Source organism: Mixophyes fleayi, chromosome 4 (genome assembly GCF_038048845.1).
Source record: "Mixophyes fleayi isolate aMixFle1 chromosome 4, aMixFle1.hap1, whole genome shotgun sequence".
NCBI classification, from domain to species: domain Eukaryota; kingdom Metazoa; phylum Chordata; class Amphibia; order Anura; family Limnodynastidae; genus Mixophyes; species Mixophyes fleayi.
Genome location: NC_134405.1, coordinates 18,567,091 through 18,635,549, shown reverse-complemented (window position 1 = coordinate 18,635,549; position 68,459 = coordinate 18,567,091). Strand labels below are relative to the sequence as shown.

General features: G+C 42.2%; 2 protein-coding genes across 2 annotated transcripts; one reads left to right on the top strand and one right to left on the bottom strand.

Annotated features, from left to right (window-relative positions):
• Positions 1-30,143: 30,143 nt before the first annotated feature.
• On the top strand, positions 30,144-34,160 carry LOC142150516 (vitelline membrane outer layer protein 1 homolog). Its single transcript, XM_075205714.1, has 3 exons — positions 30,144-30,308; positions 32,652-32,758; positions 33,866-34,160. Exons 1-3 carry the CDS (start codon positions 30,144-30,146, stop codon positions 34,158-34,160), a joined length of 567 nt encoding a protein of 188 aa, XP_075061815.1.
• A 14,873-nt stretch (positions 34,161-49,033) lies between these two features.
• On the bottom strand, positions 49,034-55,693 carry LOC142151075 (vitelline membrane outer layer protein 1-like). The gene is made up of 3 exons (XM_075206372.1): positions 55,356-55,693; positions 50,519-50,646; positions 49,034-49,525 (listed from the first exon to the last, which is right to left on the bottom strand). The coding sequence occupies exons 1-3, from the start codon at positions 55,599-55,601 to the stop codon at positions 49,231-49,233; spliced, it is 669 nt and encodes a 222-aa protein (XP_075062473.1). The 5' UTR covers positions 55,602-55,693; the 3' UTR covers positions 49,034-49,230.
• Between the last annotated feature and the right edge of the window lie 12,766 nt (positions 55,694-68,459).

The window sequence follows — 68,459 nt, the reverse complement described above, 5'->3', positions numbered from 1 at the left end:
TTTTTAAATGTTTTTAATATTTCACTTTAAACATATAAATATGGGTATATAGAAAAGTAAATTTTAAGTTTAATTTTTCTCTGGGTTGGATATAAGTAGACTTAGATATGGATTCTTTATACAACCCCCCAAATAATTATTATTGCCTTAGCAGAGCCTCTTATGAACAGTCGGTTTTTTTTCTTGTGATAGTTTCAGAAGACTCATTATGATAGGCTCCGTCCCTTGAAAGATAAGTCATGACCACACTAATTGGTGTAATTAACGCAATGATAATCTTGTCTGTCCATGGCCGTTGGAATTCACCGGAGAATCCTCGAGGAGGGGGTTTCACAGCTATGCACATAATTGAAGGATGTTCTACCATGTCTCCTTGGCACTTAGTTGCTGGTAGCTATTATAAATGTGTAAGTGTCAATGCATGTAGGTGTAGTGCAAGGGGGTAGTTTGTGCATGCTCACTTATTTAACTGTATTGTACTGTTTGTTTTCTAATGTGTCCCTTCACTATTCTTTTTAGGTGGAACCATATCAGGAAAACGGTGACGATACAGCCCTAAATGGAGTCTGTTTACATTGTGTTAGCAAAAATAACTTTACAGCTACTGTCCAATCTGTCACAGGCTTATAAGTGAAAAGCCGGCTCCATGTCTCATGGTTAGATACACACAGCTTTATTTATTTCAAATATTCCTTATTGTCCTTTCAAATCATAAAGGTCTCGTGACCCTTGGCACATTGTAGATTTCATCCTAACATTATTACTGTTTTGCAATTGGCTGTTCTAGCTGAGACCTAGCAAGCAATTAGCCAGGTCAACAGGCTGTAGCTCTCAATATCCGCAAGGCTAACAGACCACACAAGGCCACTAATCGTTAAAATCCTTCAAGTTGTAAATCTGGAAGCTTATGGATGCTAAATTACCTGACGGGATTAAGTTCCTCTTAGACATGGGATCTTCCCTGGGTACTACTTCGTAGTTGGTGACATTTGGGGTGGGGGCGGTGGTAGTTACATGATGCTCTTTGGACTTTAAAAGCAGCCGGTCCCTTCCCTGAGCTACTGGCATACTTACAATGCAATTGTTTAGTAACTCTTTTATGCTTTAATACTCTTATTTTATTTATTTATTTTAAACCAAGTGTTTATTAATGGTCAAATAGGATATACAATGCAATTTGAATACATGTTATATCATACAGAATACAATCAATACTTTAAATAAAGGTAGAGAGTTCTCCGTGCATCGGAGAGGGAATAAGTCAGATTCTATTAGACAATGTAAAAGAAAGACCGGTTTATTTTTTATATTATAAAGGAAGAGTAAGAAAAGAGAATAAAGAGAGAAAGATAGAGAGAGATAAATGATAAAGAAATAGGTAAAGGAGGAGAGTGGGTGGCGTGGCAGGAATCACCCCAGAATTAGATGTAGTAAGTAGAGAAGGGGAAGGGTTGTGAATGGGTAGGGGTATGACTAAGTAAAGAGGGAGCGGTATTAGAAGTAAGACATCCATGGGTCCCAGACCTTGTTAAAAGATTTGGCGGAGTTCCGTATAATGCTAGTCATGTATTCCATCCGATGAGTTTGCTAAATCCTATTAGTCACAGTGGTAAGTCAAGGTGGAGTGACCTGTTTCCATTCAATAGCAATCTGACATGTGGCCGCAGAAATAATATGGCGAGCAAGTTTATTTTGGTGTCTATTGGCCATGGGAAACCCGAGGGGTAGAAGGGAAAATTTAGGGTCGAGTGGTAAGGAAATTTGGATCACCGTTTCCATCAAAGATTTAACTTCACGCCAGAAGGGGATCAATTTTGGACAGTCCCACCATATTTGTAGGCTCTTAAATTCTTCTTTTTAATTGTACTTTACTGTTATATTTGCGAATAAAGGTTTAAAAATCAACAAAATAATTTGCAAAGAAAGTAAATACTGTTCCACAACTTTGCAAGAGCCAAAATTTGGTCTCATCCAGCACTGACAGTTTTTATCTTCTTATCTCTACAGATGGGGCAATTGGGTTCAAATACATTTTAATAATAATGGCTGCATTGATGCATACCAGCTAAAAGTGGAATCATCTCAGGATGATGGAGATGACACTGCTGCCAATAACATCAAGATTCAATGCTCCAACGGGCAGAAGTTGGAGGCAGTTGGAGGCTCTTGGGGAACATACGGATCATGGAGCAAGGTTTGCGAGTACTGCGTCTGTGGTATTAGAACCAAGGTGGAGCCACCCAGGGGAAAAGGAGAGGATACCGCCCTCAATGATTTGAGGATGTATTGCTGTGATGAGTGATAACAAAGGATATTCAATTGTCTATCCATACTTTTATTTCTGGATATCTTTAGTGGTTAGAAAGTTTAGACTTGTGCCAATTAGTACCAAGTGTGTAATGGTGGATTAATGAATATTGGAATTTCTGGTTTGCTTCTAATATTTAAAAATAAATAAAAACCTGAATGTTTAAATAATGTAAGGAAATTTCAGTGTTCATAGCTGAATGGGAACATTTTAAAAATGATTCTGTTCATGTGATTACATGATAGTAAGATACTGCACTGGTTGTAGAGAGCTTCGTATTACTCATCAACAAATCAGCAGTCGGACCTTTGTAGGTAACACTATAGAGAGCTCCCAAAAAGTACATCCACCTGCAGTATAAATGGTAATGCACACAGTCCCAATATTCACAGGGCAGTCACAATTTTTGGCAGCGAGAGAGATGTGTGTGTTGTCTGATGGAAAATAGGTGTGGAATTTTCAGAAATGTCATCGTTTTGGACAGACATGGGACTGGTTTTGGTGACTGTATTGATTGTAGGTTTCTCTGACAAGCTATCCTAAAATATAGAAATGAACACGATGGAGGTATCAGTTATGAAGGTGGAGATTATAAGAGAAGTGTTCTCCATGTAGGTAGATTTTTTTCGAACATTATTAGCTGCAAAGTTCCCAGATGTTTACACCACTACAGAAGTGTTTAAACTTTGCCACAACATTCAATACAAGGTCTATTGTTGTACCTTATCGCATCTTACAGAGGACGTGTATCATTGTACACAAACAAAAAATATAATTAACACATTATTATTATTATTATTACTAGTATTATTATTATTGTTATTATTATTATATTATTAGTATATTATTATATTTCAATAACCGATTAATAATTATAGGGAACCAGTGCAGTCCAGCACTTTATACATGACCATGCCGGAATGGTGCTAACTTATTACATGAGCCACTTGCCCTTGCTTACAATACGTTTGTTGTCCTTCAGTTACTCCATTTTTTTAATGGATCATAAATAGTATACTGAGCAATTAAATTAACGGATTAATTTCTATTTTATTATAAGTAGTTTTTAGCATGTGAGAAATATTGAATAGATGTTGATGAATTCATGTGATCTGGTGATTGAAAACAATATTGTGTGGCATTGGCTGAGTCAGACTGGTAATACAAACAGACCAAACATATCAGGCTACCTATAGTATATAAACGATATCTTAGCTCCTCACCTCATTTTTGTATACTATTATTGCACAAACGACAAGTATATAGTACTATAGTACACGTAAGCAATTTTTTTGCTTAACAAAAAAATCAGTGTTACATTTTTGTATATCAGATGCAGTCATCGGGTGGTACTAGGGGTTTAGTAAATAGCTGATGCATCAACAAAGAAAAACAAATTAAGATGTAACAGTGGCATGTGAAATATAATAATTAATAATATTAGAATAATTATGTGTCCTCACATAGCTGTTTGGCAGTATAACTACTCCAGTCACACAGAAAGTGGACAACCATAATGTATGTGAAGCAATTACCCTCCCAACCCCCCTAAACAAAAATGTACTTTGGTGCTATTAGTAAATAATAATCCATATAGTATTGTGTAAGCAATTTCAGCTGTTACAATCATTTCACTTTTTCCTAAATGTAAGAGTTTCAAAAAGCCAATTGCATCATGTCAATAAAACACCCTGCCTTGTACAAGCCAAGGTCTGGGTGCTTACTCCCGGGTGCAGAAATATTAGCTGGTATATTGAGCCTTGGTTGCCCGTTGGTCACTCATGAATTTGCAGTTAAAATTCTGTAGTCCCTCCTTTCCCTTCCCCATTGTACCTTCACCTGGTGTGACACTGCACTGCTTTACCGGTATTGTCATGTCTATAGTCTATTGAACAGGAACATCCGAAGACTAGTACTAATTCTGCTAATTAAAAAGTTAATCTAAGAAATTCTCAGACAGGGCCCTCTAAAAAAACAGTTAAACATCTCCCCAAAGCCAAAACCACGGCTGGTTCAAAGCATTGGGGATAGCATGTTGATTGGAGTTTTCACTTAAAATAGAAAATAGCCAACATCATATACACCACCCACAGTGGCAAGAAAAGACGGAGGTCATGGACACTTTTTATTAATACTGGTCCTGCTTCTCCTTGTAATAGAGTGTCCCGTGCCAAGGTGAGAGTCCTCCAAGGTCATTGCACTCTCAGAGTGCATCACCATCTAGCTCTACTGTATAGATTTGTCACTCTCAAAACAAGCCCTTCAAAAAATCAGAAGAAGAACACCCAGGGTGAAGAAAAAAATTGGACCTTCAGGTAATCCTGCGGAGAGTCTAAGAGTGTCTTTGAGTTGTACATCTGATAGTTACGTATGATACTGTAGAGCAGAATCACACCCTTCCCCAGTATCTCAAGCAGATTAAAATGTCAGGATGTCTAAATATTTGGAAATTGAGAATCCTATTTTGAAAGTTCCTCCTATGATAAAGCTTGAGGGGGATGAGGACGGAGATGATGATGATGATGATGATGATGATACATGTGCTGAGCTTGCATAAGGTAATGAAGATAATGTTGATTGTGCTGAACTACTACTGCACGCCACAGATGACCTCATTGTCATGACTGGCCAAAGATAAACAAATCCACCTCTTACATGTGGAATTGTTTTGACCCAAATCAATACAATATATGTCAATGTATCTGAGACATTTCTCAGGCTAAAGTAAGTTGAGATAGCTATCAAGGAACCTCTATCCTTTCTTGACATTTTAGCAAGTCCATTCCATGCATTTTACAAGCAAAAAAATCATGTATAATAACAGGTAGAGCAGCATCAATTACAGTCAGCAACACCCACATCATTCTTATCATTATCAAGTTATGCAAAGTTGACATTACACCTCTCCTAACACAGCTATGTCTTCTCAAGAAGAATCCCTGGTTGCTAGGGCTGTTACTGAGTCGAACCTCTGTCACTAAGGGGAATATAATTGTCTTGAAGTGAGGGGTCATGATTCAACTTGTAAACTGCAATTGACTGAAGAATAATCCTTTGCAAGAAAAGCCAAGTGTGGAAGCCAGAATCCTATGGCACAGCAGATCACTCGAGCCATGGCTATTTATGCAGCTGAAGAAGCCATCTTATGAAAGAAGGAGTCTCATAAGTTTTGATGGAGAGAAGAATCACGTTTGTTGATTCTCGTGTACACAAACCACTGAACCTTAATCAGATCATAAGGCAAAGATTATACATTTTCACATAACTTTTTTAAGCAATAATCTTGGGTTCCTTTGCAGAGGGGCATTTAACCTTGTCATTTACACTGGATAAATATTAATTACGTTCACCTTTACCTTAAAGATGTGCCTCTCTCTGACTTAAACGTAACAAGAAGAGGCATACACATTTGTCGTGGTCAGCAAATTGGATAAAGTCATTTCAATTAATATCTAGCAAATTTGGTTGTCTTTGTCTGAAATGATGTGTAGAGCGCGCTAAGGTGTGGAAGGGCGTAACCAGCTGCAACACGTGGCAATAACAGGTTTTACACTTTTACTCACATTCACAAGAACATACACATTTGTAATTAGTACACATTAATTATAGTTGCAACACATTGTTATGCACATTTTGTCGCTATCCAATAACGATTGTCAAATCTCAATTTGTGTTTCCAACACACAAATATTTATTCTCAAAAAGTATCAGAATAATTCAAGCGAAATAATAATAAGTACAGCCAATACTTATCGCAGGCGCTCTGGATCCAGTGAACAGTCATTCAGGTCTGAAGTCTGTGGTTAAGATGACTGTCCACTAGATGAAAAGCTCCTGCAGACAGAAATACATTAAAACAATGCAGATGCTTCTATTGGTCCAGGTTTCAGGAAGGTCCAGGAGGTTGCAGATCATAGGCTAGTTCAAACTAAAGAATCCAAAGGTGGGGGTCATCTCTCCAGAGGATGTGCTCCGATCTTCCTGCCAAGACTCCAGTTTCAACTAGTCCATTAGCATTTTATAGTCAGTATCACATTAAAGGTTTATTCCCTTACATCAATAATTAGAGTATGCAATGTGCGATCTCTTGGCCGAATGAACCAGACAGCTGCTGATGTATAGGGGATTAAAATGATACCAGACATGACTCTTTTTCCTTTAATCTGTACCATATGTTTTAATAATATGCATATAACTTATAATATTACACATAAACACTACTATATTTCGACATAAATAACTATATGTTGCAACTACAATTAATGTGTACTATTTACAAGTGTGAGTGTTCATGCGAATGTATATAAAAGTGTAAAAACTGTTTATTGTCACGTGTTGCGGCTGGATACACCCTTCCACGCCGTAGCGTGCTCTACGCATATTTTCGGACAAAGACAACCAAGTTTGCTCGATATTAATTGAAATGACTTTATCCAATTTGCTGACTTCGACAACATAGTTATTTATGTCGAAATGTAGTAGTATTTATGTTTAATATTATAGGTTATATACATGTTAGTGAAATCAAGGGTTTAGGTTGCAGGAAATATGTCATGTTTAGTATCATTTTAATCCCCAATTCATCCGCAGTTGTCCGGTTCATTGGCTGAAGGAATCGCACACTGCATACTCTAGTTAGCGATGTTAGGGAATAAATGTTTAAAATTATGCTGCCTATTTAATGTAAATAGACTAGTTTAAACCGGATTCTTGGCGGGGAAAATCGGAGTGCATCCTCTGGAGAGCTGACCCCCACCTTTGGATATTTTGGTTTGAACTGGCCTATGACCTGCAGTACACTGGACTTTCCTGAAGCCTGGACCAATAGAAGCAAACCACATCATCTGCATTGTTTTACTGTATTCACTGACTGTATATAAGCAGTGGCTCTGGACCTAGTGGACACTTCTTCTTGACCACAGCCTTCAGACCTGAATGACTGTACACTGGAACCAGGGCGTCTGCGATAAGTAATGGCTGTACTTATTTTATTCTGACTTATTATTCTGCTACTTTTGGCTATTAAATTACTTTGTGCTTTGGAACCACACATCAGCAATCGACAATCGTTATTGGATAGAAACTAGACGTGCATAACACATTCGTAGAAGCAAGAAGAGCATTTTGCAAAATCATCTCTTGCAAAACCAATGGCTGTTAAATTCTATGTTGTATCCAGATTGTTATTCAACTTCCACAATTCCACCTTCTCAATCCCTCCGGTATAACCTAACTGGCCTGCTCAACTATATCTCCTCTCCCAATATTCTCATAAAAAAACTTGATATAAATTAGCATCTAATGTGTGCCATCAATGTCAGGTCAATGTGTGTAATCCAAGGAGAAGCTTCATCCACCACTCTCACTGTAATGAACGCAACCAACTTCCCACATAAACCTATAGAACTATGTCTGATCAACACCTATAGAAGCCCCTATTTCCCGTACAGCGCTATGTACTCACCGGTACTCAGTTGCCCCCAGGTCTTGTGTGCAATAGTATAAGTTGATTTTAAGGGCTGGTGCACAGAAATAGAATAATAGGCACTAGATCCCTTTGCAGAAACCAGGTATTCAAACAAATCAGCAATATAAATGGCAAGCATAGTCAGGAACAATTCAAATAAAACTGTTTATATTGGTTGCCATAACATCCCGAGATGCATTGGAACACCTGAGTCTGGTTTCTATTCCAGGCTCTGCTACCAGTCCTGACATTGTAGTCAAAATCTCTACCTTATAGATCTTTGCTCAAAAGAAAGATCTGGTAACCACCAGAACCTGGGACTGGGAACAGAGGCCTCATATTTCTAGACTGGTAAGCCTGTCACACTTGTCATAAACTGGATCAATTTTAACAAGCATGCCTGCAGAGTAAGGGACTCCATTCCTGGGCCCTGGGTCTGTCAATCAGTATTATTGAATGAAACAGCCCAGATCCATAATCTGTATTAATCCTAGACAGAAGCTCCTGATATACCAAGTGGAGCAGGTGTCCAACATCAGTCCACACGAATGTGATGAGCCAAGTGGCTATTTTAAAATGCAAAGGCTGTGTGATTTGGAAACCTCCATCACAATTGTTTCACTGGAATTATTTTACAATTTATCTATGGATCAGGAAGGCTAAATTGAAGGTGGCAGACAAGGAGCTTCCTATATTGGGGCCATAATAAGGGTCATGAATGATTGACTTTCGAACCACCCGGTGATTGGATTGCTTTGCCACCTCGATCCACCATGTTTCATGCAGTTTTACTGCATTGTCAGCAACAAGTGGTCACTGACTGCTCCAACTGGTGCCGATTATCTAAACTAACCACTCACCAGCTGGGAGCATCAAAAGTGCTCCAACAGTGCAGGAGGGTATCATTGATACCAACAGAGTCTTTCTTGGCACCTGGGAATGCTTACACTTCTGCAGCACCTCTTTGATTGTTGCCCTGACTAGTTCCTCCGGAGCTCTATTTTGGGATCAACAATGCTGGCAAAGACTTGTCTCAGGATGTTGCGCTCAATGTAGGACAGATGGGAAATTGATTAATTTGTGCTCCTTAGTCATTTGCTCAGCAGAACAAAGAAGGGCAGATGTCTCACAGGAACAAAGCAGGATCTTAATATAGATGAAGCTTATTGCTCACATAATTCTCATATACAGTAACTCTTACAATTGCTATAATGTTACACAGAACATTTGGGGATAGTGGGCTAACAGCCCCTCTTTTATGCAGTGTTTTGACTCTGGGAAGGGGAAATCCAACCACCAACATCATTAACCATTCCAGACTCATCCTCTTATCTGTGTTTAAGGATCATTTTGGATACTTAACTTTTTCTTTTCCATTAACTTATTTAGCAGGACGATTTTCATAACTCCACCCACCCACTTGCAGCCTGAGTGCTTTGGTGCTACTGGGATTAGGCTAGTGGGCATTATCTAAAGATCTCCTGACCAGATTGACTTTGTCCTCCAGGTCTAGCGCCACAACTGAGACAAATTTGACTCCCATAGCTTTGGATGTATTCCAATACTGTAGCCTTGGTGCTGTTCACATACTTAACTCTCAGAGTCCACAGGAAACAGTGGATCATCTGGGTTCATTAGAACCTATCCACTGGTAATGAAGGGCCTCTGGCACAATTTGCTCTGTTCCACCGATTTGGAGCGGCAAAACAAAAATGCCAAATACCACTAACTCCATAGACCACCCCCAATGATTTTTATGTATTTTGTCTATTTTCTTCATAGACACACTTTGCATATGGCTGGAAGTCAAGGAACGCAGCAACACACTATTTCCTCTTACGGACCACCAGTTATCCATTTTCCACAGTATGTGGTGTTACCAGATGTTTCCGAAGGGATCCTGCTCTGTGACAGTCCAGTTGCATTGGATAATATAAAATACATAAATCTGAAGCCCTAGGTTGTACTGCAACACAACTGCCATTTTGCCCTGAGGTGAGTTGCGATCAACTTAGAGGATTGCACTCACTAACCACAGTGAGGAGTCAGCCATACAAATAGGGTTTAAGCTTCTTCACATTCAAGATAATGCTGGGACACATCAGTTTGTACAATAAACTCCTTATTATTAGTTGACGCTCCCAGTACTGGAGCACTTACAAAGGTGCGTTTCAGAACACAAGCAGTTAAATGTATCCAATTCCTTTCCTCTTGTGCTTGACTGGGCACTGGAAGGTGTCCGACACATTCCCTATCTCATAGGACATGACCCTAAGTTCATTAAAGCAGAATCTCAAAATCTTGGTTCAGTGGAATCTGCCAATACCCTTTACTGAAGTCGAAGGAAGAAACGTGCCTGACTCAAGGTAAATCATCTAACAGAGCATCCAAACAGGGCAAGAGATAGGCAACATAAACAGCGACATAGTTCAATCCATGGAAATCTACAAAAAACTGCATTTATTTGTTTGTCTTAGTGATCAACAGAGTGGAGGCTTTTCATTGACAGCAACATGACTGAATCACATCTAGCTCCAGCATCTTCTGAACCTCCTTGACAATACTTTTCCAGCCTCTTTGTAGTCCTATGATATATTCAGGCTAAAAAAAAATAATACACAGTTTATAAAGGTACTAAATCCAAGACTTAATCTGTTGTGAAAATGTAATACATTCCACTAAAATAAAATAAAGTTACCAGACAAAGAGAACATACATCAAGTGCAAGTGCTGTCCTTACCCTTGTTGATATATTAAAACTTACTAGTATACGTATTCACACCGTCCATGATATCTGGATCAAATGTAATAGTGGGTTGGTGTTTACGATGGAAAATCTCCAACCCTAAAAAAATCGGTGGCAGTCAATTTAACGATACTGACTACCCCAACTTGGACTACAACAACCTGCAAATAAACGAATTACCATGATCCAGATGACTTCATGTGATGACCCGACGTCTTGCCGACTGTAGAAAATGACGCCACGTGAGAACACAACTCCTGTTAAAGCGGCGATGGACGGACCTGGCTGCCATTTATCTATCGAGAGTCTCCATTGATTGGGGCATGAGGCACTAGCAGTGAAGTGCTTTATTTAGTCTTAAGTTGCTTTCCATTTGCAGGTTACTTTCATTTATGTAACCAACAGAAATAATATTAGCAGACATCTGAGTGATCTGTAAAACGTTCAACATCAATACAGCCATGGATAACATCTTGTCTTTTGAGCTAAACATTAACCCCATATTTATAAAAAGCCCTTTGCCGAAAATATGTTTCTATTCCAGGTGGGTAATGATTAGCTTAGTGCCTAGGTTCCCAAACTGTGCGCCGCGGCTCCCAGGGGTGCCGCGGCGCTGTCACAGGGGTGCCGTGGACAGGAAGAAGAGGAAGGAAAAAGTAAAAAAAAAAAGAAAAAAAAATACTTACCAATCGCCCGGCATTCCGTGAGAAATGAGGCAGGAGGAGGATGCTGGGTCCCGGGCGCTGCCGGATTGGTAAGTAGTTTTTTTCTTCTTCCTGTCCACGGCGGAGGCACAGCGAGGGGCAGATGCTGAGGGGACAGAGTGGACAGAGGCTGAGGGGACAGAGCGGGCAGATGCTGAGGGGGCAGAGCGGGCAGAGGCTGAGGGGACAGAGTGGGCAGATGCTGAGGGGACAGAGCGGGCAGATGCTGAGGGGACAGAGCGGGCAGAGGCTGAGGGGACAGAGCGGGCAGAAGCTGAGGGGACAGAGCGGGCAGAGGCTGAGGGGACAGAGCGGGCAGAAGCTGAGGGGACAGAGCGGGCAGAGGCTGAGGGGACAGAGCGGGCAGATACTGAGGGGACAGAGCGGGCAGATGCTGAGGGGACAGAGCGGGCAGATGCTGAGGGGACAGAGCGGGCAGAGGCTGAGGGGGCAGAGCGTGGGGGCACAGTGTGTGTGTGGATGTAGGGGGCACTGAGTGTGTGGATGCAGGGGGCACTGAGTGTGTGGATGCAGGGGGCACGGTGTGTGTGGATGCAGGGGGCACGGTGTGTGTGGATGCAGGGGGCACTGAGTGTGTGGATGCAGGGGGCACTGAGTGTGTGGATATAGGGGGCACTGAGTGTGTGGATGCAGGGGGCACGGTGTGTGTGGATGCAGGGGGCACGGTGTGTGTGGATGCAGGGGGCACTGAGTGTGTGGATGCAGGGGGCACTGAGTGTGTGGATATAGGGGGCACTGAGTGTGTGGATGCAGGGGGCACGGTGTGTGTGGATGCAGGGGGGCACTGAGTGTGTGGATGTAGGTGGCACTGAGTGTGTGGATGTAGGGGGCACTGAGTGTGTGTATGCAGGGGGCACTGAGTGTGTGGATGCAGGGGGCACGGTGTGTGTGAATGCAGGGGGCACGGTGTGTGTGGATGCAGGGGGCACGGTGTGTGTGGATACAGGGGGCACGGTGTATGGATGCAGGGGGCACTGAGTGTGTGGATGCAGGGGGCACTGAGTGTGTTGATGCAGGGGGCACTGAGTGTGTTGATGCAGGGGGCACGGTGTATGGATGCAGGGGGCACTGAGTGTGTGGATGCAGGGGGCACGGTGTGTGTGTGGATGCAGGGGGCACAATGTGTGTGGATGCAGGGGGAACGGTGTGTGTGGATGCAGGGGGCACGGTGTGTGTGGATACAGGAGGCACGGTGTATGGATACAGGAGGCACGGTGTGTGTGGATACAGGGGGCACGGTGTATGGATGCAGGGGGCACTGAGTGTGTGGATGCAGGGGGCACTGAGTGTGTTGATGCAGGGGGCACTGAGTGTGTTGATGCAGGGGGCACGGTGTATGGATGCAGGGGGCACTGAGTGTGTGGATGCAGGGGGCACGGTGTGTGTGTGGATGCAGGGGGCACAATGTGTGTGGATGCAGGGGGAACGGTGTGTGTGGATGCAGGGGGCACGGTGTGTGTGGATACAGGAGGCACGGTGTATGGATGCAGGGGGCACGGTGTGTGTGGATGCAGGGGGCACAGTGTGTGTGGATGCAGGGGGGCACAGTGTGTGTGGATGCAGGGGGCACTGAGTGTGTGGATGCAGGGGGCACTGAGTGTGTGGATGCAGGGGGCACTGAGTGTGTTGATGCAGGGGGCACGGTGTGTGTGTGGATGCAGGGGGGCACGGTGTGTGTGGATGTAGGGGGCACGGTGTATGGATGCAGGGGGCACTGAGTGTGTGGATGCAGGGGGCACAGAGTGTGTTAGCTGTAAATTATTCTTTGACAGAAATATAATTGAAAAAAATATACATAAATAAATTATTTTCCCTTGGATTTATGTGTATTATTTTTGTATACAACTAAATAGGTATTTCTGTTCTGACCTAAATACTTATTACGTCTTTTGACTACTTATAAAACGGGACTGCTCGGTAATTAGTTTGGAGGGGTGCCTTGAAAAAATTTTGGAGACTCTAAGGGTGCCGCAAACTGCAAAAGTTTGGGAACCACTGGCTTAGTGTATGCTGTGTTGTTTTTCACAATGAGTATTATCATTATGGTCACTGTACTCCTAGGTCAGATTGACCATTTCATTTCAATAAGCATTTACTGCCCATCCATCTGTGATGGCTTAATCATTTTCAAAAAACATTTAAATATTAGACTCTGTAATACTTCTATATATTAGAGTAGCTGAAATATGCCTGAGTTTCTTACTGCATGTTGTGATGAAATTGTGAATGGCCATCTACCATAACAAGGTGACCTGATTTGTAAAGTAAAATATTGCATAACATGTGTTTGTCCATATGTTCAAGATACTGAGAGAAAAGATGAATGGTTTGTTGATAGCTATAATTCATTATGGTGAAGTTGATAATAGACTTGTGTTTATTTAGTGATTGACACAAAATGGTGGGCTACTTCATGTGGAGGTCGAGATGTGTGATACTTGGGAGGTTGGTCTAGTGTAGTCATCATCATCATCATCATCATCATTTATTTATATAGCGCCAACATATTCCGTAGCGCTTTACAATTGGGGACAAACGTAATAAACTAATAAACAAACTGGGTAAAACAGACAAAGAGGTGAGAAGGCCCTGCTCGCAAGCTTACAATCTATGGGACAATGGGAGATTGACACATGAGGTTAAGTATACATTTTGCATCTTGGCCCAGCCAGACTGCAAAGGTAGGGTGACTCATAAGCTAAATGATCCCGTCACACAACAATGTTGGTCCGGGGGTAGTTGTCTTGTGTGAAATTGTGTAACAGGCTAAAGGTAGTGAGGTTAAGATGGTGGTTGAGGAATATTATAAGCTTGTCTGAATAGGTAGGTTTTCAGAGAACGCTTGAAAGTTTGTAGAACAGAGGAGAGTCTTATTGTGCGAGGGAGAGAGTTCCATAGAGTGGGTGCAGCCCGAAAAAAGTCCTGTAACCGGGAATGGGAGGATGTAATGAGGGTGGATGAGAGACGCAGATCTTTTGCAGAACGGAGTTGCCGAGTTGGGAGATATTTTGAGACAAGAGAGGAGATGTATGTTGGTGCAGCTTTGTTGATGGCCTTGTAGGTTAGTAAAAGTATTTTATATTGGATTCGGTAGAAGACAGGCAGCCAGTGTAGAGACATACAGAGTGATTCAACAGAGGAATAGCTATTTGCATGGAAAATCAGTCTTGCCGAAGCATGCAAAATAGATTTTAGGGGTTTGAGTCTGTTTTTGGGAAGACCAGTAAGGAGGGAATTGCAATAGTCAATGCGGGAGATGATTAGTGAATGAATTAAGGTTTTAGCAGTGTCTTGTGTGAGATATGTGCGGATTCTGGAAATGTTCTTTAGATGTATGTAACATGATTTAGATATAGAGTCAATGTGGGGAACAAAGGATAGGCGTGAATCAAGGATTACACCTAGGCAGCGAGCTTGTGGGGTGGGATTTATGGTCATGTTATCAACAGAGATAGAAATGTCAGGTATGCTCTTGTTGGCGGGTGGGAATATTATTAACTCTGTTTTAGAAAGATTAAGTTTGAGTTGACGAGAGGACATCCAAGATGAAATGGCAGAAAGACAGTCAGTTACACGGGACAACACAGATGTCGAGATATCAGGAGAGGATAGATAGATTTGGGTATCATCCGCATAGAGATGATACTGAAAGCCAAAGGAACTTATTAGATTTCCAAGAGAAGCGGTATAGATAGAGAACAGCAGAGGACCTAGCACCGAGCCTTGTGGTACTCCAACTGATAGGGGAAGCGGAGCAGATGTGGCTCCAGAGAAATTAACAGTGAAAGAGCGATTAGAGAGGTAAGATGAGAACCAGGATAGAACTGTGTCTTGAAGACCTAGGGATTGCAGCGTTTGTATGAGAAGAGAGTGGTCAACGGTGTCAAATGCAGCCGAGAGATCAAGGAGAATTAGGAGAGAGTAATGGCGTTCAGTCTTAGCAGTGATCAGATCATTAACAACCTTGGTCAGCGCAGTCTCTGTGGAGTGTTGAGAACGAAAGCCAGACTGAAGAGGATCCAACAGGTTGTTTGCGGAAAGAAAGCGTGTGAGGCGAGTGTAGGCAAGTCTCTCTAGAAGCTTGGAGGGGCAAGGGAGCTGAGAGATGGGACGGTAATTTGAGAGAGAGTTTGGGTCGGAGTTTTGTTTTTTTAGAATAGGAGTAATCACTGCATGCTTGTATAGTGATGGAAAGATGCCAGTAGAGAGTGAGAGATTACAGATTTGAGTTAGAGGTGAAATGAGCACAGAAGACAGGGATCTACCAATTTGCGAGGGAATAGGATCAAGAGGACAGGAGGTAGAGTAGGAAGATAAGAAGAGCGTAGAAATTTCCTCTTTATTTGTGGGGTCAAATGAAGAAAGGGTGTCAGAGGGTAGTGGGAAGGAAATGAGCTGATGGCTTGTTGAGGAGGAGGATACCATTTCTAGTTTGATCTTGTCAATCTTGTCCTTGAAGTAGGAAGCAAGATCCTGAGCACTGATAGTAGATGGAGGGTTCGGGGTGGGAGGATTGAGAAGATGATTAAATGTATTGAAAAGGCGTTTGGGGTTAGAAGCCTGAGCATAGATAAGAGATTGAAAGTATGTTTGTTTTGCAGTGTCCAGAGCATTTCGATAGGAGTGGTAGACAGAAGTATATGTGAAGAAGTCATTAGAGCTTCGAGATTTACGCCAGTGACGTTCTGCTTTACGGGACAGTTTTTGAAGATTTCGTGTTGCTTTGGTGTGCCACGGTTGACATCGAAGTCGACGTGTAGTATGAAGTGTCGCTGGAGCCACTTGATCAAGGGCCGTTGCTAAGGTTAGGTGAAAATGAGGTACTGCCATCTCAGGGGATGAGAATGTAGAGATAGGGGAGAGAAGGTGTTGGAGAGAGGTGGAAAATTGTTGAAGATTAATAGAATTAAGATTTCTACGAGTATGAGGAGGCTTGGTAGAGTTAGACAGTAGAGAGGTTAGAGCAGTGGGGGTGAGAGTGTAGCTGATAAGGTGATGATCCGAGAGGGGGAAGGGTGTATTAATAAAATTAGAAACTGAGCATAGTCTAGAGAAAACAAGATCAAGGCAGTGGCCATCCTTATGAGTAGATGATTCAATCCACTGGGAGAGGTCAAGTGAGGATGTTAGAGAGAGTAGTTTGGAAGCAGCTTTGGAAGGTGGGTTATCAATGGGGATGTTGAAGTCACCCATGATGATGGTGGGGATGTCTGAAGATAAGAAGTGAGGGAGCCATGCAGAGAAATCCTCAATAAATTGTTGGTGTGCTCCAGGGGGACGATAGATCACCGCAACACGTAGGGAGAATGGATTAAAAATGCGAATAGCATGTACTTCAAAAGATGTGAACGTGAGTGATGGGACATTTGGTAGAACTGTGTATGTGCACTGTGGGGAGAGAAGTAGTCCAACCCCACCTCCTTGTCTGCCTTCAGGTCTGGAGGTGTGGGTGAGATGGAGGCCACCATGTGAAAGTGCTGCAGGTGAGGCAGTGTCTGATTGCATGAGCCATGTTTCTGTTATTGCCAGAAGGTTGAGGTTTTTTGAGAGGAAGAGATCATGAACGGAGGTAAGTTTGTTACAAACAGAGCGTGCATTCCAAAGGGCACATTTAAAGGACTTGGGAAGAGAGGGTAGACAGGTGATGTGTTTGAGGTTTGCTATAGAACGGTAGTGTTCTGATGTATGTGTGTGTGAGGAGTGTGGGGGACCTGGATTAGGTGATATATCACCAGCTAATAGAAGCAGAGTGAGCGAAAGATAGGCAAGGGGATTGTAAGATGTGTGGCCTTTTATTTTCTGGCGACAGGTGGAGGCTGTACTTGAGTCACAACTCCTCCATTGGGTATCAGTGAGTAAAGCTGGGTACAGACTACACTGTTTTCGTCCAATAATCGGCTCAAACAGCCGATATACGACCGTTCGTTCAAAAGTCAGGTCAGTGTGTGCAGTGACACGATGGTCGAAAGTCTGCCCAAATGGACGATTGTCACCTCATTTGGTTGGTCATACCGCTTAATATTTTCGGTCCAATCTCGTTTCCGCTGTGTAGTGTGTATAAACTTCCGACCGATCCACAACAGTGAGTACGAAATTACAGTCATTGCTCACGACAACATGGCTGTAAAAAGTCGCTAAAGGGATGTCCGCTCTTCCCTTTATCGTCCTAAACAAGGCTAGTGTGTATACAGTCCATGGACTGAGCGATCGGACCATCAGTCGCATGTAAAATCGCTCGGCATAAAAAGTTGGTCGAAATTTCTGTAGTGTGTACCCAGCTTAATGATCTAATTCATTCATATATAGAGAGTCTATAAGTAATTGTGTTGGTAATGGGGCTCTATGTGGGCAAGGGGAAATGTCCTGCAAGTGTGAATCCTCAGACAAAATAGACAATCCTCGCTGTATTGTAATCAGATAGTCCTGATAATAAGTTCTCAGTGATCGTCTATAATATAAAAGTCAAAGTCCACTGTATTTTTAGCGTGGATGATGTTCCGAAACTGCTGGGTCTCCATGGGGTATAAAGGAGGCAAGAGAGAGCGAAAGCACAAAATAGTGATGGACCTTTTAAGAGGCAGGCAATGTATAAACAATTCAATATGTGCTCACATAATGTTGCTCAGAATAAGAAATTTCAAATGGAAAATGGCTTGTGTCCTTCACTCATCAGTTCTGTGCTTCTCCTTTTGTAACTCTTGTCCTGTCTGAGTTCTTGATTATGTAGTTCTCAGCACTCCACTGCTCGCGCCTCGCACCCCAATCAATGGAGACTCTCATAGGATAGGAGGTTGAGTGCATATTGAATTGCTACTTGATGTGGAGACCAAGAAATATGTGATACTTGAGCTGTATAGAACCTGGTCAAACAAAGGAGTCAGGTGAGACTTCCCACAGGTTCCTAGTTAGGACATATTAACAAATTATTTGTATATGGTTGTAGTGGATATATAGAAGGAAACCTCTTAAGAGCATCTGAGATGTCACGGGTTTTATAGACTTTAGATGTGAGGAAAATAGCAGTATAAGATTTCATTTCTATTAATTATCCTATAATTAATGAGATAAGTTATAAATAAGATCTTATTATTATTATTATTATTATTATTATTATTATTATTATTAAGAATCTTGCCCATATTTCCTACTACAAGAACATTGCAAACAATTTACAAATACTATTACAGAAAATTATGGATCCCGCTGGAGCTGCAGCTGACTGTAATTAATGTTCACCTACATAATATGTAAGCAGTGACAACCCTAGAAGCTCCTGCATCACCTGCAGTTGCCCTGACATTACCAAACACTGCTGAGTCCGAACCTAAGGTCAAGTTCCCAGAGAAGATTGGAGGAGACCAAGTACCATGTCATTGTTTTCTGGCCAAGTTACAATCTTTCATATGTGTACTGTAACTTACAGCACCGATTCTTTAAAGGTTGGCATTATCCCTACTCTACTTAAAGGAGATGCCTTAGCATGGGTCATGCCACTATTAGAGGGAGAGTCTTATGTTAAACTTCATGCTTCTCTTTTGAAAGCTTCCTGCAATGCTACAATGCTACTACAGCAGATTTAATTCCATCCAATTTTCACCAAGGTCCCTGTGCCGTGCTAGATTTTACTATTCAATTCAATGGATGGAAAATACAGGCTGGAATATGGTGACTAAGGTCTCTGCTTGTCTCATCAAATGCACCTTTGCATTTTTATATTAATGGGAGACCCCAGCAGCACTTAATTAAATGGAGCCTACAGTGGCCTCATTTTCAGAAGAAATTAAATAACATTCACAAAACTCTGATGTACAAAAACAGTTCCTTATTGTTCCTTAGTTCCTTATTATTCAATTGATAGAAGGGTTATATGCAGGGAGCAAGGAATTCCCAAATTTACTGAGAATATTGGTATTAGTAGAATGGTGGGGGAGTACTTTAATGGCAATGAACAAATTAGCATCTCAGACAATCCTTTTGAACACTGGAGGGAAAAAAATATTATGTACAAACTAGTTATCGTGTACTGAGGCTGCCCACCCTCCTGGGTGTGTTCAAAAAGAATTTCTAGCACAGCTGGGAACATTGTCAATGATTATCGGTGGAGACTATCTCCCAAAAATGTAGAAAAATCAACTATAATTGTAGTTACCCCTGGCAACCGCCTAAGAACTGTTACCCCTAAATCACAGGACTCTCACCGGTACTGTGGGTTGTAGTTACCCTTGGCATCTGCCTACCTTCAGTTTCATCATCTTTACCTTTCACTGCAAGTTCCGTTCCTTTCCGGACAAGCATCGGTACAGAAGTCGCTGTGTATCAGGGGATTTCTCTATCAGCTGTTCCTTATTGATTACAGTGGCCACGAGTGATATATCAGTCTTGACACCATCCACTCGGTGTCTCACCTGATTCCCTCCTGCACTTCCTACTCTACGATCTCTGTAACTCTATTCCTGGGTTCTCCCCAGCCAGTGCACATTTCTCAACCCTCTGTTTGTCTGCAGCCAAGTCTGTCCCAACCACTAGGGGCAACAATGAACACCAGACTTTCGGAGCAGACTCCGGGTTTTGCTGTACTGGCTGGAGGGGTTCCTAACATTATTACCGGCCCAAGCCTCATACCCAGACGTATCTAGGAAAATATAATGGATCCTGGACATCAGGCTACGGCCCAGTTCTTTAATACCCTGATCCAAAAATTGACTTAATCTCTACAGGAACTTTCCATTCGGGTCACTACCCAGGAGGGCATCGCCCGAAACCCTCGTATCCTCAAAGATGTTCCTGTAGAACCACACCTCATCTTGCCAGACCGCTTCTCAGGAGACCGTAAGATATTCCGGAACTTCAAGGAGTGCTGCAAGTTGTACTTTAAACTTAGACATACCTCTTCAGGATCTGAGATTCAACGCTTGGGTATTATTATATCCCTTCTCCAGGAAGATCCGCAGTCCTGGGCCTTCAGCCTCAAATCGGAACATTCCTGTCTTACTTCAGTGGATTTGTTTTTTGAGGCTCTGGGACTTTTGTACGATGACCCTGACCGAGTGGCATCAGCAGAAGCGCACCCACGGTCATTAAAACAAGGAGCTCGGTCGGCTGAGATATATTGTGCTGAATTTCGTTGGTGGTCTACCGACACGTTGTGGAATGATCCGGCACTCAGACACCAGTTTCGGTTAGGCCTGTCAGACCCTCTCAAGTACTCACTTGTTCATTAACCTGTCCCAGAGACTCTTGAGGACTTCATGAGGGTGGCCATCAGGATCGACCGACGCTTAAGAGAAAGGCGAATGGAGAAGGATCGCGGGTCCTCCGCTTCCTCAGATATATTTCTTCCCAGAACTCCAGATCTAACGGAACCTATCAAGTTGCTACCCTTCGTTTGTCTCACGAGGAAAGATCTAGGAGTCAGAGGCAGGGTCTCTGTATTTACTGTGGCCTCAAAGGACACTTTATTCAGACCTGCCCAAGCCAGTCGGGAAAAGACCAGGCCTAAACAAGACTGAAGAGGTGCATTTCTCTTCACAAAATTCTCTTTTAGTTCCTGCTACACTAACATTTCAGAATAAAAATATCCCACTCAAGGCTTTTCTGGACATCGGTGCAGCAGGTAATTTCCTCGACATTGATGTCGCTAAACAGTTTCACATTCCGTTGCTTGAGATGGAGAATGTTATCACCGACTGCAGGTTAGATGTAAGTCCTCTGGTGGGAGCTCGTATCATATTCCACACCACTCCACTCTCTCTAACTATTGGGGCTCTTCATACTGAGCTGATATCATTCTATTTGATTAGTTGTGCATCTGTCCCATTGGTCTTGGGACACCCGTGGTTATCTACTAATAACCTTGTTATAGACTTGAAGCAAGAGGAGATTCTTCATTAGAGTTCCTCATGTTCTGCCTCATGTATTCTCCAAGAAAAAGGCAGATTCTCTACCTCCACATCGTTCCTACGATTATGGTATTGACCTCTTGCCTGGAGCTATTTTACTTAAAAGTAGACTCTACTCCTTGTCCCCGGTGGAAACTAAAGCCATGGATGAATACATTACAGAGAATTTACAAAAAGGCTTTACTAGTCCATCCAAGTCACCCTTGGGAGCTGGATTCATTTTTGTGGCCAAAAAGGATGGTACCCTGTGGCCATGCATAGACTACAGAGGGTTAAATGCCATTCAAGAACTTGCACCCACTCCATCTAATTTCTGGGTTATTCCATCAAGTACGAAAGGACCAGATATTTTCCAAGATCGACTTAAGAGGTGCCCATAACTTGATCCGTATATGTCCTGGAGACAAATGGAAGACAGCTTTCAATACTCTTGCTGGTCACTATGAATATTGCATCATGCCTTTCAGGCTTTGTAATGCCCCAGCGGTCTTCCAAGTCCTTATTAATGATGTGCTCCAAGAATTCCTGGGGAAGTTCGTGGTCATCAACCTGGATCATCATCATCATCATCATCATTTATTTATATAGCGCCACTAATTCCGCAGCGCTGTACAGAGAACTCATTCACATCAGTCCCTGCCCCATTGGAGCTTACAGTCTAAATTCCCTACTATAGACACACACTCACACACAGAGACAGACAGACAGAGAGGGAGAGACTAGGGTCAATTTTTTTGATTGCAGCCAATTACCCTACCAGTATGTTTTTGGAGTGTGGGAGGAAACCGGAGCACCCGGAGGAAACCCACGCAAACACAGGGAGAACATACAAACTCCACACAGATAAGGCCATGGTCGGGAATCGAACTCATGACCCCAGTGCTGTGAGGCAGACGTGCTAACCACTAGGCCACTGTGCTGCCCTATCATCATTTATTTATATAGCGCCAACATATTCCGTAGCGCTTTACAATTGGGGACAAACGTAATAAACTAATAAACAAACTGGGTAAAACAGACAAAGAGGTGAGAAGGCCCTGCTCACAAGCTTACAATCTATGGGACAATGGGAGATTGACACATGAGGTTAAGTATACATTTTGCATCTTGGCCCAGCCAGACTGCAAAGGTAAGGTGACTCATAAGCTAAATGATCCTGTCACACAACAATGTTGGTCCGGGGGTAGTTGTCTTGTGTGAAATTGTGTAACAGGCTAACGGTAGTGAGGTTAAGATGGTGGTTGAGGAATATTATAAGCTTGTCTGAATAGGTAGGTTTTCAGAGAACGCTTAAAAGTTTGTAGAACAGAGGAGAGTCTTATTGTGCGAGGGAGAGAGTTCCATAGAGTGGGTGCAGCCCGAAAAAAGTCCTGTAACCGGGAATGGGAGGATGTAATGAGGGTGGATGAGAGACGCAGATCTTTTGCAGAACGGAGTTGCCGAGTTGGGAGATATTTTGAGACAAGAGAGGAGATGTATGTTGGTGCAGCTTTGTTGATGGCCTTGTAGGTTAGTAAAAGTATTTTATATTGGATTCGGTAGAAGACAGGCAGCCAGTGTAGAGACATACAGAGTGATTCAACAGAGGAATAGCTATTTGCAAGGAAAATCAGTCTTGCCGAAGCATGCAAAATAGATTTTAGGGGTTTGAGTCTGTTTTTGGGAAGACCAGTAAGGAGGGAATTGCAATAGTCAATGCGGGAGATGATTAGTGCATGAATTAAGGTTTTAGCAGTGTCTTGTGTGAGATATGTGCGTATTCTGGAAATGTTCTTTAGATGTATGTAACATGATTTAGATATAGAGTCAATGTGGGGAACAAAGGATAGGCGTGAATCAAGGATTACACCTAGGCAGCGAGCTTGTGGGGTGGGATTTATGGTCATGTTATCAACAGAGATAGAAATGTCAGGTATGCTCTTGTTGGCGGGTGGGAATATTATTAACTCTGTTTTAGAAAGATTAAGTTTGAGTTGACGAGAGGACATCCAAGATGAAATGGCAGAAAGACAGTCAGTTACACGGGACAACACAGATGTCGAGATATCAGGAGAGGATAGATAGATTTGGGTATCATCCGCATAGAGAATATACTGAAAGCCAAAGGAACTTATTAGATTTCCAAGAGAAGCGGTATAGATAGAGAACAGCAGAGGACCTAGCACCGAGCCTTGTGGTACTCCAACTGATAGGGGAAGCAGAGCAGAGGTGGCTCCAGAGAAATTAACAGTGAAAGAGCGATTAGAGAGGTAAGATGAGAACCAGGATAGAACTGTGTCTTGAAGACCTAGGGATTGCAGCGTTTGTATGAGAAGAGAGTGGTCAACGGTGTCAAATGCAGCCGAGAGATCCAGGAGAATTAGGATAGAGTAATGGCGTTCAGTCTTAGCAGTGATCAGATCATTAACAACTTTGGTCAGCGCAGTCTCTGTGGAGTGTTGAGAACAAAAGCCAGACTGAAGAGGATCCAACAGGTTGTTTGCGGAAAGAAAGCGTGTGAGGCGAGTGTAGGCAAGTCTCTCTAGAAGCTTGGAGGGGCAAGGGAGCTGAGAGATGGGACGGTAATTTGAGAGAGAGTTTGGGTCGGAGTTTTGTTTTTTTAGAATAGGAGTAATCACTGCATGCTTGTATAGTGATGGAAAGATGCCAGTAGAGAGTGAGAGATTACAGATTTGAGTTAGAGGTGAAATGAGCACAGAAGACAGGGATCTACCAATTTGCGAGGGAATAGGATCAAGAGGACAGGAGGTAGAGTAGGAAGATAAGAAGAGCGTAGAAATTTCCTCTTCATTTGTGGGGTCAAATGAAGAAAGGGTGTCAGAGGGTAGTGGGAAGGAAATGAGCTGATGGCTTGTTGAGGAAGAGGATACCATTTCTAGTCTGATCTTGTCAATCTTGTCCTTGAAGTAGGAAGCAAGATCCTGAGCACTGATAGTAGATGGAGGGTTCGGGGTGGGAGGATTGAGAAGATGATTAAATGTATTGAAAAGGCGTTTGGGGTTAGAAGCCTGAGCATAGATAAGAGATTGAAAGTATGTTTGTTTTGCAGTGTCCAGAGCATTTCGATAGGAGTGGTAGACAGAAGTATATGTGAAGAAGTCATTAGAGCTTCGATATTTACCCCAGTGACGTTCTGCTTTACGGGACAGTTTTTGAAGATTTCGTGTTGCTTTGGTGTGCCGCGGTTGACATCGAAGTCGACGTGTAGTATGAAGTGTCGCTGGAGCCACTTGATCAAGGGCCGTTGCTAAGGTTAGGTGAAAATGAGGTACTGCCATCTCAGGGGATGAGAATGTAGAGATAGGGGAGAGAAGGTGTTGGAGAGAGGTGGAAAATTGTTGAAGATTAATAGAATTAAGATTTCTACGAGTATGAGGAGGCTTAGTTGAGTTAGACAGTAGAGAGGTTAGAGCAGTGGGGGTGAGAGTGTAGCTGATAAGGTGATGATCCGAGAGGGGGAAGGGTGTATTAATAAAATTAGAAACTGAGCATAGTCTAGAGAAAACAAGATCAAGGCAGTGGCCATCCTTATGAGTAGATGATTCAATCCACTGGGAGAGGTCAAGTGAGGATGTTAGAGAGAGTAGTTTGGAAGCAGCTTTGGAAGGTGGGTTATCAATGGGGATGTTGAAGTCACCCATGATGATGGTGGGGATGTATGAAGATAAGAAGATAAGAAGTCCAACGCTTTCTAGGTTTTGTGAATTATTATAGGCGTTTTATTAATTCTTTCTCCATCATCGTGACTCCTATCACCGCTCTTACACAGAAAGGAGCAGATCCAAAAAATTGGACCTCTCAAGCAACCAAAGCTTTTAAGACCTTAAAGCATGCCTTTTTCTCAGCTCCTGTTCTTCGTCATCCTGACCCGAAGCTACCATTCTTTGTTGAGGTGGACGCCTCTGATATTGGGGTTGGGGCCGTGCTCTCTCTGGTTTCTCCGGACCATAACAGACTTCATCCGTGTTCTTACCTTTCCCGAAAATTCTCCCCGGCTGAGATCAACTACGATGTGGGCAATTGGAAGTTGTTAGCCATCAAGTGGGCATTCGAAGACTGGAGACACTGGCTCGAGGGTTCCACCCACCAGATCACTGTATACACAGACCACAAAAACCTCATTTACATCCAATCCGCTAAAAAACTGAATTCCAGGCAAGCCCTATGGGCCCTGTTCTTCACTCGATTCCAATATCTGATCACGTATAGACCTGGCTTAAAAAATATCAAAGTAGATGTGCTTTCACGCAGCTTCCAATCACTGCAAGAGAGTCCTTCTGTTCCCATGGCTATCATTCCGGATCAAAACATCATTGTTGGAATCACTCAGGACCTTCAGTGTTCACTCCAATGTTTCCAGGATCAAGCCCCTGCAAATACTCCGGCACACCTCTTATTTGTTCCAATTTCCCTCAAGAAAGCAGTCTTGACCAATTGTCATACTTCTAAAGTAGCAGGACATCCTGGAATCCTGAAAACCTTTAAGTTGCTTAGACATTCTGTATGGTGGCCTGGAATGAAGAAGGATGTGGTTTCTTTCATTTCTGCTTTTGTGGTCTGTGCCCAGGCCAAAGTTCCTAGAACCAAGCCCATGGGGGAACTCCTGCCACTGTCTATTCCTTATAAGCCTTGGTCTTCCATTTCAATAGATTTTGTGGTGGACCTTCCTGAGTCTCGTGGATGCAATACAATTTGGGTAATTGTCGACCAATTCAGCAAACAAGCCCACTTTGTTCCACTCTTTCAGCTTCCCAATGCCAAAGCTCTTTCGAATCTATTTGTGAGGCACATCTTCAGACTGCACGGTCTTCCAGAGGACATAGTTTCCGATACAGGCCCACAGTTCATTGCTGCCTTCTAGAAAACTTTCTCTTTTTCCCTTGGCATTAATGTCAGTTTGTCCTCTGGATATCATCCTCAATCTGATGGTCAGACAAAAAGGGTGAATCAGTCCATGGAACAGTATTTGCGTTGCTATATCTTTAAAATGCACAACAACTGGACGGAATGTTTTTCCTGGGCAGAATTTGCTTAAAATAACACTTGTCATTCTGCTTCCGGTGTTTCCACTTTCTACTGCAATATGGGGTTCCGTCCTCGTTGCAATTCGATTTACCAGGTCCCAAGTTCTAATACACCTAAACCTAGATCTCCTGCCCATCATTTCAGGGCAATATGGAGAAAGGTCCATTCTGCTCTTCACGCTGCCTCCATTACCTCCAAATGATTCGCTGACCAACACCGTATCCCGTGCTCATTTAAAGTCTGAGATCGAGTTTGGTTATCTACTAAAACATCAAATTAAGATAACCATCTCAAAATTTTGGGCCCCGGTACATCGGGCCATTCAAGATCATCAAAAGAATTAATCAAGTAGCCTTTCGATTGGTGTTGCCCAAATCCTTGAGGATTCCATCAACATTTCATTGATCACTGTTCAAGCCAGTTTTATTTTCCTCCAGGTTCTCACCCCGGGTCCAGACCAATCCTTCCCCGATTATGGTCGAAGGTGAACCTGATTTCAAAATAGAGAAAATCCTAGACTCTAAGCTTAGGGGAGATCAGCTCCATTTCCTTGTCCACTGGAAAGGTTTTGGCCAGAAGAAAGATCCTGGGTTCCTAGTGCTGATATCCATGCAGATAGGCTCAAGTTTGACTTTTTTAAAGAGTTTCCCAAGAAACTAGGTTTTAGGGGTTTCCTAACCCCTCGCCAAGGGGAGGGTACTGTTGTGACTCGCCGCGCTCTCTGTCAGAGTAACTAGATAGATAGATAGATTGATAGATAGATAGATTGATAGATCGTTAGGGATAGGTAGGTAGGTAGCTAGGTAAGTTTAGATAGCCACTGGGTGTTTAGATAGGTAGTTAGCTTAGTTCTTAGATAGATTAGATAGATTAGTTTAGGAAGATAGATTAGCTAGATAGATTAGATAGGTACTAGATAGCGTCAGTTAGGTCTGTTCTCTGTCAGAATCTGCCCTCAATTCATGTTGTCATTATGGCTCACCTGGCCAGCCTGTTTCTCCTAGCTCACTCACCTGGCTTCCTCACCTGCAGCCTATTGGTTCTGCTCTCCTTACATAGCCGACTAATCCTTTGCAGGATTGCCAGTAATATGTTTACCATAGTGTTCCTGCTCCTTTGTGTTTTGCCTGTTACCTGTTCCTATTGTTTCCTGCCAGCTTGTGGTGTCCCCGTGTACCAGACCGTTTCCGTTCCTGTTAGCTCTTCATTGAATTCCCTGTGTACCAACTCGGCTCAGCTTTGACTCTTCTCCTGTGTGGATTACCCTTGTGCCAGACCTGTTTCAGTTCCTGACTATTCTCTATTGGATTCCCCGTGTACGGACCCTGCTTTCCCTTTGACTACTCTACAATCTACTCTCCAGTTGCAGTCAGCCATCTCCTGGACCCCGGTAAAGTCGTGCCCCCAGGCATGGCTCTGGCGTGATGCGCAGCCCCTGCAGCATCTTTGCGCTCAGACTTCAACAATCTTCCTCTGGCTCTGGACTCAACCTTCCCACAGGTACTATTGACTATTTGCATATATCACTGTGTGCCTATAATTGTAGTTACCCCTGGCAACCTCCTAAGAACTGTTACCCCTAAATCTCTGCACTCTCACCGGTACTGTGGGTTGCAGTTACCCCTGGCAACCGCCTAAGAACAATTTTCCTAAAATCTCCGGACACTCACCGGTACTGTGGGTTGTAGTTACCCTTGGCATCTGCCTACGTTCAGTTTCATCATCTTTAACCTTCACTGCAAGTTCCGTTCCTTTCCAGACAAGCACCGGTACAGAAGTCGCTGTGTATCAGGGGATTTCTCTATCAGCTGTTCCTTATTGATTCCAGTGGCCACGAGTGATATATCAGTCTTGACACCATCCACTCTGTGTCTCACCTGACTCCTTCCTGCACTTCCTACTCTACGGCCTCGGTAACTCTATTCCTGGGTTCTCCTCAGCCAGTGCCCATCTCTCGACCCTCTGTTTGCAGCCAAGTCTGTCCCCACCACTAGGGGCAACAGTGAACACCAGACTTTCGGAGCAGACTCCGGGTTTTGCTGTACTGGCTGGAGGGGTTCCTAACACCAACAACCAAATTGTTCTCTTTTGTGGCACCCAAACAAATCAAGCTATTCAGCCACAAAAGTGGCATTCCCTGTCATAGAACTACTTGGTTTGTTAAATTATGCATGTCCTTTGTAACATATAGTTGGGTGGCAGAGCCCAAGGACAATTCCATCTAGCACTATTTTACATTATGGCCTTTGTCTATCATCTTGTGTAAAATGTCTACTGACGCTGCTGCAATCCATTTGCAAAGCTCTGATACATATATCCCGTATATGTCAATCAGACAATAACTGATTCAACATGGATGGGCAGTAAGTGGTCAATGTTAGAAATTGTGGGTCAATCTGACCCAGGAATACAGTGGCCCTGTCACCTTAGTGATAATAATGTATTTGTTAATGTTACACTATGTATTTTCCTTTTGGTTGACCTGGGAGTTTTAGGTTTAGTTATCGTTTTAAGAGCTTTTTCATCTTAAGAAATGTAATGTAGTGACTTGTCTAAATATATAACCTTTCTTATTACTATTTAGCTATGTATTAATGACATTAACCATTTTTTGCAGTGTGTACCCAGCCTAAGCCCATCCTGGAACTTTATTTTGTGAGAGACTTGGAGAGGTAAGAAGAAAGACTTGCAGTAATCTCAGGAATGATGAAGGCAAATCACAGTCTACTGACAACATACACTAGGTGGACAATAGAAATAGCAAATTGTACGGCAGATAAGAATCAGGAGTAAAGCTGGGTACACACTACATAAAAATTGAAACGATGCGATAGTTTTACCAACTTTCTCCACGACAGAAAAAAAAACCAGCTCCAATCAGCATGCCGATAACTGTGTGCACACTAGAACGATTTACCTTCAGATCTGTGTGTGTCTCATACATGTGACAGGATCCCTGGCTGAAGCAAGATGCCGGCAGCACCAGCACTCTGCGCTGTCCCCTGTGTGTCTATGTAATAAATCTCCTCCTGTCATGCAATGCACTTTGAAGTCATGTGCTCGCAGGGGTGAAAGGTCTGCACTGAAGTCCCGGCTTTCTGTCAAGCAATTTTCTAGTTCGGTCGGTTCAGATGCAGCAGGGAAGGACAAGTAGAGAGAGGGGCAGCTGGAGGAACTGCATGCATCCAAACGGAGTGACAGGCAGCTGTGACAGCTGATTGGTAGGTGATTGGAACGATAATATTAAACATACCGACCAACTAAATGAAACGACGATCGGATACTTGGGACGACTGTCGTTCAGCATGTCAGCATACACACTGAAGCGATATCTGGCCGAACAGTCGTTTATCGGGTGATTGACCCCATAATTGACTGAAAAAACACCAGTGTGTACCCAACTTAAGTCATTGTCATGAACAAACAAAATGTAAGAACAATCCAAACCAGAACCTCAACAACTATTTATTAACAACAGCAATTAAAATAGACCACCCATGCCCGTTCCCCACAGTGGTCATAGGTTACAGTTAACAATGTATCTAACCTAACAATAAGGCAATATGCCAAAAATTACCCAGAAAGTCTGACATTTGCACAGCATCAATTATTATTATTATTATTATTATTATTATTATTATTATTATTATTATTATTATTATTTTTTATTTAGAAAGTGCCACAAAGTTCTACAGTGCCGTACATAAAATTTACGGTAGTATACAATACACAGATAGAGATGTTCCATAGTGTATTATATTATTAGAGTATACATAATTATACAAAGACCAAGCATCTACTAGTTAACATATGACACAGATAACTTGGTAATGAAGATCAATAATTTAACCTCAAAGAAAACACAGTTATCTTCCAGTGAAGTGTGGTCGTATTTATTCTGGACCGCAGCCTAGCTAGTTAATCCATAAATAGTTACTGTCCCGGTCCTGGAAGATCTCCATTCCTAATCATCATGGCGCACATCACATCAGCTCTCGTCCTCCTTTCTCTTTTCTCAGTGGGGTTTGGAAAACTGGCATACAATTATATCACCACTGATAATGGAGGAAAATGGGGTACATGGGGTAAAGTGGAGATGTGCCCACCTGGTTATAAAGCCAAAGGAGTCTCTCTGAAGGTAAGTCAAGGAGATATGTCCACTTTGTTGGGAGGACTGGGCGGAAGTCTTGTGGGAATGGGGCAGAATTCGGAAGAAGAGAACGTCCTTGATGGAGAACACTAAACTGTGTAGTAATATGTACAACTATCATACAACACTGATATACAGAATTTTGTGTGTACAATAACATGTACAAGACATTAACTTCTAAGGTGTAAAATAATTTAAAGGACCAACTATATATGAATGACCTACCAGTAGCAGTCAGACATAGATTCAGGTACTACAGATGTTTCACAATTTTTATTTTACCAGCAAATATATTTCAGAAAAAAATAGTATTTATAGAGGTGGCTTTATACTAAGCACCACAGACTTCCTATCGGTAAGCCAGGAAGAAGATAAAAATCCCAGCTGTGAAGTACTTGGAGCCAAAAATAGAACATGTCAACAGACAATGTAAATTGTTTAAATAACAATATACCTCAAATATCTTCAGTTTTACAAAAGTAAGAGATTGTGTCTGTATAGCTTCTATAAATGATGAAGATGCTGCATATTGTATCAAAGTTATCATCTATATCTGTGATATCCTCTAGAGACATTACCAGGTAAAAGCGTACAGTCCCATTACAAACACATTGTTCTAAATTGAAGTCCCTGCTTGTGATTAGTTGGTAAAATTAAAAAACATTCCTGCTGTATTATAACATATAGGGCCTGATTCATTAAGGATCTTAACTTAAGAAACTTCTTATTTCAGTCTCCTGGACAAAACCATGTTACAATGCAAGGGGTGCAAATTTATTTTTATGTTTTACACATAAGTTAAATACTGACTGTTTTTTCATGTAGCACACAAATACTTGATAGCTTATTTGTACACTGAAATTTAAAGTTGATATTTGTGTGCTACATGAAAACCGTTAGTACGGTAGTCTTCTTGCTGGATTTCAGGTCGCAGCTCCCTGAGCCGCGAGCTGAAATCCAGCTGACTATTACCGTAAGAACGGTAATAGTTTTAAAGTGGCGGGATATTCAAACAATTGAATATGCCCCTATGAATGTGAGTTGTTTTCTACAAAATCATATTGGTCTATGTACTAACAGGGCATTGCGGGTACCTGTGCCAGGGAAGCAAATCAAACCCAACCAGTCGTATTTGGCCCATTTGTAATTATACATTTGGGGGTAAATGTATCAATATGCGGGTTCTTCAACACCCGCGTGTTCAGCCTCTTCCGCGATTAAATTTCAAGTGGCGCTGCATTGTAAAGGGTTAACTTCCCTTTACAATGCAGCGCCGCTTGAAATTTAATCGCGGAAGAGGTTGAACACGCGGATGTTGAAGAACCCGCATATTGATACATTTACCCCTTGGTATCCTTCGTACATTTCCCTGATAAAACATCAGCAATGAATTGAGACGTAATAATGTTGAATATTCCCTCATCAACCCATGTGTTTTTAAAAAAAAAAAAAATATTTCACTTTAAACATATTTGTATGGGTATATAATAAAAGTCAATGTTTTAGTTTAATTTTTGTCTAGGTTGGATATGAGTAGACTTAAGCTGGGTACACCCTACACTGTTTTCGTCCAATAATCGGCTGAATCAGCTGACATACGACCGCTCGTTCGAAAGTCTGCCCAAATGGACGATTGATGCCTCATTTGGTTGGTCGTACCGTTTAATATTTTCGTTCCAATCTCGTTTCCGCTGTGCAGTGTGTATAAACTTCCGACCGATCCACAACAGTGAGTACAAAATTACAATCATTGCTCACGACAACATGGCTGTAAAAAGTCGCTAAAGGGATGTCCGCTCTTCCCTTTATCATTCTAAACAAGGCTAGTGTGTGTATGCAGTTCATGGACCGAGCGATCGGAACATCGATCGCATGTAAAATCGCTCGGCATAAAAAGTTGGTCGAAATTTCTGTAGTGTGTACCCAGCTTTAGATATGGATCCCTTATACAACACCCCTAATAATTATTATTACCTTAGCAGAGCCTCCTATTATGAACAGTCGTTATTTTTTCTTCGCTTGTGATATTTTCAGAAGACTCATTATGATAAGCTCCGCCCCTTTTAAGATAAGTTATGACTACACTAATTGGTGTAATTTACACAATGATAATCTTGTCTGTCCATGGCTGTTGGAATTCACTGGAGAATCGCCCAGGAGAAGGTTTCTCAGCTATGCACAGAACTGAAGGATGTTCTTGCCACTTAGTTGCTGGTAGCTATTATAAATGTGCTAAAGTCCATGTACACAGGTGTAGTATTGTGCATGTTCAGTTATTAAACTGTATTGTACTTTTTGTTTTCTAATGTGTCCCTTCACTATTCTGATTAGGTGGAACCATACCAGGGAGAAGATGACGATACAGCTCTAAATGGAGTCCGTTTACATTGTTTTCACAAAAATAACTATACAGCTACTGTCCAATCCTCCACAGGCTCGTAAGTGAAAAAGACGGCTTTATGTCTCATGGTTACATACACACAACTTTCCTTATTTCAAATATTCCTTATTGTCTTTTCAAATCATAAAGGTCTTGTGATGAATATGTATATGCTTACCAAGCTGCATTTTGTTGTGACTTCTAATCTGACGGTTGGCACATTGTAGATTTCATCCCCAACCCCTCATCATTAATGTATTGCAATTGGCTCTTCTAGCTGAGAGACCTAGCAAGCAATCAGCCAGGTCAACTAGCTGTAGCTCTCATAATCCACAAGGCTAACAGTCCGCACAAGGCCACTAACAAATAAAATCCTTCAAGTTGTAACTGTGGAAGTTTATGGATGCTAAAGCACCTGACAGGATTAAGTACCTCTTAAGCATGGGACCTCCCCTGGACTACTACTTCGTAGTTGGCAGGGCCGGATTAACTCGAGGTCTAACTGGGCTACAGCCCAGGGACCTCGGGCATCCAGGGGGCCCTTGAAAGTGCTCAGCAGCATTATTGATTGGTGTGGGGGCGGCCCGATCAATGCTGCTGAACCTGTCACTGTAGTCCTTCTCCGGCGCTCAGTAATCTCCTTACTGAGAAGACCGCGTGAGAGTGAGACTCTCACGAGATCTCCTGAGTACAGCGCACCGTGGAAGGACTACAGTTACAGGAGAAGAAGGTAAGCGCTTGGGGGGAACGGAGGACGGCGTGTGGCTCACATGGGGGGGGGATCACGAGGGAATGGAGGCCCCCTTAGCCCAGGGCCTCCATTCCCTTAATCCGGCACTGGTAGTTGGTGATATTTGGGGTTGGGGGGGTAGTTACAAGGTTGTCCCTGGAGTTCCCCATTTTAGTTAGACAATCTACTGTAAAAGCAGCCGATCCCTTCCCTGAGCTACTAACATACTTTCAATGCATTTATTTAGTAACTCTGGTATGCTTTAATTCACTTATTTTCATTTTTTTATTGTACTTTACTGTTATGTGTCTGCCAATAAAGGTTTAAAAATCAACAAAATGATTTATAAACGTAGTAAATATCGTTCCACATCTTTACAAGAGCCAAGAATTGGTCCCATCCAGCATTGACAATTTTATCTTCTTATCTCTACAGATGGGGCGATTGGGGTCCAATTATTTTATGTAGTCATGGCTACATTGAGGCATACCAACTTAAAGTGGAACCATATCGGGGCAATGGAGATGACACTGCTGCCAATAACATCAAGATTCAATGCTCCAATGGGCAGACGTTGGAGGCAGCTGGAGGCCCTTGGGGAACATATGGATCATGGAGCAATGCCTGCGAGTACGAAGTCTGTGGTATTAGAACCAAGGTGGAGCCATATCAGGGAGAAGGAGACGATACCGCCTTCAATGATTTGAGGATGTATTGCTGTGATGTGTGATAACAAAGGATATTCAATTGTCTATACATACTTTAATTCTGAATATTTTTAGTGGATAGAAAGTCTAAACTTGTGCTAATTAGTACCAAGTGTGAAATGGTGGATTAATGAATATTGCAATTTCTGGTCTGCTTCTAATATTCAAAAATTAATAAAAACCTGAATGTTTAAATAATATAAGGACATTTCAGTGTTCATAGCTGAATGGGAACGTTTCAAAATCGTTCTGTTCATGTGATTACATGATAGTAAGATCCTGCACTGATTGTAGAGAGCTTCGTATTACTCATCAACAAATCAGCAGTCGGACCTTTGTAGGTAACACTATAGAGAGCTCCCAAAAAGTACATCTACCTGCAGTATAAATGTAAATGCACACAGTCCCAATTATCACAGGGCAGTCCCGATTTTTGCAGCGAGACAGATGCGGTCTGATGGAAAATAGGTGTGAAATTTTATCCTTTTTGACAGACATGAGACTGTTTTTTGTGACTGTATTGATTGTAGGTTTCTCTGACAAGTTGTCTTGAAATATATAGATGAACACGATGGAGGTGTCACTTACGAAGGTGGAGAGAAGTGTTCTCCATTTAGGAAGATATTTTTAGAACATTATTAGCTGCATAGTGCCCAGATTTTTACACCACTAAAGAAGTGTTTAAACTTGGCCATAACATTCAAAACATCGTCTACCTTATCACATCTTACAGAGGACATGTCTTAATGTACACAAACGCATCATATAAATAACACATTATTATTATTATTATTATTATTATTATTATATGAATATATTATTATATAACTGAATAATAATTATAGGGAACCACTGCAGTCCAGCACTTTATACATGACCATGCCGGAATGGTGCTAACTTATTACATGAGCTACTTGTCCTTTCTTACAATACGTTTGTTGTCCTTCATTTACCCAATTTTTTTAATGGATCATAAATAGTATACTGAGCAATTAAACTAACGGATTCATTTCTATTTTATTATAAGTAGTTTTTAGCATGTGAGAAATGCTAAATAGATGTTTATGAATTCATGTGATCTGGTGATTGAAAACAATATTGTGTGACATTGGCTGAGTCAGACTGGTAATACAAACAGACCAAACATATCAGGCTATCTATAGTATATAAACTATATCTTAGCTCCTCACCTAATTTGTGCATACTATTATTGCACAAATGACGAGTATATAGTACTATAGTACACGTAAGCAAAAAAATCAGCGTCACATTTTTTTATATGAGATGCAGTCATTGGGTGGTACTAGGGGTTTAGTAAATAGCTGACGCATCAAAAAAAAAAAAAATATTAAGATGTAACATTGGCATCTGGAATATAATAATTAATAATATAAGAATAATTATGTGTCCTCACATAGCTGTTTGGCAGTATAACTACTCCAGTCACACAGAAAGTGGACAACCATAATGTATGTGAAGTAATTACCCTCCGAACCCCTCTAAATAAAACCGTACTTTGGTGGTATTAGTAATAATAATCCATATAGTGTAAGTAAATTTGACTCTTGCAATCATTTCCCTTTTTTCCAAATGTTAGAGTTTCAAAAAGCCATTTACACCATGTCAACAAGACACCCTTCCTTATACCAGCCAATATCTGGGTGCTTACTCCCAGGTTGCAGAAATATTAGTTCGTATATTGAGCCTTGCTTGCCCATTGGTCACTCATGAATTTGCAGTTACAGTTCTGTAGTCCCTCCTTTCCCTTCCCCATTGTACCTTCACCTGGTGTGACACTGCACTGCTTTACCGGTGTTGTCATGGATCAGTCTATTGAACAGCAACATCCAAGGACTTGAACTAAGTACTAATAATTATAAGCAATTTTACTTCAGCTAATTAAGAAGTTAATCTAAGAAATTCTCAGACAGTGCCCTCTAAAAAAAACAGTTAAATGTCTCCCCCAAGGCAAAATCACGGCTGTTTCAAGCATTGGGGATAGCATGCTGAGTGGAATTTGAAACCTAAAAAGAAAATAGCCAACATCATATACACCACCCACAGTGGCAAGGAAAGGCGGAGGTTGTCACACCACCAGTGCCTTATTCCCTACGCACCATGGTCTTCTCTGCCCAGCTACATACAGAGCCTTATGCTCTGTCTATCGGTCTTAGCCCCCTCTCTAACTCAGGGCTCTGAGCCCACTAACTAGGGCCTTGTGTCCTGCTACCGAGGGGCACTAGCCCTTGCCTACTTAGGCCTTGAGGCCTCTCTATCTAACTAAGGGCCTTATGCCCTTCACAGTCTATGGTCTATCAGTTCCCTGCCAAGGCCCTGTGGCCTTTCCTATGGCCTCTAGGCCACTACCTAACTAAGGGCCTTGTGCCCTTTTACACCTGGAGCTCTGAGCCCCCCGGCCTTACTAACTAACAGGGCCTTGTGCCCTTTTAACACTTTATGGCCTACTGGACCACTACTTTACAAGGGCCTACTGCCCATTTCCCTGGGCCTTGTGCCCTTAATTCAATGCTCCACGGGCCTTGTGCCCGACCTTGGCCACGGGCCTAGTGCCCGACCTAATGTTGAGTGTACTTACCTGCTCTGCACAGGATACTCAATTTGCCACACCGTCTTCTGCCTTCTTTTCCAGGTCTTCCAAACCCTCCAGCCGGTGGCGCCTCTTCTCCTGTTCGGCGCTGGGTCTGCTGCTGGTCCGGAGGCAGGGGCGCTCTCAGCCCTTACAAGGGCTCCCCGTTGACGTCTCTGCCGCGGGTGGCTCTTCTTTTTGGTGGGGGCGCTGACAAGGGCTCCCCGCCGACGTCTCCGCGGTGAGTGATTATCAGTGGCAGGGTCGCTCCTAGCCCTTACAAGGGCTCCCTGCCACTGCCGGTGTCTTGTTGCTTGCAGCTCTATTTTTATCTTGATCCGCCGCTCCGGACGTCCTACGACGTCCTTCTCTCTCCGCCGCGGATTGGGTTCTCGCAAAATGGCGCCGGCCGGCGACTTATATAGTCGTCAGCGTGACATCATCAGCAGGCGCCGCCGCAAGTGCTGATTGGCTTGCCGCGGCGCCAATCTTTCAAGCGCCCGGGAGCTAGCTGCGATTGGCTCGTGTATACAGCCGCTGATTGGCCAGCGGAGAAAGGTGAGCCCCGATTGGCTCATCATTCCTCTGCAGACAGGACCTGGAAGAAAGAAGACATACTCACCGCCGCTGGAGCGCTGGACGGGTAAGTCACTTCTTTCTTCTCTCTTCGCCCGCTTGTGGGACTCAGCCATCAGGGACATCTTCAGCCCCTCCAGGAGCGCAGCGACGCCGGACATCTTCGCCCTCTTCACGGGCACCAGCTCCGGGGACATCTCTACATAATCAAACAAAGTAACCAGCAATATAAACAGCAAGCATAGTCAGTAACAATTCAGATAAAACTGTTTATATTGGTTGCCGTGACATCCTGAGATGCATTGGAACACCTGAGTCTGGCACAGTTTCTTTTCCAGTCTCTGCTCCCAGTCCTGACATTGTAGTCGAGATCTCTACCTTATAGATCTTTGCTCAAAAGAAAGACCTGGTAACCACCAGAACCTGGGACTGGGAAAAGAGGCCTCATATTTCTAGACTGGTGAACCTGTCACAATTGCCTTAAACTGGATCAATTTCAACAAGCATGCCTGCAGAGTAAGGGACTCATTCCTGGGTCCTGGGTCTGTCAGTCAGTATTATTGGATGAACGGGAGAGCTGGTCAACTGAAACAGCCCAGACCTATAATCTGAATTAATCCTGGACAGAAGCTCCTGATATACCAAGTGGACCAGGTGTCCAACATCAGTCCACAAGAATGTGATGAGCCAAGTGTAATCTGTAATCATAGGCTATTTTAAAATGCAAAGGATGTGTGAGTTGGAAGCCTCCATCACAATTGTTTGACTGGAATTATTTTACAACCAGTGTAGGACCTGCATATAAGTTCCCTTGACGCTGGGGTGCAGGCTTAAATGTTTTGATTAAAATATGAACTAATACCTCATGTTTTCATTTTGCTAGATACAGACAGTTATGCAGTGTAAAGGATAAGTGCTAAAAACGGTCTTTTTGTTTTGTATACATATATGGGCACGTAGCTGGTACCATATATAATATGGGATATACCGAGCGTGGCCTTTTTTTTTCTCTGGTTTTGTTTCAAAATACTGCCTTATTGTCCTAACAGCTGTTCATCAAGCCTATTTAAGGCATATTTGGGTGTGGCTCACAAGCCATCCCTTGCTAGATGTAAACCCCTATATCCGGGAGGTGAGTGCATCTTATTTCAACAGCATTTTATTGGTGGTTAAAGCATATAGGTCAGTGTAGGACCTGCATATAATGTGGTGCCCTTGACGCTGGGATAAAGGCTTAACAGTTTTGATCAAAATATGATCTAATACCTCATGTTTTCATTTTGCTAGACACACACAGATATGCAGTGTGAAGGATAAGTGCTGACAACTGTCATTTTACTTTGTATACATATATGGGCATTTATATTGCCACGCAGCTGGTACCATATACAATATGGGATTTACCGAGCGTGGGCTTATTGCCAACAGCTGGTACCATATATATTATATGGGATATAGAGGAAGCAGGCTTGCTTTTTCTCTGGTTTTGTTTCAAAATATTGCCTTATTGTCATAGCAGCTGTCTCTCATATTCAGTAACTCTTACAATTGCTATAATGTTACAACGAAGACTTAGAGATAGTGGGCTATTCGGCCGCTCTATTATACAGTGTTTGGCCACCAACATCATTAACCATTCCAGACTCATCCTCTTATCTGTGCTTAAGGATCATTTTGGATACTTAAATTTTACTTTTACATTAAAATAGTAATTCCATTCCCCACCCACCCTCTTGCAGTCTGAGTGCTTTGGTGCTACTAGGTCTAGGTTAGTGGACTAAAGATCTCCTAACCAAACTGTCTTTTTCAACCAGGTCTAGTGCCACAACTGAGCCATATTTGGCTCCCTTGTAGCCCGGGCAGTATTCATAGACGTAGCTCTCAGATCTCTTAGGTCTCACAGGAGGCAATGCACCTTCTGGGTTCATTAGAGATCTGCTGGTAATGAAGGGCCTCTGGCACACTTTGCTTCGGTCCCCAGATTTGGAGTGGCAGAACAAAAACCCCAGATACCACCGACTCCATAGACCACCACCAATGATTGTCTTGTATTTTGTCTATTTTCTTCATATACAAACTTTACACATGGCTGTGATTCATAGGATGTAGTCACACACTATTTCCTCTTACGGACCACCAGTTATCCACATCCGCATGATCTGGCTTTTAATTCCACATTATGTGGTGTTACCAGAGATCCTGCTCCTGGACAGTCCAGTTACATTGGATAATATAAAAGACATAATTCTGAAGCGCTAGGTTGTACTGCAACACAACTGCCATTTTACCCTGAGGTTAGTTGCGATCCCCTTAGAGGATTGCACTCACTAACCCATACTTACCAACTTGACAAAGTTGGTTTCCAGGAGAGGTGGGCGTGATGGGGGCGGGACTCCAAAATGTGCGTCATTTTGGACCCACCCCCCCGTGACCTAATAAACGCAAATGCGTCATTTGACAGTGGGGGCGGGTGAATCGCTGCGTTTGGGAGCTAATTCTACCCACTTCACTAGGAAGTGGGCACTTCCTAGTGAAGTGGGCAGATCCGGGATATTGCCACTCTCCTGGGAGTCCGGGAGACTCTCGCAAAATGCGTGAGTCTCCCGGACATTCTGGGAGAGTTGGCAAGTATGCGTGACTAACCCCAGTGAAGAATTAGCTATACAAATAGGGTTCAAGCTTCTTCACATTCAAGTTACTTTCATTTATTTAACCAACAGAAATAATATTAGCAGACATCTGAGTGGTCTGTAAAATGGTCAGCATCAATACAGCCATGGATAACATCTTCTCTTCTGAGCTAAACATTAACCCATGTTTATAAAAATCCTCATATTTATACAAAGCCCTTTGCCTAAAAAATGTGTCTATTCCAGGTGGGTAATTATTAGCTTAGTGTATGCTGTGTTGTTTTTCACATTGAGGATTATCATTAGGGTCACTGTACTCCTAGGTCAGATTGACCAATTTATTTCAATAACCACTTGCTGCCCATCCATCTGTGATGGCTTATTAATTTTCAAAAAACATTTGAATGTTATTTCCATATATTAGAGTAGCTGAAATAAGCCTGAGTCTTACTACATATTTTAATGAAATTGTGAAAGGCCATCTACTATAACAAGGTGACCTGATTTGAAAAGTAAAATATAGCATAACATGTGTTTGTCTGTATGTTCAAGATACTGAGAGAATGGATGAATGGTTTCTTAATAGCTATAATTCATTATGGTGAAGTTGAAAATTATTATTATTATCTTTGACTTATAAGGCGCCACAAAGGGTCCGCAGCGCCGTACATTACATATACAGAAATCAGAACCAAGACGCAACATGATACAAAAATGTATACAAACACAGGTGACAGGGTAAAGCAAATCAGATCATGGGGTAAATGTATTAACCTCCGGTCTCTTTAAGTCCCGCGAGTTCGCCGTCTTCAACGCTTAAATTTAAAGCAGCGCTGCCTTGTAAAGGGAAGCAGCTCCGTTTCTTCAGCTCTGTCCTATACAGCAGCCGCGGCGCTGTCTAAGAAACGTCCGTGGCGGTGCTGTATACACTACAGCACCGCCGCAGGGTCAAAATCCAGGCAAGGGGTCATACACAGGTAATCAGTCCAAACAGGTTTTCACCAATACTAAACAGGAGCAGGAGCAGGTTAGCTGACAGGCAGACTGGACACTATAACCGGCAATGAGGCAGCAGACCTCATTGCCTTAAATACTCACACAAACCAATCAGGAGTTGACACACTCCTGCAGGCTAATTGCTCAGACAGAACAGGGCCAATCAGGGCCTGACCCCGAAACACACAGCTGCAGGCCAATGCCTGCAAATCCAGCCCTGCTCACTAGATCAGCCTACGGGCTATCTGTTGCGCGCATAGGACGCTGGGACGCAGCGCTGAAGAGGCTGACGGCCGGGACTCCAGAGCGGGCAGGAAGCGAGCCACGGCGGCTGTGAGTACCGCCGCGGCTCGTGACATATATATAGTGTATTTACAAGGCACTACAGTTTGGTTTAAAAAAGTTTATATTTGAGAGCAAAGAGCATGTTCACAATTTGCATTCCCGTTAATTTTTATATTTCACTCATTTCAATTGAAAGGTCAGAACATACGAGAAAAATTTTATAATGAGAGAAATAAAATATGCTTTAAGAGAGTTTGGTCTGAAATGGATAACACCCCAAACAGAATCCCATTGTCTTTTCTCTATTTTTCTCTAAATGTTGATGATGATGATGATGATGATGATGAATGGCAGAAAGACAGTCAGTAACGCGTGACAACACAGATGGTGAAAGATCAGGAGGGGATAGATACATTTGTGTATCATCCGCATAGAGATGATACTGAAATCCAAAGGAGCTTATTAGTTTTCCAAGAGAAGTGGTGTAGATAGAGAATAGCAGAGGACCTATGACTGAGCCTTGTGGTACTCCAACTGATAAAGGAAGCGGAGCAGAGGTGGATCCAGAGAAATTAACACTGAAAGAGCGATTAGATAGGTAGGATGAGAGGCAGGAAAGGACAGTGCCTTCAAGACCTAGGGATTGTAGCGTTTGTATGAGGAGAGAGTGGTCAACAGTGTCAAATGCAGCAAAGAGATCCAGGAGAATTAGGAGAGAGTTGTTATTTTTTGCTGTAATCAAATCATTGACAACCTTGGTCAGCGCAGTCTCTGTGGAGTGTGGAGAGTGAAAGCCTGACTGAAGTGGATCCAATAGGTTGTTTGCTGTAAGAAAGTGTGTGAGGCGAGTGTAGGCAATTCTCTTGAGGAGCTTGGAGGGGCATGGAAGTTGGGAGATGGGGCGGTAATTTACGAGAGAGGCTAATGTGTTGTTTGACCATATAAAATTGTTACTTATCATATTCTTTGTGGATAAATCCTTTAATGGGAAATTCTGTCTTTTAGAATCATTGAATACAATGCCCTTTTTCTTCAATGGTACGCGCTGACTTTTTCAACACTATGCAACTATATGGCGTTCTCTCTGCTAGTTGCATTATGCGTTAGATAAAACACTTTTTTGTGTAATATTAATGGTTGCCCAAAAAAAAGTCAACGTGTGCTCTGCCGAGTGCTCTCTGTATATGTTGCTCTCCCTGCCAGTATTTGCCACGTGCTGTGGGATTCGTCTTCTACATGACTCGTCCTCTGCATTTAAAGGGTTAAGTTAACCCACAGATCACTCCCCAGCATGACCCATGGGTTTTATTATAATGCTGAAACACAGGAACCTCTCCAGAAAAGTGATTGTGGGTGTGCGTGAATGCCGATGTCACGACACGCAAATCCTATTAAAAATGTAAACATTTTAGAAGTGTCAGGGCTGGGTGGGGGCAAAATGATACAATTCACAGCAAATCACGTTTTATTGGCTTCTGATGGGCAGGATGCGGGAAACTTGCCTGTTCTCACGGGAGTCCGGTAGACCTACCCGGAATTCGACATTGCGGGAGATTTGGCAAATATGGGTTACCCTAACTTGAAAGAGAGAAGTCACCTCTTTCTAATTATTGTACCTCTTATTATTCATTATCTGGATATAACCAGACAACAAAATGTAATTTAAATAATAGTGATGAGAAAAAGGGCGAATGGCTGTTACGAGCCGCGGCGGTGCCCAGCCGCCGTGACTCATTCACCCGTCATGACGACCGGGATGTCATTTCCGGCCATAACCCGGCCGTTGCCGGGGCAACCAGTAGACGCTTCAGAGCTGCGTCCCGGCAATGGGAGGAGTCCGGGCGCAGCGTTCTACAGCCTGTGGGCTAATTAATATGGGCAGATTATAGGAGGCAATTACAGGCATTAGCCTGCAACTGTGCAGGCCAGGGGCAAGCCCTGATTGGCTCTGTTAGTGACTGCTTTATTAACCTGCAGGAGTGTGTTCAACCTGTGATTGGTTCAGCTGGGTATTTAAGGCAATGAGGTCTGCTGCCTCATTGCCGGTTATAGTTCCTGTGTTCCAGTCTGCTGACCTGCTTGTTCCAGTTCCTGTATCCTGATATCTATATTTGACTTCCCGTGTATGACCCTTGGCTTTGTATTGGACTTCGCTCCTGTTTCCTGTGACCCTGATCCTTGGCTTGTTTACCCGTTCCGCTACTTTGCCTGTGACCTCTGACCTCAGCTTGTTCATCGATACTGCTACTTGCTGCCGGCCTTTGACCTCTGCGTGGACCTGACTTTTCTTGCCTGGGTTCTCCCCAGCCGCTACACACTTCACGACCCTCTGTCAGTCTGCAGCCCAGTCTGTCCCCACCATCAGGGGCTCCAGTGAACACCTGACTGGCAGAGTAGACTCCGGGTTGTGTTGTGCTGGCTGGAGGGGTTCCTAACAATGGCCTTTTAAAATCCCTAAATATTGCCCTCCTCGCCAACTACATATACAGTGATACCCTCTTTGGGTACAGCTGGCAGCCTATTTTATAAAAGCATATTCTTCATTTACATTATTTTTTTCTGTGGCTCTTTGTAGCCATTAAATATAGGTATGTTATATATAAATATAAAAAAAAAACGTGAAAATCGTGTAGTTGTATTTCTCTATTCATGGCACCCAAAATTTCCTCACATTTTATTCAGTCAATAAGAAAAATGTCTAATGTGTCGCTATTGCGCCACCTTCTGGCCACTACTATTCATTCCATAAGTGGGTTATAAAAGTAACTAACCCTTCATTTGATGCAGTAGTTTGCCTAGTTTTTGAAATGCTATGCTTTCCCCATGTTTTATAGATCTGTTATACGTTATTTGGGGGGGGGGGGCGATGGAGGAACACACACAAAAAATGGTAGATTGCATATTTGTACTCAAGGCAAATGAAGTACCATTGTAATTTAGGCGCCTGTAGCTATTTATCAAGGTTTTGAATTTGTTGCTTTTAGAAGATTTTTCCTAACTTTGTTAGTATTTGCATTAAAAACATAATTTTCGATTATTGTGCGACTTTCTGAATTATACTGTGCATTCCAGTCTAGTGTCCCAAATTATATGCCCTCCCCACCTTTTATTTGTTTTCAAGTTTCTCTGACCTTTACAATACTTATATTTGAAAATAAAAATCACCCAAAAGTAGTGTGTGTATACTCTATTATGCTACACTAGTCCTGATACTCTCTATGAACAACAAACCCATACAGATGGGGTACCTTTTTTTACAGGAGACCAGTTCCTATTTAGCACGGTTTGAGAATTCCTATTTATAAACATTTTTCCAACACTTTTTTTTATATTAGTTAAACAAAAAATGCATTAGTTTTTTTCTGCTATTATACCACATTCTGGGAAATACTGTGCATTTAAGTCTTGGTGTTGGAAAGGTAATTAACCCCACATCTGGCGTAGGTAGGTTGTCTAGTTCCTCAAGCAGTGTGCTTGTTGGGCTACCCATATTACTCCTTACATTGTATGCATTTCATTCAAGACCGTGCAAACTAGCATCAAAAAATAAAAACAAGTGTCATGATCACATTTAACTGCAGATTTTAAGGGCAGCACAGTGGCTAAGTGGTTAGCACTTCTGCTTCACATTGCTGGGGTCATGAGTTCAATTCCTGACCATAGCCTTATCTGTGTGGAGTTTATATTTACTCCCCATGTTTGCATGTGTTTCCTCTGGGTGCTCCAGTGTCCTCCCACACTCCAAAAACATACTATTAGGTTAATTGGCTGCTATCAAAATTGACCCTAGTCTCTCTCTGTCTGTGTGTGTATGTTAGGGAATTTAGACCGTAAGCTCCAAAGGGGCAAGCACTGATGTGAATGAGTTCTCTGTACAGCGCTGCGGAATCACTGGCGTTATATGAATAAATGGTGATGATGATGATTTTATTATGAAAACCTGTTTGTAGATTCCTGATAAATGCCGTTTCAGAAAGGTGGATTGAAATCTATAAACACAAAGGGGCTCATATAGTGTTGTTGGCAAAATTGGCATAAAATACACACAAAAAAAGCTGTGAAAATAACGTATTTACACACCACTCCACCAGTGGGCGTGACCAGCATGCATGGGGACGTGACTATAATTTTAGAGAGTGCTTGGCTGCTCTCCAACTCTCCCTATCCCCACAATATATATGGGCAATGCTGCGTGCACTACCGTTAAGTGGCTGCAGCTCTCTATTTTCAAGCAGAGCCGTGTGAAGCGGGGGCAGGGTCCAGACACCTGAATTATAGAGTGCCCCAGGCTAGGAGGGGGGTTTCCAGGTACTAGGAACTCTGCATCAGTCTTATAGTGTTTCTTCTTAAAATTTGGAAAAACAAAAGCCCACGTACATTTGCTTGTAGTTCACTCTTGTGCAATTTCATTTAAGAAAAAAAAACTTTTTGGGCCACGTTGGGTCGATTTTCTTTGCCGTGCCACGGTTATAAGTGGACCAATGGGATTTTTGGGAAAATGTAAAGTCTTCTGAAAAAAAAAGTGGCATAATTTGTGAGGGCACTGCACTGAAAATGACTCATAGGGGTGATGGAATGTGATCAGTCCAAACGTTACAAAACAGGCTCAGCACAGGGGTGAGAAAGGTTAAAAACATAACAACTCAAATATAAATAAAAAAAGATTCAAACGCCCCTAAATAAACATTCCAAAGCAGGCTCAGCAAAGCGGTAAAAAAGGTTAAAAACATAACAGTTAAAATAAAACGATAAAAAAAAAAAACTCGCGCGCACCTGTGTAACTAACAGCCAGCACTGTCTAGAAGAATTATTATTTTATTCATCTTTACTGGTGCCGATACTTGTACCCCATTTCATTCCACAGTACGCCTTGCTTCTACGGGAGAAAGCAGGGTAGTGTCTCATTTAAAATTTCCCAGTTTTACATACTGGATTAATTACTTTTTTTTACAGTTTTATATGTGCTGTTGAAAGTCAGGTTCCTCCCTAGAAGTATGAAAACCTTTAACCAGATAAGAAAAAGTCAAGGTTGGCTGGTCAGGCACATGTCCGTACAGCGGGCTTTGACTGTTCAGTCTGCACCTCTTAGCATCGGATACCTGAAGACCACCAGTTGGCAATAGACTTCAAGGGGTATATTTACTAAACTGCAGGTTTGAAAAGTGGAGATGTTGCCTATAGCAACCAGTCAGATTCTAGTTATCATTCATTTAGTACATTCTACAAAATGACAGCTAGAATCTGATTGGTTGCTATAGGCAATATCAACACTTAGTAAATATACCCCCAATTGTTGTCTGCTTAAAAGCCAGAAACTATCCAAACCAATTCAAAATTTCTTTAAACCGGCCAAGTTCGATGTCCTCGAACCATTCTAAAAAATATGACTTTTTGTTTTCATCCGCTATGGTTTATATTTTAAAACTGTTAAACTGTTAACTGGAGCTGGAAGTTTGTTTAAATGAACCATAAAATGTTGCCTATTTTGCCAATTGGAGCTGAAGTGGCTGCTTTGTAGCATGCTTATTTTTTTCTATTTTAGCAATGAACATTACTGCGCTCGAAAGAAAATTCGCAATTCACATGGAAAAACTTTCAAAATACTAGACCACCATTTAAGCTTGAGCATAGACCTGTTTGAAGCAGCTGGTCCTTGTCTTACCTGGCAGCAGATAATGAAGGTCTCTAGACATCATACCTTTACACACAAGAGGTCTCATTTGGAGAAGTATAATTTTGCCCGATATCATGAGTTTTCGGTGGTCATAAAAGGTTTAACAGACTGGCATATATTGCATGAATTGATCTTTTAAGCACATTTGCATACAGTCAGGGCGCACGCATTTAATTCATTTTTCATGACTGAGAACAAAAGGGCAGGAAAGACATAAGTGGGTGGAGCTAGAATAACCTTTAGCCAATCCGAGCATCCGATGTTCAATGCAGAATCTATATGTTAACAGCAGCACAGAGTAGTGATGCAAGGATCCTGTTACGTTGTTGCAGCAAGATAATAATGCCAAATGCACTTATATATCACTGTATTGCACACTTCGAAACGGGAACGGTTCAGTACATCGCCGAACCTCTGTCCAAGCTTTGTAATCTCACAGGCCTCCCCTGCTCTACTCTGAAAAGAGTATACATACATGTGTCCAGAGAGCCTGTGTCACTCAAAAGTGGAGTTGGTGGGTGATGTGGTAGGTCTACCATCGGAGGGCATTGTTCCCACCCACTTTCGGGCCACATAACAGTCACACCCCCTGTTGTGAACATAGAGAGCTTGCAGTTATTTATAAGGGATAAATCATAACTGCAGTGCTAATATGTTATATCAAATGAATCCATTGATAATTTAGCTAAAGTGTAAAATGTAAAGACAGAGAGTCTGATGTAAATTTATTTGCTGGCTTTGCACATTCCAGTATGAAAAGCTAAGTGTGTCACCTGGGACAGCTTCAAATGGTTCCTACTGTGAGACAGCCTGGCCTAGGAGGTAGTCTTGAATAGACTGTGTGGGGCCGATCACAGCTGGAGATCCTTGTAGGCAGCATGTGGAAGCCTATACAGGTATATGGAAATATGCGCTTCAAAGGAAAATGTTTCATAGTTCATATTTTGTGGAATCCGGGTGCCACTACATACTGAGGAGCAGAAATCACACCGGGGTTGTGAATGACAGGTACGGGGGGGTATCTGGGAACAGCTAAAATCACATATCTTTGGAAAAGGTATGTCACATTGTCATAATGTCATCATGTTTGGTATGAAAAGATGGACAGAATCTTAGAGGATTTATTAATGATAAAATTGGATAGATGGGACACTTTACAGGAACGTTAGATCACATAGTAGAATTGGTTAGTAAATCAGGCAACAGGCAAATGGTGATTGGAAAAAGTGTTGCTGGCCACAACCCCTGGGGGCAGGGACAGGTCTTTAAAATGCTGAGACGAGACACAGAAAAGGGTCAGACTTTTTGGGAAATCAATTCACATTGATAAGCTGTCCATCTTCCAAGCCAAATTTCCCTTGGCCAGAATGCAATTCATGTAAGTGCCAATCTGAATGTAACCCCTTTTATTTTAACACAGCCTGGAGCTATGAAGAGTTAACCCTGTGCGTGCTGGTGTGGGTCTTGCTAGTCTGTGAAAAGCTAGAAGCCTGCGTGCCAGTGTGGGACAGTGTATTGGGGTCCTATTGCCCGTATTCAATAGGTGGTGGCAAACCTGATGTGTCTGGGGGTGTGAGAGTGCTGTGTTTGGGGACGACTCCGTAGGTTTATAACCTGTGTGATAGGTAGAGAGAGACTGCGGGCTGAAATCGCGTGTCCCTGCTAAGAGTGTGAGCTTCAGTGCAACCTTGCACAATGGATTTATTCATATGACAGAGTAGAATGAGTTAACATTAGATAAAGAGACATCTAGTGGTGGCACAGCAGATCACACCTTCATACACCATAATACATGACATTGGTAGAGTAAATGTTGAGCACCTGGCATTCAGGGCCAGTGCTGGCATCTCGAACTCCGCCCATGATGAAGTTTGTACAGTGAAACTCTTTTGGCGCTTCATTGCCCATGTGCCACTCTCACATACCCCCATGCCTATTGGGAATAAAGCAATTTGTATTTAAATGTAGGTCCAAGTGAGTTGCATGGAACATCATCATCATCATCATCAACATTTATTTATATAGCGCCAGCAAATTCTGTAGCGCTTTACAATTGGGAACAAACATTGATAAGACAATACTGGGTAATACATACAGACAGAGAGGTAAATCACAGGAGGATTATATGGAGCAAAAATAATATATATATTTAACAGTAGAATATTTATTTAAGGTAAATATGGCAGCTTTAACTTGTGTATGATATAATTTCTGTTTCAAGATCATTTCATAAGAATTTATTCCATTTTCTAATTTGGATTTCAGATCAATGCTACAAACACATTCAGATATTTATAATGCTACAATTCAGTTTATCTGTGTTTGATTTTCCTATTGTGATTGATTTATTTCTTGCAGCACACGAACTGGACATCGTTAAGAGCAGTGTCATCTTTACTTCCTTGTGGTGGCTCCACCTTGGTCTTCATGCCACAAATTCCAAGCCTGCAGATGCCACTCCAACGCCCGTAGTATCCCCAACTTTGGCCACCCCCTAAGAAGATGTTGTAGTCGGAGCACTGGAACATTAAGTTGTTGGCTGCTGTGTCATCTGCACCTTTTCTTGGTACTTCTACCTGCATGCTGAAGCTGAGGAGATGTCCTTCAGGACACCACAGGTTGGGACTCCACTCACCCCAGCTGAGGAGAAAGATATTGGTTAAAGCTACACTTGCACTTGGAGTATTGTTAAATGTAGGGTAAAAATTTAGGATAGGTTTATTAAAGTTTTTGCCAAAGTTTTGGCAAATGTTCATGTTAGTACCCCACTTTTTTTTAATAAAGAGGCTTTAAAGAAAACCCAGAGACTGAGATAGTGGTTCTTGTAGATTTCGTGTTTGTCCAGGATTATGCAGTACAGGTTGACAATGCCTTCATTGTGATTGGCGACATTGGCAATATCGCCACTCACAATACCGATATTTAAAGACCAAAATTGCCGGTTCCGGGGTATAGCCGCCGGACCCAGCAGCATTGGTCCCTTAATATCGGTTAAGTGCCTAAATTATCTCCGTTGCGATTATGACCAATTTGTAGGGAGTCTTGCAGCGAACCTTGAACAAATGCCCCAATTTTGCTGATTATTGAAGAAACCCAGTTAGTGGTGACAGGCTGTTGTGTGAAGCACGGATTTTGCGTACTGCACATGTGCACTAAAAATGCATACATATGTGCTTTTTTTTACATATTGTTGTCTTGCATCTCCTTACCCCTGAAGAGGTGGAACTGTGTCAGGCAAACATTAGACCTGGATGCATCAGCAGAAATTCCGCTTCTAAGGCATATCGCTTGCGAGTACTGGAGGGCTGGTGCAATGATGCACAATAATGATAATAACTATCAACAGCACCGTCTGGCCACGACTGGTTGCCTGGCTGTGTTTTGACCCTTCCAGCTGACTAAAATCTTGTACCAAAATCATGTACTAAAATCATTAGTGGCTCTATTATAGAAAATTGTGGCCATCTCAAATATGTTTGTTTTTATGGGTATCTTTTCCCTACATGCATTCTGAGCCAATATGCATATGTGTCCATTTGTGTAGTTCGTATAGCTTATCTTGTACACACACACATATGCCTCCCCACCCACAGACACTTAGGATATTTAGATCATCAGATTCGGTTTACTTACGGTCCTTCTGAAGATTGGATAGCTACATATTCAGCTTTACCGTCCCTGACGATGTCTGAACGGTTTAGGCAGAGCAGACGTATTCCATTCAGAGCTGTATCATCTTCTACTTTCTGTTTGGATTCCACCTAGGTCAGAAATGTAAATGGCAAGATCAAACTTTTCTGAGAGCTGTATAGTAACCACCATCAGAATGCATGTTGTTCAGAAAGATAGTCAAGAAATTTGAAAAACATTGAGGGGCACAAATATCTGTGCAACGCACAATATTCTAGTGATTTTCCTCTAGAGTCCACCGCAAATGGCCAACAGTGGGGACAGTATCTCTTAAGTCATACCAAAATGTCCTCTTGTCCTTTCCTCAGTAAAAATTGTGATTACCTGTAGCAACCATCACCTGGCCCAGCATTTATAAAGTGTGACTGCATAATTGTGTACATAAAAAGATATAAGACTATGATTATCTGATGTCCCATCTAAGGAACCTCTTAATGAAGAGAAAAAATAATGAAACAATTCAAAAATATACTCTAATGATAACAGTGGCCAATAAGCCATATACCTTGATGGGACCAGGAGTTTGATTCTGACAAGGGAAGCGTTCTCCTCTTGCTGTGTGAGTTTACTCCAGGTGACACTGATTCCTTCCGTCCAAAAAATACAGATAAATGGACCAATGTGTGTTTGTCTTGTAGTTAATTTAGATTGTATGTGCCAATGGGACAGGGATTGATTACAGGATTAAACATTCTCTGTACAGCATACTATATTATGTTGGTGCTATGCAAATAAATAATAAAACATAAATATCAATAAGTAAATAGAGGAAATAAATGGAGCCCCGATAGGGCAATAATTGCAAATTCTCCTCATGTATGAGAAAGAATAAGACATACAGATCTTCCGAAATCGATAAAAAAATGAAAAAAATGAAAAATGAGCCAGATTGTGAGAACCTTTTTTTTATTTAGGATACCAGCGCTTTTTATTTACAGAAATACGTCTTCGGCTAAGTGAGTTACCGAATCCGTGCCCACATTATATATATATATATATATATATATATATATATATATATATATAAATATATATATACAAGTTAACCCGTGCATGATACTCATGCATTCTAGTCAAATCAAGCTACTTTAGGTGTTAAAAAGGTTCTTGTCATGCATTTGGGCCATAGCCCAGGCCTCAACCACCAACCACTCCCCACTGTCACCCCCGGCAACCACCAACCACTCCCAACTGTCACTTCTCCTTCAAGAAATATATATATATATTTTTTTTTAAATCTTTATAAACACTTTTAACAATTAACAAATTAAATTAACAAATTAAAAACATCTTAGCATACCACATTTCAGCCCTTTCTGATTTTTTTTCCCCACACACACTAAGAATTTAGTAGGTCAGTGTATAACTCCGCCCAGCAGGTGGCGCTGCAGCTTGGTTTTATTTTTTGCACACACACACAGACAGACTAACACACGCCACTAGACATATTATAGATATATATATATTAGTGACTGGATCATTAATTAAAGTGATGTTAATTCCATGTGTGCCTCATTGAATTTTACTACTTTGGTCCTTAATTTTATTTTTATTGGATAACTATATCAGTGGTGGACAACAGGTAACACACGGATTCACCACATCAGAATGGGGACAGCTGACTTCCATGTAAGTGACGTCCTATGCACTGTGCAGGGAGGTCACATGGCAACTCAGAGGAGGAGGGGAGGGTATTTTAGTATTCCCAACATGCATTAGAAATAAAACTAACACTTAAGTCCTGGCCAGGGGAATTTCTTCTAAATATATCTTATCTACTTATAAACTAAATGGGAATAGAAACAGACACTGAGAATAACTGGAGACTTAGAGGTAAATGTAACAAGCCTTATAAAAATGAAAAGTGGAGTTGTTGCCCATAGCATCCAATCAGATTCTACCTATCATTCTCTAGAATTTACTAGATAGATGATAGCTAGAATCTGATTGCTACCAGCTGCTATGGGCAACACCTCCACTTTTCCTTTTTAAAGGTTTGATACCCCTTACATTTGTTGACAAGAAAACTTATCTATTAGGTCTATAAAGCATTTCAAGTAAAACAGAAACTTTTATTATCGTCAACAAATTTCACACCCATAACGAGTCCCTATTTTTAAAAAAAGTGTTTGTTTCAATTGAAATAATTATTGTCTATTTATTATTGAGAGGTAGTCTATATATATTCATGGTATTGTGAACCACATGATTATTATACATTTTAAGGGTATTTATATAAGAATATAGAGAGCAATATATCATTTGCTCTTCATTTTTAATTTAATACATTTTAATTTAATACTACTATATTGATTACCTGTGATTGGCCCTACATGTATCCCTTCAACTGCCCTTTCCTTAACTCAATAATAAAGAACATTCCTTTTTAAAATAAATTATTTTTATTTTTTATTATTTTATTGTTATTTTGTTATTTTTCTTTACAATTTATATTTTCATTTTATTTTATTTTGACTATTCTAAATATTGCATATTCCTATCTGATATTTTCACCTCCAATTAAATCCGTTACAACCCAGTGGGGTTGCAAACATCTGCGCTTCTTATTTGTTTATAAATTGTTGCAATGTTTGAGTAGATTATGGAAGCACATTACACTTACATTAGGGAGTGCCCACTATTTTAAATGTAATTCCTTTAAAAGTGCCCAATTATTGTGTCAAACTTTCTGGCACTCTCGCACAGGGGTCATCTTTCACTAATTATCTAACAAGAGCACCACACTTTATAATCTATCTCTCTCTGTTGATAATGACATAAGTCAAACATGTCTAAAGGTTTGAAGTTTGAGCTCCTGGCATGTGAGTATTAATGGCAAGCTGGCAAAGGTGGCACCAGCCATTTATTAATCTGAAAGCTGGAAGTTGCCTATTGATAATGATATATTTTAAGTACAGCCAAACTTCCTATTCAGGGCAATAAGGGACCACATGGGGCCACAGAAGGTGTAAGTAATGTATTTGGGTCTACTTTGTGCCATCTCCAGAGACTGAGCTAAGTCGATATCTGCATTGTATAGACACAAGAGAACTGGTTCTGACTTGCAAATACATGAAATATGTGGGGGGCCTACATTGTAAAAGTACCGGAGATTTTTAGGTCTACATTGCACGGTGGCCTCCAGAACATTTCTTGGCGCTGTATAGTGAACATTAATATACACTGTGTTTTATATAGTGGTCATTAGAATGTCCTTTGTGTTGCTTATTAGTCTCTAGAATGTTCTCTGTATTGTACATATGTAATTAGAATGTTCATTTCATTCTGTTGAGGTAATGTTCTCTACATTACAAATTAGTTACCAGAATGTACTATGCATTGTATGTCTGCCACTAGAATGTTCTCTGTATTGTATAGTGGTCATTATAATGCTTTATGCATTGTACATGGGTTACTAGAGTGATCTATATATTGTTTACAGGTCACTAGAACAGACTCTGTATTGCATAGTGGTCACTAGAATGTTCTCTGTGTTGTATAGTGGTCATTATAATGCTTTATGCATTGTACATGGGTTACTAGAGTGATCTATATATTGTTTACAGGTCACTAGAACAGACTATGTATTGCATAGTGGTCACTAGAATGTTCTCTGTATTGTATAGTGGTCATTATAATGCTTTATGCATTGTACATGGGTTACTAGAGTGATCTATATTTTGTTTACAGGTCACTAGAACAGACTCTGTATTGCATAGTGGTCACTAGAATGTTCTCTGTGTTGTATAGTGGTCATTATAATGCTTTATGCATTGTACATGGGTTACTAGAGTGATCTATATATTGTTTACAGGTCACTAGAACAGACTCTGTATTGCATAGTGGTCACTAGAATGTTCTCTGTATTGTATAGTGGTCATTACAATGCTTTATGCATTGTACATGGGTTACTAGAGTGATCTATATATTATTTACAGGTCACTAGAACAGACTCTGTATTGCATAGTGGTCACTAGAATGTTCTCTGTATTGTATAGTGGTCATTACAATGCTTTATGCATTGTACATGGGTTACTAGAGTGATCTATATATTGTTTACAGGTCACTAGAACAGACTTTGTATTGCATAGTGGTCACTAGAATGTTTTCTGCATTATCAGTTAGCTACCAAAATGTACTATGCATTTTATATCAGCCACTAAAATGCTCTCGGTATTGTATAATGGTCACTATCATGGTTGCTAGAGTGATCTTGGTATTGTTTCGAGGTCGCTAGGATGCTCTCTGTATTGTATAGTGTTCATTATAATATTATCTGCGTTATAAATTTGCTACCAGAATGTACTATGTATTTTATATCAGCTACTAGAATGCTCTTAGTATTGTAACCGAGATTGGGTAAGGTGCAAGTATTTCAAGATAAGGTTGAAGATATTTGAAGGGGTGATGATGTTGAAGGCTTCGTACGTCTTGGTGAGTAATTTCATCTAGATTCTGAGAATATGAGGAACCAGTGTAGGGATTTGCAGAGCTAAAAATAATTACACTATAAAAAGCACTTGTACAATTTACCCATTTTTGGTGCTACAGTAATGCTCCAATCTGGGCAGCGAACAGGTCACATTTCCTAGTACCATATAAAACCACTAGCTGTTTCACTTGCAACACTTGTTTATACCTTGTGTAAGCTACAGAGATGATTACTACAGCTATAGTATATAATAGATAAGCAATGTGCTCAACAATTCTTGAGGCATTAATATAATTTTTACACAATTTTCATAAAAGTCGTCCTAGAAATTGAGTTTAGTTCACTCACCTTTACAGAGAATCCCTTTGCATGATATCCGCAGGGACACCACTCTACTGGCCCCCATTCACCCCAGGGCCCTCCATTGGGGACACTTATAATGGCATATTCCCCAAGTGCTACTATGCAGAGAGAGAGAAGAATGATTGGTAAGGTGACACGAGACATGTTTCTGTAGGAGAGATTGCGAGGAGCCTCCAAGTTTGGCACTGGCACTAGTGCAACATACAGCAAGCCTCTATACCCCAGAGTCATGGACCAGGATGTTATGTCAATATCACTACATGTTGCAGAAATTCTCTTAGTTATTACAAAAACTCAGTCAAAAGGCAAACACAGAACATTCCACAACATGATTTCATGTCAATAACCTCACAGAACTCAGGAAAAAAGTCCAGAGCACATGTACGAAAATCAGTGGTCATGTCAGGTGAACTTGGCACAAATGTTGTACAAATATTTCAGATCTGAGCTTGGAGTATGCTCTATACTCTCAGTTTAGACAGCAGACACAGCCAGACTGAACAATCTAGTTTGCTCATTGATTGAGTTAATGGTTCATACACAGGACTTATATGTTTAAAGTCTATCTGGTTTTCTAACTACATAGAGGTAGAGGACAAAAAATACTCCTAGGTAAGTGAGGGGCACCAACTATATTGAAAGCCACAGGTGTGGTTCCTAGTCATATATAAGAATGCTGGAATATAACTGTTGCCTTAAATTGTCACTACCAATGTTATAAAAAAAAAAAAAGAGACCTCGGTGAAAGATGATGAGGGTTGGGACACATTTGGCAGAAGGTTTAATTAACGATACAGCTCAGTTTGGTAATGTATCATGAGCATTAGTGTCTATGGTGCATTCAGAATGGATCTCCAAGTCAAGAACATCACCAGCAAAGGTCAACAGAAGGCGTGAGTGGAGTCACTCATAAACACAATCCCAGAAATTGGCCACGTTGCACGCACGTCATAATGGATGCATGTGATGCCATAAAACTCTATGAAGTGCTATATATTAATGTTTCCATTGTTTTGTCCACTACCTGATGATGTAAGACAAGTTAACCCGTGCATGATACTCATGCATTCTAGTGAAATCAAGCTACTTAAGGTGTTAAAAAGGTTCTTGTCATGCATTTGGGCCTAGCCCAGGCCTCCTCAGGAGAAGAGTGTTACTTCCCGACGCAAGCACCCTTTTTTAACGTGGTTTTGTCCACAGGTCACCACCTCATCATTTTTCTCCATCACCTCATCCTTCATCTTCATCGCCACATCCTTCATCAAGCTACTTGAGGTGTTAAAAACTCCCCACTGTCACCCCCGGCAACCACCAACCACTCTCAACTGTCACTTCTCCTTCAAGAAATATATAGGTCAGTGTATAACTCTGCTCAGCAGGTGGCGCTGCAGCTTGTTTTTTTTTTTCCCACACACACCACTAGACATTTATATAGTAGATTGTTCTCAGCCTTCTAAACCCCACCAACAATTTCAATGCTGCACATTATAAAAGGGACCTAAAGCCAACCAGGACAGTCTCAACACCCAGGAATTACTTTGAAACATTACACAACTTACAGCGCACTCTCTCATTAACCTCTCACAGCTCTATTATACAACAATGATGGCACTTCCCAACACTGACAAGAATAAGTAACGCATAGGGGGTATTTAATTGTCAGCGAGTTTTTTTTTTTTGTGACAGCGTTAAGTCATTTTAACGCTGTTTTCTATCATTTTCACGCGGGTTAACTCAACCCGCAATTCAATGCCATTTTTAACGCTACATTTTTTTTCATTAAACGGTCCTCTCGAGCTCCAATGGAAGGTCTATTGAAAGTATAGGGTGTGCGAGAGGCAGCCGCGTTAAAAGCTATTCAATTGTTTTTTAACGCGGCGGATAAAACTGGAAAATATACTGTTTTATCTCGCACGTCTCTGGGGTATGTTAAAAATAAAAAACCCTCTGAAAAGTATTTGAAATCAAGTAATAATGTGGAAAAAAAAGTTAAATTTATGTTTATCACTAGTGCCTAACTTGTTATTAAGTTTATTATAAAATAAACGGAAAAAAAAATAAAAAAATAAATCACTAAATTTATATATTTATGTATGTTTTTGGTACAAGTATGAATGTAGTAATGTGCTTTGACATGGGATAGATGATTGTATGGTAAAAAATAGTTAAATTAAAACATATTCTAAAGAAAGTACTGTAATGTAGATATTATCAATGTGTAATGCAATCTAATGTATGGAAATGTATGCAAAACCTTTTTTTTGTGTTATACATGACCGCGTTAAAACTCCCCTTCACTCCCCTTAAATCTTGCAAACACAATTCATAACGAGCGGGGGCAGCGTTACCTCTTTTTCAATTGAATTGCGCGAGTTTTCCCGCTGCGCTAACTCAAAACGGTCGCTATTGCAGTCAAAATCCCGGGGGGAGATTTTTTTTTGTTTTACGCGGCGGCGAAAAAAAAAATTTGCTAACAATTGAACACCCCCCACAGTGTTGTTGTTGGTTTACATTAGTTATAACATCCCACACAACGGTTATTACTGTAACTTCTGGAAGAATGTCTTCTACTCTACCTTGTTGAAGTCCAGAAATTTTCAATCATTCCTACTCCCTGTTTTCTCCTCTATGCCGACATACATTAAGGTTTTTCCCCTATATATTCTTTCTTGCTGCACTTGTTCACAGCTACATATCATCATCATCATCATCATCATCATTTATTTATATAGCGCCAACATATTCCGTAGCGCTTTACAATTGGGGACAAACGTAATAAACTAATAAACAAACTGGGTAAAACAGACAAAGAGGTGAGAAGGCCCTGCTCGCAAGCTTACAATCTATGGGAACATATAGTTAGTATGTTTGAAAAATGTCTCAGGTCCATCAAGTTCAATAATAAAGTTTAATCTTGTTGATATGTGGAAACAAAACCTCAAGTGGGACAGTTGTCAATTTAGCTTCATCAGTTTTCATGACCCTTAGAAGGCCGATTAGATAAATTCCCTAGATAAGATACCCCCAATAATGTCCTTTACTATTTCTAGCTACAGATACAGATACAATTTCTTATAGAAAAAGGCATCGAATTAGTTTTTAAATACGGCTAGTGAATAATTTATCGTAACCTCATGTGACAGGGAATTCCACAGCCTAACTGCCCTTACAGTAAAGAACCCTTTCCTATGCTCATGGTCAGTGGTCGAAGTGGGAATTTAGAAGCGGCGGTATGGAAAATGTAAGTGAATAGAATTTGATAGTGTTATAATGAAGGCAGTAGAAGTGACGGTATGCCATACCACAGGATAGTAGTGCATCATGAGCACTGCTCATGGTAAAAACATCTTTCTTCCATTTACTATTAATGACCCGTTATGATTATTGGTACTCTGTATGATTCGGGTTGGGTACTCTTTAACGGTGCGGATAATTACGACATCGAGGAGTACTAGACTTAAATTTCGAATGTGGGAAAAAATGATTGTAAAATAAGCAGACTTACCTCCAAACCGACGCTGTAGATCTCTGATTGCAGCAGGATGGTGACTCGAAGTTATTCCGACTAGTCAGGTGACTGTCAGTAGATTTTCACGTCATTGCGACCTGTATCACTTTTAATTTAAAGCAGAATACGTTTGAGTCATCATCCTGCTGCGATCGTAGATCTACAGCGTCGGTTTGGCGGTAAGTCTGTTTATATTACAATCGTTTTTTCCCACATTCGGAATTTAAGTGTAGTATTCCTCGGAGTCGAAATAGTGGTAATTGTGAAAACAATTACCACCGGTATGATTCTTGATACGCAAAGTTTGTCTTTATATCCATATTGATTATGTTTAAACATATTATTTAGGTCACCCCTGAAGTCCCTATTTTCCAAAGTAAACAAACTTAATATTTGTAGCCTCACTTTATAATTTAAACCTTTAATTCCATTAATTATCAAGGTTACCTCTAAACAACTAGAGTAAGGCCATATAATTTTTACAGTGAATTGTCCAAAACTGTACCCCATAAATAAGATGTGGTCCAAGTAGATTGTATCTGTTATGGTGTGACCTTGTCTAAAGTTTTTTCTTTTTATATAGGTGGATATGGATGTGGATTTCGTAGTGAAGTAAAAGGGATATGGATGTTTGTGGTTCTGTACCTATGAAGATTGTAGCATGAGTACACACCTTCAAAGAGAGGACGTTTGGCAAGTGAGGACAGAAAACCCAGTCCTCACAAGTTTTTGCTTTTAATAGCATGCTTGGGTCAATGTGAGCCTGCTAGAACAATATCTTGATGTTCCTCATTAGCATAGTAAGTCATAGTTGCCTACTCTCTCGGATTGTCTGGGAGACTACCAGACTCTCGGGAGAGCAGGGCAACCTCCCGGTTCTGGTCCCTTCATTACTTAGGTGGTGGGGGCGGGGCTTAGGACGCGAGTAGTGCGTCTGGGTGGCGGGGACAAAATTACGTGATTCACGGAGCCCCCCACGCACCCACCTCCCCGCCTGATCTCCTGCAGAACAGCCTGCCAGAGCTAATATATCTGTAACACCCCCCCTCCCTCAAACTCATTAAAGAAATATTCAGGAGTGTTCTTCAGCTTTCAGATTTTTTACAGATCGTGCAGTTAGCTCTTTCCTGTTCTTGCAGCTTTGACTACATGCTGTTCCCTCTTGGTGGTTCTTGCGGGTTTGTTGTTGTTTCTATAAAGTTGGGGTCCTGTTTTAAAACTCGGCAAAAATTGTATTTGAATGCAAAATGTTAACAAACCCTGAATGATTACAGCACTCCAGTATGACCAGTTAAAACTACCCTTATCACAGACACATATAGACAGTAAAATATGTTAAAATTTATTGTGAAAGAGCTGTAATAAAATACAAACATCTACCAGCCCTATCTGACTAGTATTTAGCATTCTAGTGACGACTGAGACAACAGATAACATCCTCGGGACCACTATATAATACAGAGAGGAATTATGCCTCCTCTGTATAAAACCCTTCATTGGCTCCCCATCCATTACCCGGACCTACAAAGTGCTTACCAACACTTCTCCCCTTATATCTCTGACCTTGTCTCGAATTAGCTTACTACCCGACCACTTCGCTCCACCACTGTCCTCCACCTGAATTCACCTCTCATTACCTCCTCCCATGCTCACATCCAAGACTTCTGCCGTGCTGCCCCCATACTCTGGAACTCACTCAACTCTCCCCCAACCTTCAGTCCTTCAAACGTTCACTCAAAACTCACCTTTTTTAAGCTTGCCTTCTCTACCACCTCCTGACCATCTTATTCTTCACCTCCTCTTTCTTATCCGCCATCCCCATTTTCTCCCAGTTGATCCTACTTTTTCTCACCATCCCTCCCTATAAAATGTAAGCTCTACCTATTGTCCCATGTCTTTCCGCTGTCTGACTCCCTTGTAAGTCCTGTCATGTCTTTTGCTGCACTATGTGTGAGTCCCCATAGCATTATTCACACTCATCTGTGCTACTTATGTGTATTACATCATCTATTTGTTACTTGCTTCTGTATCTGGCGCTACGGAATCTGTGGCACCTTATCAATAAATAAATAAATAAATAATAACAAAAATAATTCTTCTTATTATTATTATACAGAGTATACAAAGATGATAATCCATACCTCCAGTCAGTTCATTACCCACCCCACCCCCCAACCAATTCATCACCGCATCAGCCATTAAATCAACGCCCTGTGGCCAATTTATGATCCCCCCACTATTTCATCACACACTCCCAGCCATCACCACCCCAGATATTTTATGGCTCTGAAAAGGGACCATTGTATCTTCAATATCCATAATGCCACTTATGCTTTCTTCTTCTTGAAAAGGGATTTATTACCCCATGTCTCATTAGTTTTATTAGGTCACTGAACAAGTCAATGCTGCTTCATCTAACAATATGTCACTCACCGGACTGTGAGTGCTTCTTCCCGGACATTTAGGAACCGTGGCCGTCCTCCATCCTGAGGGACTGCGCATGCGCAGCCCTTTCTATACCTCCAGTGTATGTTCCTTTAACTTAATTGGCAGATCAGGCAACCTCCCTATATTAAGCACCTGTGGTCATCACCACATTGCCTGATCTTGGAGTCTCATTCCCCATGAGTCTCTGAAGGTGTTCCTGTGTTTCCTTGTTTATTCAGCTCTGCTGATTCCTGTGGTTTCCAAACCACTTCTACCTCTGTGGTTTCCAAACCACTTCTGCTACTGTGGTTCCCATACCACTTCTACCATCTACTGAATCATCGTGACTGTGAGCTGATTCCTATCCGCTGCCTCCGTGCACTACAGTCTTCTAATCACTTCAACTCTACCATGTATCATTGGGACTGTTAGCTGATGCCTATCCGCTGCCTCCGTGCATTACAGGCTTCAACCACATCCACTCACCTGTTCATGATTGTGACTGCCAGCTGATTCCTATCCGCTGCCTCCGTGCACTACAGGCTTCAACCTGCAACTCGTCTGTGTTTCATCATCGTGACTGCTAGCTGATTCCTATCCGCTGCCTCCGTGCACTACAGTCTTCAACCTGCAACTCGTCTGTGTTTCATCATCGTGACTGCTAGCTGATTCCTATCCGCTGCCTCCGTGCACTACAGTCTTCAACCTGCAACCCGTCTGTGTTTCATCGTGACTGTTTGGCTGATTCCTATCCGCTGCCTCTGTGCGCTTCAGTCTTCAGTCCTTGTCAACGCTCCCGTGTTTCCTTGAGTCTGCCTCCACTATTGCTACCCGCTATTCTCCGTGATCAACAGTGCCTGTTCAACTCTGCTCTCCCGTGTCCCATCGTTACTGCACCTGCTGGTTGCTATTGGCTACCTCCGTGTTCCCGCAGAGACCCGCTGCTGCTACCCCTCAGCACTACTCATCCATCTACTGCTGATCCGCTCTCCACGCTTTCCTGTGTTCCCTGCTGGTCTACCTTCCCGTGCGCTGCACCTACTAGACCACCGCTTCACCCATCCAGGGACTTCGCATCCTGCCGGCCTCCTGCCGTTCAGGTATCTCTGCACTCCTGTCTGACTGCCTCCTGAACCACGGTATGCATACTTCTCATTGACTGTGCTGTGTATTGCATACCTTGCTGGACTGTGTTGGTTCTCCTCTGGAGTGTGCTATCCGCTGAGTCTATTGCCATCATTGACTGTGTTATCTTATGCTGGACTACTTCAAGAGACTTTCTATATTGGCAGTATTGTTCAGTCATTTATACATTTATATTGTGCATATTACTGTGGATCAAAGTCAAGGTGCCCGTGTATATATTGTGTTGCAGTCTCTCCCCGTGCACCTCCTCACATATATATTCAGTGGTACAACTTGCTAGTGGCAGACCACTGACTCCTGTTTACAGTTTCACCTGTTCCAGTATCCTCTCACATAGCAGTGGTACAACTTGCTAACGCAGACCACTGACTCCCCGGATATCTCCACTTGGATTCCATTCCTTCACTCAGACAGCGGTACAACTTGCTATCCGCAGACCGCTGATTCTCATCACCTCCTCGTTTCTGTTGGACATTCCTCCTCACTATAGCAGTGGTACAACTTGCTACCGCAGACCACTGACTACCTTCACGTGTCCTTTGTCCATACAGTTCCTCGTGTATTACTACCTCCATATTGCCAGTGCTGCTAGTCATAGACTTTCCTGAGCATCTCATCATCTGCTATTTCCTGTTCCGTGATCACCCTGCTACCAGAGTACCATATTACCACCTATACTGCTCTGGTAAGCCGATCACCTGGTGATCCCTGGGTAAAGACTCCTAGTGCCCGTGACAGTAAGATCAGGCCATGACAGACCCAGATACGGAACCTACTGCTAAAGAGATGCTGCAGCATCTGGTCAGTCGTGTGGAGCAACAGGATGCTCGCCAACAGCTGTTACTTCAATGTTACCAATCGTTAACCTCCCAAGGAACATCTGGACAGACTGTTACAGCTAGTATTGAAGCTCCTGTGCTTTCCTCCGTTTCCCCAGTGCCATCCCAGGTGTCTACAGCTCCTACGCTTCACCTGCCTACTCCGTCAAAATATGACGGGGACCCCAAAACTTGTAGAGGTTTCCTTAACCAATGTTCAGTCCATTTTGAACTCCAACCTCAAAATTTTTCTACCCATCGTTCCAGAGTGGCCTATCTTATCTCATTGTTTTCTGGACAAGCCCTGGCTTGGGCCTCCCCTCTGTGGGAAAGAAACGATCCAATTCTACAAGATAGTGCCAAATTCATTTCCACGTTCCGAAGTGTGTTCGATGAACCAGGTCGTGTGACCTCCGCTGCTTCCAGCATTCTTCGTTTGCGACAAGGCTCCCATACAGTAGGACAGTATGTCATTCAATTTAGGATCTTAGCCTCTGAACTTCAGTGGAACACTGAAGCATTAGTTGCCGCCTTCTGGCAGGGGCTCTCCGATAAAATTAAAGATGCACTGACTACCCAAGAGCTTCCTTCGTCACTAGAAGATTTGATCTCTCTTTGCCATCGTGTAGACATGAGATTTCGTGAAAGAGAATCTGAGAAAACTACTTCTGCTAAAGCACCTCTTCGTTTAAACCCTCAATTTCGTCCAGTTTCACCTTCTGTGATTCCCATGGAGATAGGACGTTCCAAATTATCTTTAGAAGAGAGGAAACGAAGAGTAAAGAATAGACTCTGTATCTATTGTGCTGATTCCACACATATGCTCAGTTCTTGCCCTAAGAAATCGGGAAATGCCAGGCCCTAACTAGTTCTGGAGAGGTGAAGTTAGGGTCCCTGGAGTCCTCTCCATTGTCTATGAAATCTAAAGTCTGCGCTTTCGATGTTACGATTTCCTTTGCTACTAAATCCTTTGAGTCACAGGCATTGATTGATTCCGGAGCAGCAGGAAATTTCATTTCTAAATCACTAGTGAATCAATGGTCCCTACCAGTGATCACTTTAAAAACACCCATTACTGTGACGGCTATAGATGGATCACGTCTCATCAATGGTCTCATCACCCAGAGTACGTCTCCAGTAACCCTTCAGATTGGTGTACTACACCATGAAGAAATTTCGTTTTTAATTCTTCCTGTTACGACAAGTCCGATTGTCTTAGGCCTTCCATGGCTTCAATGTCACTCTCCCCAGATTGACTGGCGCACCCCTCAAGTTACGTCTTGGGGGCCTGAATGTCACCATCGTTGTCTCTCTCAAGTTATTCCTCTTAAAGTACAGCAATCTTCCATCTCATCTTCCTCCCCGGGACTCCCTCCTCAGTATGCTTCATTTGCCGATGTGTTTGATAAAGCTCAGTCTGAACGTCTTCCTCCTCATCGTTCTTGGGATTGTCCGATCGACCTTCTACCTGGCAAGACTCCTCCCAGGGGTCGGGTCTATCCTCTCTCGTTACCTGAAACTCAAGCCACATCTGAGTACATACAGGAGAATCTCCAGCGTGGGTTCATTCGACCTTCCACCTCTCCCGCTGGAGCTGGGTTCTTCTTCGTCAAAAAGAAGGATGGATCATTACGCCCTTGTATAGATTTTCGTGGACTCAACGCCATTACTATCAAGAATCGGTATCCCATTCCGCTGATCACTGAGCTATTTGATCGCATCAAGGGAGCTCGGATATTTACTAAGTTGGATCTTCGTGGTGCCTACAATTTAATTAGAATCCGTTCCGGTGACGAATGGAAGACCGCGTTTAACACCAGAGATGGGCATTACGAATATTTAGTAATGCCCTTCGGGCTGTGTAATGCCCCCGCGGTTTTCCAGGGTTTCATCAATGAGATCTTTCGGGACTTATTATATGTATGTGTCGTTGTCTACCTGGACGACATATTGATCTTCTCACAGGACCTGCCTTCTCATCACCAACATGTGGCAGAGGTCCTCTCCAGACTACGGAAAAACTCATTGTTCTGTAAATTGGAAAAATGTTCATTCGAGTTACCCCAGATTCCATTCTTGGGGTATATAGTTTCCGGAGTTGGCCTGAAGATGGATCCAGACAAAGTAAATGCTGTACTACATTGGCCTCAGCCAACTACTCTTCGTGCCATCCAGCGTTTTTTAGGTTTTGCCAATTACTATAGACGCTTCATTCAAGACTTCTCATCCATTGCATCTCCCATTGTGGCCTTAACTCGGAAAGGGGCTAATACTAAGCAATGGTCATCTGAGGCTCTCCAAGCCTTTCAAATCCTCAAAGAGTCCTTCTCGTCTGCTCCCATTCTGCGACAACCTGATGTGACACTCCCCTTCTTCCTAGAAGTAGATGCCTCTAATGTGGGCTTAGGAGCTATTCTCTCCCAACGCTCGGAGCAACAAAAATTACATCCTTGTGCCTTCTACTCTCGGGGTCTTCTGCCCGCAGAGAAAAACTATACTATCGGGGACAAGGAGTTGCTGGCCATCAAAGCTGCATTAGAGGAATGGAGATACTTGTTGGAAGGAGCTCGCCATCCGGTGACGATCTTCACGGATCATAAGAACTTGTCATATTTGCAATCTGCTCAATGCTTGAACCCTCGTCAAGCAAGATGGTCTCTTTTCTTTTCCCGTTTTGAATTAATTATAACCTTCAAACCAGCTGCTAAGAACAAGAAAGCTGACGCTCTATCTCGAGCTTTTGTGACGTCCTCTGATGTAGAAGAGGTTCCCAACCATGCTATTCTAGACCCCAAATGTATTTCTCTGGCTGCTTCATCCACCAAAATGCTACCATTTGGGAAGACCCTCGTGCCTCCTACTCTGAGGAGGAAAATCCTTTCGTGGTTCCATGCCTCTCGTTTTTCTGGACACGCCGGTGAACATAAGACCTTTGAGATTCTCTCTCGTAGTTACTGGTGGCCTTCAATGAGGAGAGACGTCAAAGAGTTTATTGCTTCCTGTGATTTATGTTCTCAGTTCAAATCCTCCCGCAGAACTCCAGCAGGGTTGCTGCGACCACTACCCATTCCGTCCAAGCCTTGGACCCATATTAGTATGGATTTCGTTACTGATTTGCCACCAAGTAAGAATCACAATACTATTTGGGTAGTGGTAGACAGATTTTCGAAGATGGCTCATTTCGTCCCTCTGTCCGGTTTACCTTCCTCGTCTACTCTGGCTGAACATTTCATTAAAGAAATCTTCCGCATCCATGGATGTCCGTCTGAGATTGTGTCAGATAGAGGAGTACAATTCGTTTCCAGATTCTGGCGGGCCCTTTGTAAAACCTTGGGCATACGATTAGCACTCTCATCGTCTTACCATCCGCAATCTAACGGACAAACGGAACGAGTCAATCAAGATCTTGAGACTTTTATTAGGATGTTCTCTTCAGCCAACCAAGACAACTGGGTAGAATTGCTCCCTTGGGCTGAATTCGCCCATAACAACATGTACCATGAGTCATCATCCAAAACTCCATTCTTTGTGGTCTACGGTCACCATCCGTCTTTTCCGGAATTTCCTGCCCTCCCGCCCACCCAAGTTCCTGCTGTGGAGACTGCTTGTCAGACCTTCAAAAATATCTGGTCTCAGGTCAAAACCTGTTTAAAGAAGACATCTAACAAATATAAGTCTTTCGCAGATAAGAAGAGGCGGGCTATTCCACCACTAAAAAATGGAGATCGTGTCTGGTTATCTACCAAAAATATTCGTTTGAAGGTTCCATCTATGAAATTCGCCCCTCGTTTTATTGGTCCATATAGGATCATTCAAGTTATCAATCCAGTATGTGTTAAACTTCTTCTTCCTAAGAATCTTCGGATCTCCAATGCCTTCCATGTGTCCTTGCTCAAACCTCTCATCATCAACCGTTTCTCGACTCCTTCCTCAGCACCGCAGCCAGTTCAAGCTCATCAGGAGGAGGATTTCGAGATTACTGAGGTATTGGATGCAAAAATTTCGCGAGGAGTCCTCCGTTTCCTCGTTCATTGGAAGGGCTTTGGTCCTGAGGAGCGTTCATGGATCAAAGCTGAAGATCTTAATGCTCCTGCCCTTCTGAAGAAGTTTTATTCCAAAAATCCGGACAAGCCCGGTTCCAGGCGTTCTGTGCCCACCTTTAAAAGGGGGGGTACTGTCACTCACCGGACTGTGAGTGCTTCTTCCCGGACATTTAGGAACCGTGGCCGTCCTCCATCCTGAGGGACTGCGCATGCGCAGCCCTTTCTATACCTCCAGTGTATGTTCCTTTAACTTAATTGGCAGATCAGGCAACCTCCCTATATTAAGCACCTGTGGTCATCACCACATTGCCTGATCTTGGAGTCTCATTCCCCATGAGTCTCTGAAGGTGTTCCTGTGTTTCCTTGTTTATTCAGCTCTGCTGATTCCTGTGGTTTCCAAACCACTTCTACCTCTGTGGTTTCCAAACCACTTCTGCTACTGTGGTTCCCATACCACTTCTACCATCTACTGAATCATCGTGACTGTGAGCTGATTCCTATCCGCTGCCTCCGTGCACTACAGTCTTCTAATCACTTCAACTCTACCATGTATCATTGGGACTGTTAGCTGATGCCTATCCGCTGCCTCCGTGCATTACAGGCTTCAACCACATCCACTCACCTGTTCATGATTGTGACTGCCAGCTGATTCCTATCCGCTGCCTCCGTGCACTACAGGCTTCAACCTGCAACTCGTCTGTGTTTCATCATCGTGACTGCTAGCTGATTCCTATCCGCTGCCTCCGTGCACTACAGTCTTCAACCTGCAACTCGTCTGTGTTTCATCATCGTGACTGCTAGCTGATTCCTATCCGCTGCCTCCGTGCACTACAGTCTTCAACCTGCAACCCGTCTGTGTTTCATCGTGACTGTTTGGCTGATTCCTATCCGCTGCCTCTGTGCGCTTCAGTCTTCAGTCCTTGTCAACGCTCCCGTGTTTCCTTGAGTCTGCCTCCACTATTGCTACCCGCTATTCTCCGTGATCAACAGTGCCTGTTCAACTCTGCTCTCCCGTGTCCCATCGTTACTGCACCTGCTGGTTGCTATTGGCTACCTCCGTGTTCCCGCAGAGACCCGCTGCTGCTACCCCTCAGCACTACTCATCCATCTACTGCTGATCCGCTCTCCACGCTTTCCTGTGTTCCCT

What these genes read in the sequence shown, in the direction of transcription:
- LOC142150516 (XM_075205714.1), top strand. Translation starts at nt 30,144, where the DNA reads ATGGCGCACATCACATCAGCTCTCGTCCTCCTTTCTCTTTTCTCAGTG. An exon ending in CCAAAGGAGTCTCTCTGAAG is followed by an intron (nt 30,309 to 32,651) that starts GTAAGTCAAGGA and finishes TATTCTGATTAG; the next exon opens with GTGGAACCATACCAGGGAGA. An exon ending in GTCCAATCCTCCACAGGCTC is followed by an intron (nt 32,759 to 33,865) that starts GTAAGTGAAAAA and finishes TTATCTCTACAG; the next exon opens with ATGGGGCGATTGGGGTCCAA.
- LOC142151075 (XM_075206372.1), bottom strand. Translation starts at nt 55,601, where the DNA reads ATGACTCTGGGGTATAGAGGCTTGCTGTATGTTGCACTAGTGCCAGTG. An exon ending in CAAAGGGATTCTCTGTAAAG is followed by an intron (nt 50,647 to 55,355) that starts GTGAGTGAACTA and finishes TTTCTGACCTAG; the next exon opens with GTGGAATCCAAACAGAAAGT. An exon ending in ATCCAATCTTCAGAAGGACC is followed by an intron (nt 49,526 to 50,518) that starts GTAAGTAAACCG and finishes CTTTCTCCTCAG; the next exon opens with CTGGGGTGAGTGGAGTCCCA.